The sequence below is a fragment of the Danio rerio genome, chromosome 13 (assembly GCF_049306965.1).
Source record: "Danio rerio strain Tuebingen ecotype United States chromosome 13, GRCz12tu, whole genome shotgun sequence".
NCBI lineage: Eukaryota > Metazoa > Chordata > Actinopteri > Cypriniformes > Danionidae > Danio > Danio rerio.
The window spans coordinates 12,511,556-12,582,822 of NC_133188.1; the positions used below are offsets into that span (position 1 = coordinate 12,511,556).

At 37.0% G+C, this 71,267-nt stretch overlaps 1 protein-coding gene across 1 annotated transcript; it reads left to right on the top strand.

Annotated features, from left to right (window-relative positions):
* The first annotated feature begins 23,759 nt into the window (after positions 1 to 23,759).
* On the top strand, positions 23,760 to 58,675 carry gabra2a (gamma-aminobutyric acid type A receptor subunit alpha2a). Its single transcript, XM_009307207.5, has 10 exons — positions 23,760 to 24,051; positions 24,441 to 24,524; positions 27,783 to 27,898; positions 30,457 to 30,524; positions 43,100 to 43,320; positions 45,529 to 45,611; positions 45,684 to 45,827; positions 45,905 to 46,057; positions 49,082 to 49,284; positions 54,524 to 58,675. The coding sequence occupies exons 2-10, from the start codon at positions 24,454 to 24,456 to the stop codon at positions 54,818 to 54,820; spliced, it is 1,356 nt and encodes a 451-aa protein (XP_009305482.1). The 5' UTR covers positions 23,760 to 24,051; positions 24,441 to 24,453; the 3' UTR covers positions 54,821 to 58,675.
* Positions 58,676 to 71,267: the final 12,592 nt, after the last annotated feature.

Consider the following 71,267-nt stretch of genomic DNA (forward strand, 5'->3'; position numbering starts at 1 on the left):
AAGTGTGGACTCATGCACACTAAATAGGGGGGGGGGGGATAAGCATTGTGCATAACTTACAGTCTCTTGTTGTTTCTTTTATCTTTGCCATGATGACAGTAAATTATATTTTACTAAATATTATTTCAAGCCACTTTTATACAGCTTAAAGTGACATTTAAAGGCTTAACTAGTGTAATTAGGTTAACTAGGCAGGTTAGGGTAATTAGGCAAGTTATTGTATAACGATGTTAATCATTTTGACCATAAAAGATTTTTTTAAAAATTAAAAACCGCTTTTATTCTAGCCAAAATAAAACAAATAAGACTTTCTCCAGAAGAAAAAATATAATCAGACATACTGTGAAAATGTACTTGCTCTATTAAACATAATTTAGGAAATATATATAAAAAAAGGGTGGTGGCTAATAATTCTGACTTTAACTGTATATTTCTTTGGATCACAGGATCATGATTCAAAGATAACCAAACATGACATCACTCCATATTTAGAAAGATCTCATGCAGGGTTTTACCTTCTATAAGACACTGAGGATCTGAAAAAAATACTAGAGTAACTTATAGAATATAATATATAATATAATTTATACTAGTAATGTTTTTGTTTATAGAAATAAAACAATCTACCCAATACTGTACTAAGTTTTTTATTTAATATTAGATATATTAAAAGACATCAGTTTACTGTGGTAAAATTATATAGCATTTAGAATGGTTTATCAGCTCACTACATAAATTTCACTTTTACCATGTGTTTAAAATACTTTGATTGATTGAGTACTCACTACATTTACAAATTACTGTAGTCTTTCATCATGTAGGTTTGAAAACGTCTGAATGTCCAGACTGCAAAAGTTGTATCTCAGATACGGTTGATTGGATTAAAGTGAGTAATGACCAATCGCCCTGGCTGACAGCTATTGCATTTACTTTTCACCGAATACACACACAAACATCTTGAAAATCAGAACTCAGGATCTTATTACTTACTACTAATGATGCATGCCTTCAGGATTTGTCTTTTATCCCACAATTATATATGTATATATTATATATGTATAACATATATATAATTACATGACGACCGGGTTCGAGAAATAAGTTCGAGTCAATCTAAGTGCCAGTGCCACCTTGGCTTTTCTGCAATCCTGTACTGGAATAACCTGAGGATCAAGAAATGAGTTTATGGATTTATTGAGTACAGCAGGATCAGACAGGTAAGATGTTGATACATCCATCTCCATTAGATGCCCTTCATGTGCAGGATTTTTATGATGACTAATTACTGTGTGGGCAGCAGCACATATTTGCATATTATCTTTCAGCAATCATTGTTTTTCTCTGACAAAAAAAATATCATTTTGTATATTAATGAGGACTTTGACATGATGCTAATATAAGTGGTCTTTAAGCATTTGTGTGCCGTTACAGAGGATTAGAAGACTTCAAGAAAAATATATTTTCTTGTTTTTACTATAACAAAAATATGACAATATAATACAAGACTGAAACTGAACAGCAAAGAAGTTAACCATAGAGTCTTTCCATGACAAGTCAAATTGGCCACATTGGAGAGAAAAACCTAAACTACTCCAATTGCATATTATAATCATATTTGCAGCTAAAATGATAAATTATGTTTGGGCTATACTAATCTAAAATTTAGACTAACATTTAGAGTATAGACCCACCTATTAAATGCAGTTTAAACACCTTTGCAATAATGACCTGACATGATGACATGAATATAAAGGATTTTATTGTAACATATTTTATTTTGAGTCAATAAAAATAATTCATGCTGTTACCTACTTGCTTATCACATGCCTACTGTTAACATATTAATAGCATTGTGAATTGTGACAAAATCAAGTGCTACCAATTTTATGCATGCTTATGACTACTGTTATTTAGACTAATTTGCTAAGTTATGTCATTTTAAATTAAAAGATGACATGTTTGAGCTATCAACGAACGCTTTGACGTGGTATGATGTCGTTCATTTTCTCACTTACCAGCTGACGTCAGCGGACTTGAGATGCACAGCAGTTGACCCTGACGACAGGGTTCGAGTCTGGTAAAGAACAGTTTAAAAAAGCAGGTTAGACAAAACAGAAGCCCAAACATAAAATAAACAAGTAAATATAAGGGTAAGTATGGTAAAATCTGAAAAGGTGGTAAAAATCACATGCCTTTCTTTTTTTGGAAGGGGGAGGGTGGGGGTGGGGGCGATCAGTCGTTTGGTCAGTCAGTCAACACAACAGCCGTGGTGGATTTATGTGAGAACAGCAGGTGCGAATAGCACTCATAAGAGATATTTGAGATCTCAAAAAGTGTACACAGCGTCCTCTGGTGAATTAGCGAAAAAACAAAAACTTAAAAAAAACACAGCTCCTGGCATGTATTTTGCTCTGTGCAAATGTATATAGGGGCAGGCAATCAAAATGTGTCTAGGTTGAGTTTTTTGACAGCATCATTAATATTTTGATAGAAATATTTAAATACAGTGGTAAAAATTAAATTTGTAATTAAAATGTCATTAAAATATTTGACAGAATATTTACAAAGAAATTTTAATATTTTATACAATACAATTTTTTTTGTTCCACTAAGAAAAAATCAGAAAAATATTCGTGACAATTATGATGACCAATCATGTTTATGACAGTTTTATGACAAGTTAGGTTGTCTTAGTATTGTCAAGTTGTCATGAAAAAGATGTCTCAAACAATGTCATCTTTGCATTTAAAATGACATAACTGAGCAAATAATGCTTAACCTCTTAAGGCCCAAGCTGTTTTTTTAAATGCATTTTTTTATTTCTCTTTTGCTATTTGTTATTAGTTGATTTGCCATTGCTATTTGGGCTTATTGGAACATAATTTAAATAAAACCTAAGTATCATCTTTTGATATAATGTACTTTTAGAGAAAGATGATGTCCATATAAGTGGAATCGTAATTTGAATTTCCATAAAACACTATAAAGTCACCTTTGTGTAATCGAATAGAAAACTGTTTATTTCTGCCTTGAAAACAGCAGTTTTCTTTCCGGACTGTTTTTATGCATTGATAACACATCCACACATAGTTTTGAACATGTTTTGACTATCAGTAATTTTTTTTTCTTCCCATTTTGGACAGTTAAAATAGTGTTTGGGATATTTCATATGCTGTGAAACAATTGCAGGATGACACTGTATGTCTGTAACAAAAAATAAAACATAAGACATTAGAGCTAAAATGTGCTGCCCACATATGTGGCCACTAAGCCCTAGGAGGTTAACAGCTGTCATGAGCATGAATAAAATCTCCTTATCATGTCATGATTATAAAGATGTTGTTATGACAGACTCAAGAACACCTCTTTCAAGTAAAGTGTTACCAAATATTGCACCCTTCCCTGCATATTAAGTCTTTCTCCTCAGCTTCCACTTATTTTGTTCAATGGTTTGGAGACAAAATAAACAGACAAAATATTGACTTAAGTGCAAACATGGAGAAAAAACCTGAAATGTTTTCCTCAAAAACCATAATTTATTATCCACTGATGAAAGACAGAAGTTAACATCTCGGATGACAAAGCAGGGTGAGTAAATTATCAGCAAATGTTCATTCTGGAAGTGAGCTAATCCTTTAAGTATGGCATACCTATGTGTGTTATGCTCATGGGTCTTGACATATTATATGCTGTGTCACTGTTGAACTCTTTGTACACTCATCCCACAAGCTCTTCTGAGTCTCTTTCTTTAAATCTAATATGTCAGAAAATGTCAACAAATGTCAGCAGAAATAAGCTCGACATAGTTCCCTCTTGGAGTATTACATTTGACTGTTCATGTGTGTAAACAAACATGTAAATTACTGTACATCTGTCTATAATATTCATATCATATCAAGATAATACTTTTAGTGCTCATTAGTGTTTATCCTATATGCACTCAAAATATTTAGCTGCTTGTTCAAACTACATGTTTAAAATGAGCTGAAACAACACAATTCTTGAGATTTATTTGGGGAAAACTAAATTGTTTTATATTCAATCTACTTTTCTAATTTGTTAAGCTACCATAACTGATTTGCGCAACATAGGTTCATTCTGAAAACGTAGCCCTATTTCCATTTTTGTTGATCGCAAATTATGTAGTCAGAACAGAGATGTATAAAGTACTAGAGACCCATACTTAAGTAAAAGTACAAGTGCTCTATCAAAAAGTGACTTGAGTAGAAGTAGAAGTGCTCTTTAAGCACCATACTTAAGTGGAAGTACTAAAGTATTCAACATTTTTAGTACTTAAGTATTGCAAGTAGTTTATTTCAAAATGTACTACTCAAGTACTGAAAGTAAAAGTACAAGTATTGTGTAATGTAGTTATTAAAAAAGGCAGTCAAAAGACATCATATTGTTTTGTTTATTTTAAATATCTTTGGGGCACTTGATTAAGCAGAATGAAAAGAAACATGGCTAACGATACTGTTTTTCTCTGTAAATAATTTCTATGGTACAAGAACTCACATCGTCAGGCTCTTTTACCAGAAAATCACTTCACTGATGAGATAATTCAGCATGTTCATTCATACTCTCTCTCTCTCTTTTACACACACACACACACCTAAATGTACACTCTCACACATTTATACACTCACACACAGTTCTCACTCTATCTCTCTCTCTCTCTCTCTCTCACACACACACACACACACACACACACACAGACACACACACACACACACACACACACACACACACACACACTTTTGTGAATTGTGGGGACATTACATAGGTTACAATTGTTTTTATACTCTACAAACTATACTTTTGAATGCTCTAACCCCAAATCCAATCTCTAAACCCAACCCTTACAGGAAATTATGTGTAGTTTTACTTTCTGAAAATAAAAAAATATTTGGTGTGATTGAATTTTATACATAATGTCCACATAATTCACCATCTCCTCCTAACATCTGTGTAATACCGATGTTGTTATACATATACATGGGCGCACACACACACAAACACGAAAATACACTCTTTTACACTCTCATACACTCTCTCTCTCTCTCTCTCTCTCTCTCTCTCTCTCTCTCTCTCTCTCTTACACACACACACAGACGCACACACAGGTACAATCACACTGTTTCTCTCTTACATGCATTATTCACTCACACTCACACTTTGGTAGTTTTGAAGTTTGATTGGTTAATACCACAATAAACAGGAGTTATGTCTTCTGGAAGCAGTCGTGAAACTAAACTAAACAAGCACACTAAATCCTGTTGCACTAATTCACTTGATTTTGATTTTATTGTAAAAAAAAAAGAAAAAAGAAAAACAGGAAAGTGTGTATAGTACTGTGTTAAAAGAAAATCTAAAATACTTTATGGCTTATGGCTATGGTTTAGTATTAATTTTTTAAATTTTGATTATGTTTTTAATTAAATTGGTCTTGCACTTCATATGTTCTGTAGTATATTTATTAATTCGGGTACTTTTACCATAAACCAACATCTTAACCAGTTGGTAGAGGCTGATATTTTAGAAATTATGGGATGTGTTGAGAAAAAATGCATTGACTGTGTTAAATAGCGACATTATGAGTTAAGAAATGCAATAAAAAATATATATATTGCTTTTGTCTTGGTGTGACAGTTATAGGGTTATTTTTAATAGAATTTTGTTCTTTAATACAGCAGTCAGATACATGAACTGTACTCTTAATTTGACCTGCTTAAAGAAAGCACTCTTTCTGAATGTATCAAACAAAACTCATGCACAGAAGACAGCATGAGCATTTACAGCTAATAAACTCATGTCTATATTATAGAGCCTGCCAGGGCCGGAGTGGGACACCTTTTCAGCCCTGGAGTTTCAAGCCTCAGACCGGCCCACCTCAGTTCACGACTGACTATATTAAAATAAGGTCATTTCCAAATCAGTTTCTAATGACACTATCACGTATTTTTTTGAGAAAACAGCTGCTTTAGAACTTCAAATGTTCAACAACCCTAACAGTATTATATGTCTTAACAATAAAAATGAAAACAATAAGTTACTCTAACGAGGATCGAACCCGGGTCCGCGGCATCTTAATCTAACGTACTAACCGCTGGACCCCAATAGCTGTGTTCAAAAAGGAGACACAACTGAGTTTTATAATCATTAAAATAGATGAAAAGAGAAGAGTTGCGATAAATAATGAATAAAAAGGCTGTGGTCAAGTAAATAAATAAATTTAAAAAGTGTGACTGCTGAGAGCAACAGATTCTGCAGCTAGGGACACCGGCCCTCGCGGCCAAAAAACGGACCGGCCCACCGGGAATTCTCCCGGTCCTCCCGATTAGCCAATCCGGGCCTGGAGCCTGCTTTTTGAGCGCTGACAGGCGAGGTCTTATGATGATTGGTTATTATCTTCATCTGCTCAATAGAAAGGGCTTTAGAAAAAAAGCGCTGTTCACCCATGGTGGGAAGAATACGCGATTATCACAGGTAATAGACAGTGGAGAAAACTTGAACATCAGGCACGCTCGTGTCTGGATGGATCGACAGCTTTAACAGCCAAGAAAAGAGGGAAAGTTACCTTACAAACAGGCCAGCGGGTCAAATGTCCAAAGTGAGAAAGAGAGAGGCAGAGGTGAAGTTTTACAACATTTCTCCCTAATAGTAAATTAGCGGCTCGTGTGCCGCCTTCACTCGTGCCTCCGTCCTCCGCCATTGTATTGCGACATCGCGCATAGGAGATAAATGACGTCATCACGTAATCACCGGTTATGACCTATTATTACTGAACTGATATCGATCATTTTGACACCCCTAGTAACGAGTAACGATGCAGCACATAAAAAATATATCGGAGTAAAAGTATTAAACTCATGGAAAATATGTACTTAAGTAAAAGTGGAAGTAGGAGAAAAAAATAATACTCCAGTAAAGTACAAATACTGCCTTTTAGTACTTAAGTACAGTAGTGAAGTAGTTCTACTTCGTTACTATACATCTCTGAGCCAGAAGTACGTATGGCTGCATTTCGACTTTAAAATGAATGCTACAGTGCGGTATGAAGCCGTTCCTTTTTTCAATTGCCGGCTGACTGGTTTGGATCAATCTGTGCTTTTGAAAACAATACTGGTTGGGTTTAGGGAAGGAGAAGGGTGGGTCAGTCGATCGGTCAGTCTTTCAGTCAGTCAACCAGTCAGTTGATAGCAGCCTCTGGTCGATTTACGTGAAAACAGTAGGCGCGAATGGCACTCGTGAGAGAAATTTGAGATCTCAAAAAGCATACAAAGCGGCCTCTGGTGGATTTGCAAAAACAAAAACTCCAAAAAAAAACGTAGCTCCTGGGATGTATTTGGCGCTTTCCAGAAATGTATATAGAGGTACATTTTCAGAATGAGGGATGGATTTTTATTGGGACAACATGAATGAATTGTGTGTAACTGCAATTGTGTGTAATTTTGTGTGACCCTGCTATTTTTTTCAGGGTGTACAACAAATGCTAGTGAGACAGCTAAAGGGTAATTATTGTCATGCATAATCTACCTGTATAGAGCAAATTTGCTGGCTGCTACAATCATAGACAATAAAATGCATACTCAAGATTTGAAGCATAACTCAGAACAACTCAGTTTACACTTTCAATTAAACATACAGGTATACTTTAATATATTTTGCTTTATTTAAAAGTTATTATCTTAATGCTCTGTATAGTCTAATCAATAAAAGGCCATGATTACTGCTCAGAACAAGCTGTGGTATTTTAAATATTTGGTTTGTTTGGATTTCTTTCAACAACTCATGACACTATGATCTTGTTATATATGAATGACTGTTTCATTGATGTTAACTTACTCCTTTTGTAACACAGTGTCATATGGGCCAGGTTTGATCTGGGCTTCTCTGTCTTGTCTCTGTTTTCTTTCTCAGCTGTTGCTTTTCACAATCAGCACTGACGCGCATGCATTACCCACTTGTGGCTCTTTTCATCTGATTTTCTCCTCTACATATACGTGCCCTTTATTGAAGCCGTTTGTGAGATTATTGTGATTTTGTATCAATGTACTCTGTGTAACTCTTCTAACCATAAATCCTTACCATTCTAAAATAAACTTGTCTAGTCTAGCCCAGTCTTGTCTGAGTGAAGCTAAAAGTTTGTTAACATATCTGTGATCTGCTCAGTATCCCCACTGTATTAAATCCAGCCTCTTCACCTCCGTGCTCGCCTGCTCCAGCACCGAGCACGGTGCTACTGTGCACTGGTGCAACTGTGCACTGGTACCACTTCGCTACTGTGGATACCTCCTCACTCTGATCCTTTCACCTCCCTCGGCACAGGTCCGGAGGGAGAAGTTTTTTGTTGTCAAACATCCAGCCTGCGTTCCCGATCAACAACCAGTGAATGCCAGCTGCCTTTGTTGCTTATTAATAAACTTTCAGTTTGAGCAATTCCTGTCTACGTATTCTGTCCAGTTCGTGACACACAGATGTAACTGTAAAGGGGGTGGGGGGGGTGCTTTCCATACCCCCACCAGTGTATGGCATCCACTTGGATGGTGCGACAGCAGCCACAGGACAATGGTTGACAGTGCGCTTACCACACACCAGCTATAGGTGGAGTGGAGAGACATTGGCTGTTTCTCAATATGTGTTTTTTAGCGGTCTTGAGTCCTTGTGTTCACGTGTAACGTCATCATCAGCTGTTCTGTTCCAATACTCCAGACCACAAGAATAAAGGACGCATGAAACTTCCCGGATGTGTTCTTGATATGGAGGATGAACAGATGCAGACTTGAGTACCGAACTCTCTCTAGAAGTTCCGGAAGTCATTGTGACTAGAGGTAAAAAGTGCAGCATTTTATTTAGATTTATTAATAAAGTTTAGAGATATCACTTATTTGTCTCAGAAGTTTCCCTTAATGAGACTGTGAACGTAAACATTACTATGGACATCTTAATACAGGAATAAGCACATTAAGGGTGTTTGTTTGCTAAAATTCGTATAAAAATTTGTTTTATTTATATTGTGCAACATATTTTTATAATGTTTTTAAGCATAGTATATATTTTGAAAAGGGAGAAAACAATAAATCGTTGTATGAATACTGTAATGTTTAAAAAAAATTCCATTTAAAACCCTTGAAGGTCACGTGACCATCAGGAAGAACGCAGCGTCTCATTTCTCACAGGACGCATTCTCTGTTTTCGTGGTCGCCCGAGTTCCTTCTTCCGAGGACACCTGACAAGACCGGTCTCCACAAGAACGCAAGTCCGTTCTCTTCGTTCTTAGAATTGAGAAACAGCCATTGATAGAGCCAATTTGGTGGATGGGGATGATTGGGATGCCATGATAGGTAAGGGCCGATAGAGGGATTTTGACCAGGACAACGGGGTTACACCCTTACTCTTTACGAGAAGTGCCATGATGTTTATTGATCACAGAAAGTCAGGACCTTGGCTTAACTTCTCATACAAAAGATGGCACTCACTGACAGTATAATGTCTCTGTCACTATACTGGGGCATTAGGACTCACACAGATCACAGTTTGAGCACCCCCCCTACCTTCAAAAGCAACCTAGTTTTTCCATGCGGGCTCTCATCTAGGTACTAACGAAGCTGAGCCTTGCTTAGCTTCAGTGGGTAACTGGTCTTGGGCTGCATGGTGATATAGCTGTGGCTATAGACTGTAAGTGATCTTTGTTTGGGGCTTAAATGGTCCAAACATGGACCATTTGACAGGTGGAAACATATTTGTACCTTTTTTACCCCCATATGGCAAATATGAGTATCATAAGGAGCTACTATGAACCATTGAGGGCACAGCTTCACCATTTGTACCCTAAGTGTTCACCTCAAGCAAACCTTTTTCTGACAGTGTTAATGGTTTGTGAACTACTTTGGTACATGATACTTTGAGTTGGAAAGACTAAATGATGGATGTAAGAACCTTATCTTAGAAAATGAAGCAACTGAGAGGATTATAATGGATTGAACTGGTTTGAATGGATTGAGACATGAGAGAGATAAACTTCACACTTTGAAGGGTGTTCCTATGTGGATCAGTACACCTGACATGAGTTTTGGGATTAGCAGTAGATTATATAAATATTATTTTATTGTAAACATTTATGTTGAAAAATAGCTCTCACTAACCAGATATCTTTCCATTGGTATCAAAAATATGAGGTATTTATAGCCTGAAATACATTTATTTATTTATTTTGTTTGGGAAAGGACATGACTGACATATTCATGAGATATATTTAGAAAGAACACATTAAAACAATAAGACATTTATAAAGTTGCTAATTATTTTTGTTTAAAAAATCACTTATATTTATCAATGATTTTTAAAATAAAACATTGTGGCTTCTACAAAAAATAAAAATAAAATTAAGCAGGGAAGTCAGAAGAACGATTGTTTTATATTTTAACAGTATTTCACAATGGCATATTTATTTATTTTTTTACAAGTAATTGCAGCCTTGTCTTACAGTGTCCTTAGCATGTTACATATACTACGATACTAACAGAAACAAATGATGTTACAGTGATTCATTAAAAAGAAAAAACACACAGGGTGGTGATGATGTGGCCATGATGCAAAACTGCATTATTTTCTAATAATTCAGTTGCCCAATGTTGTTCTGTAATTACTCTTCTCATAATATGGCAGCATAGACCAACAGTGAAAAGATTATTTGCTTCACGAAAGTGCCATTATTTTCTTGCTAGAGAGAAATTGTCTTACCTTAGAAGGCTCTATCTGACATTTTTGTCAGAATTGAGTTATTGACATATTCTTATTAAATGACAACTTATTTACATTATGGGATGTTTTTTGTAAGATGTTTAGATTAAGACTTTTTATTTTAAAAAACAAATGTTACACACATACTGTTTGCTATGGAATATCTCAAAATCATTTAGATCGCAGATAGAACCTTATAATTCCAAGATGACGAATTGTCATGTAACTTTGAAGTTGCTTGATGAAGATTTATATTAATAAAATTGTCCAGCTGACAACGTTTGTGTTTTAGTTCACATGAATTGCTTGTCAGTACAATAAGCAGTGTTCTTTAACTATATTTTAAAGGCACTAGTTATAATTATAAAGTTGTTAAATAGTTTCACTAATTGCAATCAAAATGAATTTAAACTGAAATTAATTACATGGGCGATGTGGCAGCACAGTAGGTAAAGCTGTCGCCTCACAGCAAGAAGAACTCTGGTTCGAGCCTCGGCTGGGTCAGTTGGTGTTTCTGTGTGGAGTTTGCATGTTTTCCCCGCAGTCGCGTGGGTTTCCTACCGGGAGCTCCGGTTTCCCTCACGAGTCCAAAGACATGCGATACAGGTGAATTGGGTAAGCCAAATTGTCCATAGTGTAAGTATGTGTGCGAATGAGTGTGTATGGGTTTCCCAATAATGGGTTGCGGCTGGAAGGGCATCCTCTGCGTAACACATATGCTGGATAAGTTGGCGGCTCATTCTGCTGTGGCGACCCCAGATTAATAAAGGGACTAAGCCAAAAAGAAAATGAATAAATGAATGAGTTAAATTAATTACAAATAAAAAGTATAACACGATGAAAATACCATATTTTTATAACTTGTACAATAACAACACCTCATAAAAGTAAGGGACACACAATATATTGTGCAGGGAATGGCCACAATTGATCTGTCAAAGTTTTCACAAATCATAAAAGTGGTGTATATGAGTCTGGGAGGGGATAACTGGCCAAAACTGATCTGTGAAAGCTTTCACAAATAAGATCATAACAAGCAAGGCCTATGTTATATTCAGGGAAGGGTTAACTGGGCAAAACTGAACTGTGAAAACGTTTAGAAACAATAAAAACATAATATCATATCTAAACAAAACTGGTGAGTAGATATTTTTCCATAAATATTTCTATATAAGCAATCTTCTCTTTTCCTTTCTTTTCTTTTCTTTTTGGATTTTTGCTTATATGTCGCATCTGCTTCAACACACATGACTCTCCACCAGAGGCCATTCTACAATTTTAATTTTAGGGGGCTCCGCCCGAATAAGAATATAATAATTATTTAAACAAGTAATAATCAATCAAAACTCACCAATATGTTAATAGTACTGTAAATTAATTTCATAGACAGGTAACATTTGGGTACTAAATAAGTTTGCATTTCTACAAGTACATATCTCTTTATTATGAGGTATTATGATGCGATGCACTTCTATGGATTATGGTTGCTGAGCAATGTCAGAAGCATTAAACTCGTTCTATTTTCACTTTATTCAAGGTGCATATCTTTTTGTTATCAGTGGCTCAATTGGGTTCAAGGTGAATACAATGCTTACACAGCTACAGTACAAAGAGCTTTTTGAAGATCTGTCATTGTGAAGATCTGTAAAGGACTAATTCAAGATGAATGCAAACAACAATTTTTACTCAGACAACCTTGGTCCCCAGTGGTCATTGGTTGTTATTAATATGCACCGAAATCTGACCAAAGAAGAACAGCATATGCTATTTTTACCAATCAGCCAGTTCAACTTTATGCAGGTACGCAGAATTACTGCTACTAATTTATTGGTAAGAAGGTGAAACATCAGTGAACAGTGCTACCAGCTGACGACCCTGCAGCTGACCCAAAAAGTGCACTGGAGGAGGTGCATCAGGCAGGAATATAAAGCAGGCAATATTACTTGAACATCAAAATTCCTAAATCTGGGGGAACCAGAAACTATAGTGAAAGGGCAGTTGGCAAACAGGAAAGTCTGGTGGACAATTGGGAAAGACCCATAGACAGCAGGAAGGCCTGCATCAGGAGTGGACGGTTAGTCACCTTACCCACAAGCTCCCCACAAAGGAGCACATCAGTTGACTACAAGAAAGACTACAAGAAGGCAACCCGAAGGCCCTCCAAGCGGCAGGGTGAAAGATGGGCCAAAGTAGATGGATTATATGGTAACAAATGGAATGGATAATGGCAAATTTCAAAGAGAATTCCTTCTGGAAGTGTGCATGTGGATGGCAGAAGGTGACATCATAATGAGGGTTGTGATCATCAAGGAAGAATGAAGTGTGCGAGGAAACTCAGCCAGCTCAACTGCACTGCTTCAGCAGGTCAGACGGAAGGAGCCAAAGCTGGGTAGCAAACCACAGAGCTGCAGGACCCGACAGTGCTGGGAGAACAACTGTAGTAGAGGAAGGAGGAGAAGAAGAGGCAACCTGTGGGAGCAAGTCTGGCCCTACCTTCTCACAAGACACAGAACCAGCAATTAAAGTCAAGTACCCTGAAAGCCGCTGCGAAATCAAGTAGACCAAGGCAAATATGCAAGAAATCTGGGCTCGATGAACACCTCAGTGGGGTTTTGCAACATACTTTGTGAGGAATGGCTGAACGCAAGCCAGTCATGACAGGAAACATTATTTATGAGGAGTGCAGAAAGAGATTTGGAGAAAATACTATGAAGAAAATCTCAGCCCCAAGACAGAAAGGACAGTGGGAGATCCATATCGAGTTGCTCATATCTGACAAGCATCATCTGAGGAGGAGGAAAGCACAACCCCAAAAAAAGGAAGGACTTAGTCTGTTGTGCTTATGCAGGTTGTGTGGAGGAACAACTTCATTCCAGTTTAGTGGCAAGAGACTGTGAAAATTTTCATTCCTAAGGAGTGGAATTCAACAGCTATTAATCAGTTTGGGGGTACTGCCTTGCTGAACATAGAGGGAAAACTTTTCCTCGCAGTTTTGGCAAGAAGGATGGCCAGCTTCCTTACCAGTGACCAGTACATTGATACAAGTTTTCAAAAAGCTGGGCTTAAGGTTTCTCAGAATGCACATAAACATCTGTGATCTGGGAGTAAATACAATGTGCCCAGAGTAAGAATACCGACCTCCACATGGTGTAGCTTGATTTGGTGAATGCTTATGGCTCGGTACCTCATAAGCTGATTAAATTTGCACTGGAATTCTTCTATGTGCCAGCTTGTACAATTAACATAATAGCCAAGTATTTCAGCAACTTGCACACATGTTCTCTGGTTGATGGCTAAATTACTGCATGGCAGAAGTTAGAGGTTGGATTTGCCATGGACTGCTCAATTTCCCTTATCCTGTTCATGACAGCTTTTGAAGTAATCCTGATCGGAGCAGAACAGTTAGCCAGAGGGCTAATTTCACCATCAGAAGGAAGTGATAAGAGGGTACATGTATGATGTGACAACAATACTACAAACAACACCATTTACAGCTAGGCTCCATAAGTGCTTGGATGAACTGATTCAATGGGCCAGGATGAACAAGGTTGCAAAGTCTAGGAGCCAGTCGATCAGGAAAGGGCTGAGGGATGACCAGACAGTGTTTACAGTAGGAGAGGAGGAGAGACAAGAGGAATCTTGGACGAGAGTATACATCAGAGCTCTCCGATAGGCAGATGGTAAAGGTGATACTCAGCTGAGAGAGGGGCTGGAGATGAATGACAGCAGTCAGCTTCCTGGGAAAATGAAAGTTTGGTGCTTTCAATTTACACTTTTCGGAAAAATGGACGTTATCTCCAACTCCTATATTAGCAAGTGGTTAGGCCTGCCACGCTGTTTCTTGGACACAGGCCTATATGGCAATAATGCAATACTTCCTCTGAAATCCACGAGTCATGGATACAAGCAGGAAGACCCGTCTTGTGTAGGAACTAAAGGTGTCGAGGGACGAAGTAGCCAGAAGTACAGGGGTGACAAATAGACAGCCCAGCAGGAGTTCAACCAAGCCATTGACAGACTTCAGCACAAGAAGATAATGGGAGTTCAAAGCAGCAGAGCAGAGCTGGGATGGGGAAAGCCCCCCTCGGTTTACTCCAAAGCCACAAGGAAGCACAGGTGGTGATGAAGGTGGAAGAGATCTCCCAAGTGGAACAGGACTGCTATTTCAGAAATGTTCTCTTTTGGATGAGACGTTAAACCAAGGTCCTCACTCTCCCATGGGACTTCTTGTAAAGAGTAGGGGTGTAATCTCACTGTCCTGGCCAAGTTTTCTCCATCAGCCCTTACCTGTTATGGCCTTCCAATCATCCCCATCCACTGAATTGGCTCTATCACTGTCTCTCCACTCCACCAATAGCTAGTGTGTGGTGAGTGCTAGGCTGGCAATGTTATCCTGTGGCTGCCGTTGTATCAACCAAGTGGATTCTGCACACTGGTGGTGGTTGATACCCTCCCCCGCCTTCGTAATCTTTCACAGTGGTTTGAAAGTAAGGACAAATTCCCCCTGTGTGACAAAGCTAATGCAGGCCTGCAACATGTTCTGTCGGGATGCAATGTTGCACTGATGCAGGGCAGCTTTAGATGGTGGCACAGACAAGTGTTAAGAAAGCTGCTAGAGCAGCTGGAAAAATTCAGAGTACAAGTGAACAATATATCAGCATGTCCCCTGCCAAACTTAGACTCTCAACTCATCTTTCCAACTGAGTTCATGCAAACAACACTAAAACAGATGCAGTGATTAGGTCAGCAGCGGCTATACCCTGGTTTATACTTCTGCGTCAATGATCGCATGACTAACGGTGCATGCACTGCGTGCTGCCTTGCATTTATACTATACTGCGCGCTGTTTGTGTTGCTCTGCAATAAAATGCTAGCTGGCAGTAGGTTTTTATGTTCCTCTGTGTCGAGTTTCTTTGCTGGTGTTTTGTTTTTTCTGAATGCTACCATAAATGTACAAGCGGTTTAAATGTGCTCAATTTGAGGTGGGAACCAGCGGATGTGCAACTATTTTAATCATAAGATAAACATAAAACAACACTTTCCATCTGGAGCTCCTTTACGGCACTTGACACTTGTAAATCCTCGCTCCAACGGGTTTGCAGGGCTCTTTATCCTGCCCACACTCGTCAGCGATATCAAACCAACCAATCACATAGCTTGCGCTATGAGCTGTTGAGATGTGTAGTCACTTTTTTTGAGAGGTGCATGTCAACATTGGCGACAGCCACTGCGAGGGCTATGCGACAGAAGTATAAATCAGCCTTAAGAAGGTACTTGTGATTGAGTTGACTGTGCTGTGGAAGGAGAGAATGGCAGCAGCGTATGAGTTCAAGCGGCACAAGTACTCTGACTTAGCAGCGGAATGCAAAGTTGGGAGTTGGTCAGCGACAGTCCACCCCGTAAAAGTCGGGTGCAGGGGTTTTGTCATGATGTTGGTTATTCAATTTCTCAATTCAATTCAATTGGGGTCATCTGGGAATAATCCGAGAAGAGCTATTAAGAAGCTGGCAGAGGAGGCAGAGAAGACAGGTTACTGGATGTGGCTATGGAGAGGGGACAAGAATTGGGGTGTGGTACCCCATTAAGGGTAGGTGCAGGGGGTGGCAGGGGGATGTCCCCGCAAGCCACTGCCCCCCACCGAGAGATGTACTGGGTAAGGGCGAAACATCAGTGAAGAGTGGTACCAGCTGATGACTCTGCAGCTGACCCAAAAAGTGCACTGAGGGAGGTGCGGCAGGCAGGAATACCAAGCAGGTTAGTAGTTGTACTTGATAGTACTTGTACATAAAAAAAGTATGCTTATGTGACTTTTGACCATTCAATAAGACATAGGGCTCAACCTGTGTTTACTACGAGATAATATGATGAACAGAAGACACTGCTTGGGAATAATCTGGACAACAGAGTGACTAAAAAACAACTCATTAAAAGGTTTGCTCGATTCAGGTCCATCTCTACTGTGCAAGTCTTCAAACATATTGAAAAATCTCATGTGTAAGGTTGTGACTTTCCATCATCAGCATTATGGAGAATGAGCACATATGGCCCTGAATTTCGCTGAGTAAATGTAAAAACCAATTATCATAATGTTGGGCCCAGACAAAGCTGAGGCCCTCTCAGATCATGATGAAAGCAGCACTAATGGAGAATCAGCACAGAGGAAAGCTAGTGGTGTAAATAGAGCAAAAAAATCAATGGAGAAACAGAGAGAAACCAGTGGAAAACAAAGTAGAGAATCCAGTGGAGAAAAGGAAAAGAGAGAACCCAGTGAGTTGTCATAGAAAATGACAATCTAGGCTTATTCTGAAAATGTAGTCCCTTGGACATTTTTGTAGATTGCGAAATACGTCACAGGAGTATTTTTGCAGTTTTTGTTTTTGCGAATCCGTGAGAGGCCGATGTGTGCGCTTTTTCGCATCTCATATGTCTCTCGTGAGTGCCGTTTGCGCCTGCACTGTTCTTGCATAAACGCACCAGAGGCTGGCCAATCGACCGACCCACCCTCCTCTATCCCTAAACCCAAGCAATTTTACTGATTGACCTGCCCGTTCGCTTACTTCCCTAAACCCAACCAGCGGTTTACAAAAGCCGTCCAGAAAAAAAAATAGCCCTCATCTGATTTTTTACCACGTTTTCCGATTTTACCACTTTCTCACCCTGTTGTTCACTCGTTAATTTAATTTTTTAGATTCTGTTTTTGTCTTACCTGATTTCTGGAACCGCTCTTCCCCGGACTCAAACCCAGTCATTGTCAAGGTCAACTCCTCTCAAGTCCGCTGACGTACACAACCAGTATACTGGACAAACTGGTTGCGGCCAGAAAGCCCTCCACATGGAGGTTAGTGGTTGACAAAAGCACCAAATGGAACGGCATCATACCGCCCTGTAGTGTTTACTTAAAAAATAAAATGCAGCCATACATACTTCTGGCTACGTAATTCATGGTCTCCAGAAAATTTCTCAGGACTATGTTTTCAGAACAAGCCTCTGTTTGAAAATGAGGTGTCATGAGTGAGTTGTCATGAAAAATGCTGTTGAAACGGTTGTGAGCAATCCAGTAACCTAGGCTGGAGTTGGCATTGGTGTGTGTGCTTATACATGCTTAAGGAACAGGACCTAATATGCATAAAGAACAGCAACACAGTTTCCCAGAGATGGGTTGCGGCTGGAAGGGCATCTGCTGCGCAAAAATGTGCTGGATAAGTTGGTGGTTCATTCCGCTGTGGCGAGCCCGGATTAATAAAGGGACTAAGCCAACAAGAAAATGAATGAATGAATGAACAGCAACACAAACAGCATGAGCCAGCTTGATGAGAAGCGTGATTTGTTGCTGCTCCAGACAGAAAAGCGTGATTAGTTGATGCTCCAGATTGAAAAGCGTGATTGGTTGCTGCTCCAGACTGAGAAAGGTGATTGGTTGCTGCTCCAGACTGAGAAGCGTTATTTGTCGCTGCTTCACACTGAGAAGTGTGATTGGTTGTTGCTCTAGACGAAGACGCGTGATTAGTTGCTGCTCCAGAATGAGATGTATGATTGGTCACTGCTCTGAACTGAGAAGCATGATTGGTTGCTGCTCCAGACGAAGACGCGTGATTAGTTGCTGCTCCAGACTGAGAGGTATGATTGGTCACTGCTCTGAACTGAGAAGCATGATTGGTTGCTGCTCCAGACGAAGACGCGTGATTGGTTGCTGCTCCAGACGAAGACGCGTGATTAGTTGCTGCTCCAGACTGAGAGGTATGATTGGTCACTGCTCTGAACTGAGAAGCATGATTGGTTGCTGCTCCAGACGAAGACGTGTGATTAGTTGCTGCTTCAGATTGGTCACTGCTCTGAACTGAGAAGCATGATTGGTTGCTGCTCCAGACTAAGAAGTGTGATTGGTCACTGCTCCAAATTGAGAAATGGGATTGGTTGCTGCTCCAGGCAGAGAAGCGTGATTGGTCGCAGTTCCAGACTTAAAAGTGTGGTCACTGCTCTAAATTGAGAAATGGGACTGGTAGCTGCTCCTGGCAGAGAAGCGTGATTGGTCGCAGCTCCAGAATTAGAAGTGTGATTGGACACGGCTCCAAATTGAGAAATGGGATTGGTTGCTGCTTCAGGCAGAGAAGCGTGATTGGTCACTACTCTAGTTTGAGAAATGGGATTGGTTGCTGCTCCAGGCAGAGAAGCGTGATTAGTCGCAGCTCCAGACTTAGAAGTGGGATTGGTCACTGCTCTAGATTGAGAAATGGGATTGGTTGCTGCTCCAGGCAGAGAAGTGTGATTGGTCACAGCTCCAAACTTAGAAGTATGATTACAGCTCCAAATTGAGCAAATTGAGAAATTGCATTGGTTGCTGCTCAAGGCTGCAGCTGCGTGATTGGTCGCAGTTCCAGACTGAGAATCATGAAAAAACTTCCAATAACTTATAAATAAATTAAATAAAAAAGTGTATTACCATTATGCTTTTCTATTTATACAATACAACTTAAAACACATTTATAATAAGATACATTATTATGTTAAAAAAGGACGTTCGAACGACAACTAAAGAAATTCAACCTCGGTGAATGGGATGTCTTAAACACAATGACCGCGGTGGCGCAACAGCACTTTAGCATTGGTTGAATGGTTTCAGATCCATGAAAAGAAAATAATACACATACAGGTAAAATAAATGTTTTCTATAGGCACGTACGTTGTTTTTTTAGTTTGAACGTACAAATGGAGACATTAAGGAGAATTTTTTAAATTTGCCATGGGCACCTCATGTTTGTGTGCCTGACAGCTCTCTCCATTAAATTTGAGTTAAAAATAAGCTAATTGGACTTTAAAGTGTAGTATTTTGCTTTGTTTGACATTATTCAAGTATTATGTAGTTCTGCTCATGCAGTAGGTTTAGGTATTGTGCGACTAATTAAAGATTAAATTGATATTTTATAGTATACTTCAAAGCAATGGTACTGAAAATATATTTTCAACAACTGAATTAGACTGCAATGTCTGTATAAGGTAGCATAACTGGTAAGTCATAGTGAATACTTTTTCTTTTAATTTTTACTTAAGTTGTGTCTATTTGTGCAATTTTTTTACTTTATAAGCATTAATTTCAATATAATTTAATAAACATTCCACATTTCAGCATGTTCTGGCCTGTCCGAGTGCTTGACTCTGACTGGCTTGAATTTCATTAACACAGTGTTAAATGCTCTTTTAATTCAAGTCAGATTGTGGGTTTCTTCAACAATTGCTCAGGTAATTCACTCAGTAAGAAAAACAGAATCCAGAAAAGGTAAAAAGTACATTGGGTATAAATGTCTGAGATATATTAAAATATTTATAAAATGCAAATTTATTTTTTATATTTAATGGTTTAAATAGCACGTTCTTCTACAGGACCAGATAACTTTGTTGTTGATTAATAAATCACCATATTTAGTGATGCAGAACATCTCTTAACCAGACTGCCAAGGAGTAACATTAGAGTTCTTGCAGAATTTAAGCAGTTTTAGCTGGTAGTTATCCAACATTTCACTCACACATATAACACACACACACACACCACACACACCACACACACACACACACACACACACAAACACACACACACACACACGCACGCACGCACGCACGCACGCACGCACGCACGCACGCACGCACGCACGCACGCACGCACACACACACACACACACACACACACACACACACACACACATTTTCTGACATAAACAGAGTGTTGTCTGGCTTAAAATGAGAAAGCGGTGGTATTCCAATCATGATATTTTTACTATACTTGAAGTTGAAACAAACAAGTTGCATTATTCTTGTAATCATAACAAGTAAAACATTCTCTTATTTTAAAAAGCTACCATTAATTGGAATTAAATACATGAGAACTTCTTGAGCATTACTTGGGGTCTGTCAGTAGTCCAAAATTTGATAGAAATTTTTTCTGTACAGGAAAAACCCTGTATACTCTCTCTCTGTCTCACACACCATCTTCTGAATTACACATTATCACTCTCTCTCACACACCATCCTTTAACATGCACTATTTACATGCACAGTATCACTCTGACTCACACTAAATGCACTGCACAGATCACCACATTTCTGTTGCTCTGTATTACTGAAGTTGTTCTTCATTATTGAAGTACATGATGAGTGGATGGGGTAGTAGCATCAAGAAAGTCTGCCTAGATGTTTTTTTCCTACTTATTATTTGACCAAACTTATAGTTTTAAGCTCACTCAGAAATAAAAATTTTCCATGAACTTACCCTCATTTCATCCAATTTTTCTTTCTTAAAAAAGAGTATTCTTCATGAACAATGTTATCCTCGATGATGCATATAATGCAAGCCAATAATTACCATCTCTTTGTAAGTCTTCCTGTTTGGAAATAAGCATATTAAAATAAAACTAACACTAAGTACATATGGTACCTATTGACCTTATGTGTCACATGAGCATGGATACGGTCATTGTAACTTTAATGACTTCTGGCCACATTCATTTTTAGCCATACACCACAGTGTTTTATACTATATGTTTTGGCCAACAATGTGTCCCTACATTAAACATTGGTATACACACATACACAATCACATTTATAATTTTTAATTTGGTATTCAATTTGGTATATTACAGATTATACACAAAATATATAATGACAGAGTTTAATACACTTCACATTTTTATTTTCATTTCAATTATTTCATGTCATAAGTTACTAATTTGAAATGCACACTTTCTAGTTCTTTTGACAAGATTTATTGACATTTAATTCTTTTAGTTGAATTTACCTGTGGGATCCAAGATGGCGTGGCTCTGTGCTCCAGAGACTGCAGTCTAACAGAGGTCCGGCTGCTCTAAGGGACCGGCTGGCAACATTTGCAGACATTTTGTTCCGCCTGACTAAACCAACATACAAATTGGCTGAGGGGGGTGTTTGAATATTTATTTCTTTATTTTTGTTTATTATTATATGAATTGCTATTTTTGTTTATATATTGGTTAATTATTTTAAGTGTACTGTTTGACTATGTTTGGTGGTTGTTTTGTTTTAGTTTGTGATGTTTAGTTTCCTTTTTGTAATGTGCTACTCACTGTCTTTTTTATATATAAGCCCGTTTGTGTGTTTAAAGAGAGGTCTGCTTTTCTTTTTCTCTTTGTTTGTTTAATTGATTTGGTGATGTATATTTGCTTTAGGTCTAGATTTGACTTTACTTCATTCAAATGTTTTAGTTTGTTACTTTGTTCCTAATAAATAAATAAATTTTCTTTTGGAAACTTTGTGTTCGTTGCCCTTGACTGCTTGGTCCCTTACGCATACAAAAAAATATTAACTATTTACCGACATTTGTTATTACTGTTTATCATCAAATTCCTGTTACAGGAATGGCTCAAAAGGTGCACTTTTGTACCATACAAGTGGACATTAGTCTCAAGGTTCACTGTTGTACCTTTTGTACCTTGTTTACTATGAGATACGCATTTGTGCTTTTAAGGTATTAATATGTACCTTTAAGAACCTATTAGGAACAAAACTGTACCTTTTAAAAGGGTACCGCCCCTGTGACAGATTTTGTACTCAATTATTCATTTTCTTTTTGGCTTATTCCCTTTATTCATCAGGGGTCGCCACAGCGTAATGAACTGCAACCTTATTCAGCTTATGTTTTACACAGAAGATGCCCTTCCAGCTGCAACCCATTGCCGGGAAATACCCATACACACTCATTCACATACATACACTACAGACAATTTAGCTTACCCAATTGACCAAAACTGCATGTCTTTGCACTTGGGGAAACCAGAGCACCCGGAGGAAACCCACGCAAAAATGAGGAGAACATGCAAACACCACACAGAAATGCCAACTGGTCCAGTCTGGACTTGAACCAGCGACCAACAGTGCCCATTTCAAAGTAAAGACACCATATTTTATACAAACCATATACTGTCCTTTATTTCTGACTCAATTCATTGTTCCTTGAGCATGTTTATTCCTCTTGGTAAATGTTAAGTTCTTTAGTGGAAAAATGCATTTATTCTGCAAATTATTTTAGTACTTTGTTACTTTGCTTCTCTGATAAATCCCAATCTCTGGGAAACATACACACACTCATTCATACACTCACTCATACACTACGGACAATTTAGCCTACCCAATTCACCTGTACCGCATGTCTTTGGACTGTGGGGCAAACCGGAGCACCCAGAAGAAACCCATGCGAATGCAGGGAGAGCATCCAAACTCCACATAGAGACGCCAAATGAGCTGAGCCGAGGTTCAATCCAGAGACCCAGCGACCTTCTTGCTGTGAGGCGACAGCTCTACATACTGAGTCACTTTGTTTCATTCAACTAATTACATCCAACACTGTGTAAAATAAGGGCAACATAGTGGCGCAGTAGATAGTGCTGTCGCGTCACAGCAAGAAGGTCACTGGTTCGAGCCTTGGCTGGATCAGTTGGCGTTTCTGTGTGGAGTTTGCATAAGCTCTCTAAATAGGCTAAATTGTCTGTAGTGTATGAGTGTGAATGAGTGTGTGTGGATGTTTCCCAGAGATAGGTTGCAGCTGGAAGTGCATCCGCTGTGTTAAAATGTGCTGGATAAGTTGGTGGTTCTTTCTGTTGTGGCGATCCCGGATTAATAATGGGACTAAGCCAAAAAAAATAAAAATAATGAATGAATGAATGTGTAAAACATAGTGCACAAACATAAAGAAGTTTGTTAATATTTTAAAGAGTTAGAAAGCCTTTTGTTGACTGTTGGCTTCCATTGGTTAGACAAAAGAAAGCCTGATACTGCTTTGCTCATATTTACGCATGGTTTGGAACAAGTGATGACAGATATTTTAATATTTTGAATATATTACTATTTTATTATCACAACATAGATTGAAGGTGAGTGATGAGTAGTGTCCATGTGCTCTCCAGTGGGCAGATGTGTGAGCTGTGCTCGCTCTAGGACCCGGTGTCCCCTCTCGCGTCTTTTGGTTTCTTGATGCTCTCCGGGCTCACGTCTTTATGGGTTTCTGACAAACCACTCTAGCCCTCAGATGAGCAGCTCTGGATATACACAAGGATTGTGTGTCTTGCCGATCAGGGGACGCCTGTGGATCATGTTTCCGTGAATACTGACAGAAATAAAGCGTATTTCACGTATCTGCTCTCTCACCGTGTCAGTCTGTATGCATTTGCGCGCGCACTGGGAGTTTCCGTCAATCTACGGATGAGACACCGCTGGAAGTCAGAGCTTCTGTGGCACAACTTTTCTGATTTATTCGTCTCAGAGGATCGGCAATTTTGTAAAACGAAGGTAATTTACCTCATATTTTGTCATGTTTTTGTTTATTGGTTTTGAGAAGAGCAGTTTTCTGAGGATGAACATTTTAGAAATTCAAACTTAGCCCAAGTGACCGCGCCTGATTCATACACAATTTATGTTGTGTCTCGACAGTTTTGAGGTACTGTATCTCTGTTGAAATATAGAATCATTGTAATTATGGTTGTTATATTTGCAAGAGTTTTACGTTGTAAAACTTTTGACTTGCTGTCTGGCTCATTAGTGCGCGCTCCGGAGATGCGCGTGTGCGCTTTACCTCCAAACACAGAAATAAACGTCAGTTTAAGTTTTCTATCAATTAAATTCTTATCGCAGAGTGTTCAGCTTATTTTTGAGACTGAAATTGCCTTTTTGTTTGGCAGGAAAAACAGGACAATGATTCTGCGACGGGGTCATTCTCACGGATTTCTAATCCACCTGTTTCTGCTGGTTTTATGGCGTGCATGGTAAGCAAAACAAAAAGCCTTCTCTCACAGGAGCGCGCATTTGTTCCTGTTCACTGAGCTTTATAAGGTAAAGCCCAACATGGTCCAATAACGCGTGGATATTACACACACTCTCCCTCCCTTTCTCTCTGAGAGTCAGTCATAAAAGCTTTATTGGATAGATTGTCACCATTTACAATACAGCCAAAGAAAATACTGTACAAATAGTAATGAAAATGGAATAGTTTAAATGTATAGTTTGTGGTATGAATGTAGCTTAAAGCGACCCTTTAAATTAACCATGGTTTTATTACAAATAACCAAAATTATTTACAGTTGTATAACCACAACTAACGGAATGGTTCAGCAACACCAACCATTTTAACCGTGGAATTTTCTGTGAAACTGTGGTTATTCAAATGTTAATCAATATACCAATAACATGGTCATTTCACTTTTATTATAGTAAAAAATGCATCATTTTACAAAACAAGAATATTCTGGCATTATTTGTTGTTTATTTATAATTTAAAACATACATGACATTTGTGTTTCGTGAAATATAAAATAATATCTTTTGGAAAGCGTCTCAGATTTCTCCGATGTCTCTGATAAAATATGATTTTACGTTTGAAAACTGTTTGCTCAACAAATTGTTTCAGAAAAGAATTTTTGTTTTGCAGCAGAAAGCCACACTGATTTGGAGGCACTATAATACATTCTGTTTAGATTTTTTTTTAATTTAGTTTACAATTTTTTGCACATTTAATTTGACATATTTTAGAACAATATAGAAATAAAAACAACCATTTTGTTTTGAACTCTTTTCTAAAAATACTATGAATATGTATCTTTTTAATACATCTTGGTAATACATTCCAAGCCACCGAGGTACGTAGTATACCAAAAAATATTTCTTCCAATTTCACTCTTAAATCAATATGTATAAATATCCTTGCTACTTGCCCTATAATGACATTACCCCAATGTCTATACTAAAACATAAATGCTTTGGCACCATTTTCCTTGAAATCTTAAATACCATCAGTAAACCTTTAAAAAACAAATTTTGCCATAATGTTCTTGTTGCAAATGTGTCAGTAGAGGTACTTCCAAAACAAGCCCCAGACACTTTCTTATAACCCAATGTCACAAAGATACAGTTGAAATCAGAACTATTAGACCCCCTTTTTAAATATTTCCCAAATGATGTTTATCAGAGCAAGGAAATTTCCATAGTATGTCTGATAATATTTTTACTTCTGGAAAAAGAAGAAACATCTTTAAATAAAACAAATAAGACCTTCTGGAGATAGTCTTATTTGTTTTATTTTTTAAAAACTATTTAAAGTAAAAAATTATTAGCCCCTTTGAGCCATATATTTTTTTCGATAGTCTACAGAACAAACCATCATTACAGCTATAGTTAACCTAATTAATATAGTTATGCCTTTAAATGTCACTTTAAGCTGTATAGAGGTGTCTTGATGAATATCTAGTAATATGTTATTTATTGTCATCATGGCAAAAATAAAATAAATCAGTTAAGAAATGTTAGAAATGAGTTATTAAAACTATTATATTTTACAATTTTATTTATAAGAAATGTGTTGAACAAATCGTCTCTTCGTTAAACAGAAAAGCACAACTGCAGATTAACCATACACTTGGCATTGTAATGTAATAACACACCATTTGAAGAGCTGATTTAGGGAAGAATAATTATTGTGAAAATCTAAACAAAAATCTTGATTTGCACTGAATTAAATTTGCACAGTGCGTATTCATGTTGAACATAAGACTTGTGTGATATAGTCAACATATTAACCTAGTTTTATACATACGTTTTTAGTATTTATATTGTTTTGAACCAGAAAATTTTCAATTTTATATCTGTTGTTTCAATAAGTTCATTATTTTCGACAGCTAGAAATAGCCTCCTAAATAAAGCTATCTGCTATATTTGCCTGACTTTAGGGGAACAATGTACAAATGTTAATTCTCTGACAATTAATTAGACGGCTACTTGCAGAGCAGTCACAGTGCAAGGATGGTGATTTAGATCTCTTTTGTTTTCATGTATGTGTTTTAACAAAAATATGTGTCAAATATTTTTGGAAGTTGGAAACAATTACTTAAACTGTAAGTGTCATGCACACAATCTGACTTTTTTTTAAATATCAGGAATCAAGTTATTTTGATGAAATTACTTCATGTGGTAATTTTTGAAAACACTCTAGTGATCGACCTTCACTTATGCTGAATCTGGAACATTCCTTTAAGGCTTGTCAGTGATTGCGACTAAATTACTTCAATATTTTCATAGAGGCTTATGATCATGAAAGGAATAATTGTAAAAAAAGTTTGCTATGTACCTAATTATATAAAGTTATGTGCAAATATGCATGCAAACCTAGAGGGAATAAGAGTGTGTTAGTAGACTGGCCTTTGCAAAATCAACTCTCAGGTGTTTTGCTACAGCTGCCACGTCTGTGCTTTTGCCAGATGGCCATGCTCTCATAAATACACTGTACAAAGTGTGTTGAAGCAAAGTGTTCTCTGTGTGTGACTTTGTATAAATGCACTCATCGGCCACTTTATTAGGTTCACTGTGGTCATAAAGGCCTGGATATGGTCAATAATCATACTCAGGTAGGCTGTGGCATTGACACGATGCTCAGTTGGTACTAATGGGCCTAAGTGTGCCAAGAAAATGTCCCTCACAGCATTACACCACCACCACCAACCTGAAATGTTAATACAAGGCAGGATGCTTTCAAGTTGTTGACGTCAAATTTTGACTCTACCATCCGAATGTCACTGCAGTAATAGAGACTCATCAGACCAGTTAACGATTTTCCAGTCTTCTATTGTCTAATTTTGATGAGCAACAAGGCATTTGCAACCCACAGAACTGCCGCTCACTGGATATTCTCTCTTTTTCAGACCATTCTCTGTAAACCCTAGAGATGGTTGTGCGTGAAAATCCCAGTAGATCAGCAGTTTCTGAAATACTCAGACCAGCTGTGCAGGCACCAACAACCATGCCATGTTCAAAGTCAGTTAAATCACCTTTCTTCCCCATTCTGAAGCTCGATTTGAACTGCTGCAGATCACCTTCACCATATCTACATGCCAAAATGTATTGAGTTGTTGCCATGTGATTAGCTGATTATTCATTTGCGTTAACGAGCAGTTGGACAAGTGTACCTAATTAAGTGGCCGGTGATTGTATATTCATATCTCAGATGTGTGTAACACTGAATGTATCTTGTGTAGTTCTGAGGCAGAAGTATCCGGCTCAGATGCCTTTAAAAATAACATTACCCTCTTCACGCGGATCTTGGACCGGCTTTTGGATGGCTACGACAACAGGCTGAGACCTGGTCTTGGAGGTAGGAACACCTAAAAGTTGTTTTTACAGTGCAACTGAAGAGAAAATATGGTCATTTTGTTGTTTCTTTTTCACTACTCATGCGTGTTACACATGCAGTCCAATTGATTTGACACAACAGGACTTAATTTAGTAGCTGAATCCAATAAAATGAGACACGATGTGTAACACAGTAAGAAACATTAAAGTGACTCAGTGTTTATGTGCATTGTCATTCTGACTTGATTTTACCACTGGTAGACTAATTATAACGAGTTGATGACCTGCAAACATGAGCTGAAGGAGAGGAAAACAAAACCCGCAATCAACAAACCCTGTTTCTGTAGTCTGTCAGTGTTAATATATATTTATGTGGCCCTTGCCATTGTTTGTACGCTCTAAGCCTGGCAACATAAAAGACATCATGGATCAAGCGACGCGCACCATGAGGCAAATAGATTTCTCGTGCACCTTTCCTCTCGAGATTTGCAAAGACTAGCACACAAATACAGATGCACTGTAGTCTGGACACGCGGTCGAGCTCCAGCCAGGAAGAATTGTTGCCATGGTTCCATTAATGCGCAGTTAAATTAATAGTTCCCTCAGTAATGAAAAAAAATTGTAATCTGTTATTCACCTCCATGTCATGTGAAGCTACAAATTATGTTCCTTCATCTGTGAGATTTTGGGTATGATACTGTACCTGAGTTTTGTTTTTTTATAAAAAAAAAAAGTGGACACTGATTTATCAAGCTTCAAAAAACACCATCATAAAAGGAATCCACATGATTCATCTGCCACAGCAGACTCCTAAATATAAAGGGTTCTATATCAAGTGGCTCCATAAATATCCGTTAATATTCATGGAAGGTTCTTTTAAATGGAAAAATGTTGTTTATATTATTAAATATTGTTATAAAATTTAATAATATTGTTGTTTATATTATTATTCTTCACACTAAGGAAATAGTTCTTTTTTAAAGCAATCACTGAAAGATCATTGTAAAACTGCCATTTAGAATCATAATATTCCAAGGCTTATGAATTCATATAATAGTTTTACATGAGCAGCAGGCTGAAAATGAAGTTGTTTTTCACTGGTAAAGCTTTTTTATGGTTTCATTGATCTTTCAATATTGTGCATAAGTGGGGTTGATGGAAACACTTTTGCTGAATAATTCCTCAATAAGTGCTGTAATGTGATTTATTTACTTAACAGATGTGATTGAATAACAAAAGTAAACAGTCCACCGTTTTCAACGATGTCTTCTCAAATGTTGTTTTAACTTTTAGCATTTAACATTATAATTCTGTGCTTATTCAATTATATTTTTGTGCTTTTAAATTCAGCAAATTTTTCAATAATGAATTGTGACTGAGTGGTCATTTTCTTTCACATTCGACATGATTAAATGGACTTTTCTCATGTGATAGAACTTATGCTCACTTTATCACACAGCGTCAAGTTATTATTCTGAACCAATGCTGAATTTCTGATTTGAGTTAATTAATTACACTAATGTGATTTAGAACAGCTTTTTCAAGCAGAATCAGGATTTTCTCCATGACTGATTTTCCTTAATTGATTCGGCTATTTTCCTGTTGATCTATATAAAGCAGCTGTGATCAGATCTCTATTGTAAATGGGGTATCTGCTCACCAACTTTATTTCAGCCAGCCAGCCTTAGCGCTTCCGGTGAACTGTCTTTAGATTATAAAACTGCCATGTTTAAGTGGTTTAATTTCTTAAAAAATCAGTGATCTTCACTTCCTGATAGATATATGATATAAAGTGGGTCTCAGATCGGACAAGATGCACTGCATTAAATTCTATTTTTCTCTGTCATGTCTTTAAAATATGACAGTTTATTTTACCCTAGTATATTCAATGGAGTTTCTGCACTAGTCTGCTGGTACTCACAGCACTAGCGGTTACACAATCTTTAATCTCGTTGTAGCTCGAACAACTAAATTAATGCCTAAATGTATTTAAATGTTTGTATTTTTGAGAACACATGGGAAAGCTAGGTTGCTGCCGGAACTGGTGTTATTGAGACCAGCAGGGCCCAACCTGTGGTTTGTGTGAGTCCTAATGCCCCAGTATAGTGAAGGGGACTCTATACTGCTCAGTGAGCGCCGTCTATTGGTCGAGACAATAAACCGTGGCCCCGACAATCTGTGGTTGTTAAAAATTCCAAATTTGCCCAATGTCCTCCTAACCATTCCCATATCAAAATTGGCTTCAACACTCTTTCTCCTCTCCACCAATCAGCTGGTGTTTGGTGTGCGGTCTGGGGCAATATGGCTGCCGACGCGTTATTCAGGCGTATGCTGCACACTGGTGGTGGATGAGGAGATTCTGTGTAAAGCACTTTGAGTGTCCAGAAAAGCGCTATATAAATGTAATGAATTATAATAATTCTTAAATATTTTAATGACATTACAACATCAATGCTAAAAAAGGAACCTATGAAATTGATCACATAAAGCTTTCACCGGAAGTTCATCATTGGCTGAAATTATAGCCCATTGTGCTACAAAGGTGACTAGATTTAATGTGTACCTTCCTGTGTGAAACAGATCGAGTGACAGAGGTGAAGACTGATATATATGTGACCAGTTTTGGACCAGTGTCCGATACAGACATGGTAAGATATTCCTCCTCTCATTTTTGTGTATATGAAGGCTGTAGACTCAGCACAACTGCGTTGGAACGTGTAGCTTCTTTACATATTAGCAAATTATTGGCTAATTTCTGTATGAAATGGAATTACTGAGAAATGTATGACAGTTTAATAAACCTGCCATTAATCCCACCTCTAAACAAGACGGTTAATGGGGGTATGAACTGAAAATATGAATGATATCGAATTCATTTGATTTAGCCTCTAAATGAAAGATTTATGAAATGATTTGAGATTGCATTGGTGTACCCCCTCCTTTATTGATCAGAAATGGGCAAATTGTTATTTAATATTGATGCTGACCTGTTTGCTGTTAGGATGATAGAAAGTTATAAAAGTTCAGTTTAGCCTGAATAGAGAAATGGAGCTTTACTGTTCACAGGTACAAACACAGATTCAAGCATGATGCTTCAGCTTTTAACAGTAAAAGTATGCGAGTATATTTGAATGTAATGTAAAATGACCAATGGTCAGGGATGGATTAAGTGATTTGGGGCCCAAAGCAATTCCAGGTATGGGGCCCTAGCATTTTTGAAAAATAAACTGCATGTTTAAAAGTATATATATATATATATATATATATATATATATATATATATAATATATATATATATATATATATATATATATATATATATATATATATATATATATATATATATAAGTATATTTTAATATTGAAAGGAACCTAGCAATAAATCTAGCAATAAATTCACAAATAAAGAAAGACAAGTTCATAAAAGGTGTACAAAACATGACCTCTCTGGACAGAAATTTAAAACATGGAGCAATCACTTGGTTTTTAAATGTCTAATCATCTTGTTTAATCCCGCCCCTTTTCGCAGAGCCGTAAGACAGAATTTCGCAATCTCAAACTCTGGTGTGACTGCAGCTTAAGAGCTTCATTAGCTAGGTGTGTCTGATTGGGGATGGAACTAAATTTTGCAAGACTAAGACTCCAGCCCTCCAGGACCAAGTTTGGGCACTCTGATGTAAAGTTAATTAGCCATTTTTGTGATTAGATTTAATAGTAATGATAGTTTAAAAAAACATTTACACAAATTTAATTCACAATCTATCAAAGTAATCTTTGGTTCATATGAATTGGGTAGTTAGTGCTTGTGAATAAGTGGCCTTTTCACTGGGAAATGTTGTTTTAACGGGCCCTCTCTCGACAAGCTCACAGCGCTTATTATCTGACAGGTGTTTCAGCCAGACAGCAGAATTGCGGAGAAAGTTGAGGTCCGTTGTTCTAAATGTTCTCCAAATTCACACTCTACCTGCCTCTATTCTGATTACTGGCAGACTGGTGTCACTAAAACCTTTGTGATTGTGAACAAAAGCAAAAAAATAATAAATGTTCCATTTAAATTATTACATTTAAAGCAGCGGAGAAGCAGATTAGTTTGACTATATTAGGGAAAAACCTCACGTTCGCGGTGCTAAAACATTTGTTGGTATGCAGAGGAGAGGAATAATCTGCTCTCAATACTGCAGGTGTGAGAGATGGCTTCGTGGCACTGTGCCGCTCATGAGTGCTTTGAGGCAGAGGAGTGACTGATGGTATCACCCGCAGCTCGTCACAAAGAGAAACGTTATGAATGGCACGGACATACGAGTCTCTCAAATTCTCCAGTAACACCTAAAAACATTCGCTAGTCGCTTTTTGAAAATTTTGCGCTGGGGGTTCTAAAATGTCACTAAATTGGCAACATTGGCTTGCAGTAATCTGATTGAAGTGCTCACCCCTCAAGCATTTCCAATATGGAAAGAATGTTCTATTATTCATAGGGGCCCCCGGTTTAGAAAAGAAGTAACAGGGGAATTACCAACCTACATCACACATGACGTCGCAGGTTCAACTGCGCATACCGGTTTTCAAAAAAAGACCGGTTGCAATAGCAAACATGTCATGTTGTGAGGTAGGATGCCACATTCGAAAAAATAAAAAACTTAAATTTTACCGTACACCACACTGCTTTTAATGCTAACCGCAGACATCTTTGGCCATTATAAGAACTGAAAGGAGCGAGGACCTAATTAAAATGCTGGACTATGCAGTTCTCATTTTATATCAGGTAAGTTCACGCTATGCTGAATCATACACATTACTCGATTTGATTGCAGCAATGAATTCAGCAAAAACAGTTACATATGTTTAAATAAACTGCGGACACTGAATGCTAAGAATGAAATGAAAAAATTTAAGTTCTCATACCCTGCCGTACAGGTGCAGTTCACTGTCAAAATGCAGTTGTTTTGCTTGTTGATGATTACCCAGGCCGTGTACACTTCCGTCTTCTTTCCAGATCTTTGAATAGGCAGAACTTCGGTTTTTAGCACTACAAAGATTTAATTCTTGTAATCATGGAACATTGTTTCTTGCACATGACCACACAGAGCAAAATTATTGACATCCACAGACTTGTTGGCCTTTAACTTCTCTCTTGTAAAATCACTTGGAGTTTGTATGAGATTATGTATTTCAGGCTGGATGCTTGGCCATTTTGCCTTATCCAATATACATTGGGTGGTGCTATCGCAAATGGACCTGTCAGATGAACGCTGCTCACTTTAACGTTAATTTTGCCAAATAACTTGGGTGACAAGCTGTTATATTACGCTGAAAGCATTATGTAAATAATATATACAACTTCTAATCAATATAACATCTCTAATACAACAACAAACTCTGTACCGCATGTCATTCCCTTGCTGTAAATGCTAGCGCTCTCGGTTTTTCTGCAACTCGCTGCGCATGCATCCTGAATGTTTACAAACCGGTAATTTATCTGTAATGTTAAAATCTTAACAGTTATAGAAAGATTTTTCAACATATGATAGAAAATGTAAAAAAGAGCTATAGGATTAATATTCTTCTTGTCATTGGTCGGGGGGCCCTAATTCTACGGGGCCCTAAGCCTAGGCCGGCTGCTTACCTCGCTTATTGGTTAAGTCTGCCCCTGCCAATGTTAATACGCATTAATGCATAGTACTGGACATGACTGACAGATTTTACTACTAAATTGACAATAAAGAATGAATCATTTATGTGATTCATGTAATTCATAACTGAATGTGACAAGACAGAAAATTATGTTTTTCAACACATTAGGTTTTAAACAAATCCATCCAGACAAGGTACCACTTCACGTTGTATAGTGCAAATCAAGTAACATTTACTAAAAAATGTCATATTTCCAGGTTGCTCATCTCGCTCACTTTTTCTCTGTCCATGCTATGTCTCTCAGTCCTTGTTTTCCATCTGTTGTCTATTCATAGCATTTGGTATCTGCTGCTGGCTAAAAGCTTTTCTCAGTACTCCTCTTTTTCCCCACTTCACACAGTCTGCTCTCAAATATTTAGAATAGAGAGGGGGGGAAAGTGTTTGGATGGAAGAAAAGGGATTTTTCACTCATTCATTCATTATTTATTTATTGTCTTTTGCTGCCCGTTGGTGTTTTCTAAAGCTCTCTGAAAGCTCTCACTATCCTGAAGTAGGGAAATCTCTGTTTGCAAAGATCATATTATGTCAGGACGATCATCACACTTGGTATTTCCACTTTATTTGGGTGCCCTAGGGAAATCATGATTTAACCGAGTACATTGCTTGAAATTTCGTACACCTCCACATTTCTTTTATTGTCACTTAATTTATCGACATATATACATAGATGACTCATTAGTGACTCTTTCTATGGCTCGCAATGTGTAAACCGTCTCCCCATATAGGAACTTTGTGTCTGCAACCATTAGACCATAAAACAGCCAACCATAGGCATGCAGGACCATCTATATCTGCAATAGACTTTAGCAGATGATTTTTGGAAAACTAATACAGTCATAGAAGATGAAAAAATTTGAGTTAAAATATTAATATTGAGTTACAGCACTGTGCAAAGGTTTCAATAGTATCTGGATGCAGCCTATATGATGCAAGCTGAGATTGCATCACTCAGCAATGCAATTTCAGACACAATGCACTCAAATGTAACGAGTGACTGTGATGCGTAGGGTTAGGGGTGTGGTTAAGGGAGCCCATTAAAAAGCATTGGATGCAGCTTAGATTGCACTGCACCTGGTCTGCATCCAGACCCCTCTCAAAGGTTTAGTGATGGTACAATGACCATATACAATTATTTGCCATTTTCTTGATTAGAATACAAAAAGAAAGTACAGATCAGAGTTGTAATGTATTTGATGTAATGGTTTAAGAGACGTGAAAGAGAGAGTTAGACCTCCGTCACCTCATACACCCCTTATCATCTACAGCAGTTTTGCTCAACCACATTCTTGGAGGACCACCAACACTGCATGTTTTAGATGTCTCCCTTGTCCGTCACACTTATTACAGGTCTTTCAGTCTCTGCTAATGAGCTGATGATCTGAATCAGGTGTGTTTGGTTAAAGAGACATGGAAAATGTGCAGAGCAGGTGGTCCTCCAAGAACGTGGTTGAGAAACACCATTCTATAGGGTGCAGTGAGATTTGGTTAGCTGCAGCCACTATAAATGCTAGACCAGCTACTGTCAAACTCAAATATTTTTTCTTAGGGACCAAAATTAATAGCGGCTAGTGCCTAAGAGTCTCTGTTCTGGTTTTGGGCTGCATTTCTGCCAGTGCTGTTGGCATTGTTGTATGAATTGATAGGGTGGTGAATGCTGAAAAGTACAGAAAGGTTTCAATCCATTATGCCTTTCCTTCTGGAAGGCACCTCTTTGCTAATGGTTTTATTATTCAGCCTGATAATGTTTCCAAAAGCTGCTAATGCTGTGAAACCCTATTTGGAGAAAGAAATAGTTATGAGACGGAGACCATTCTGAGTCATGAAATAACCTCCACTGTCCACACCTGAATCTTAGAGAGGCAGTATGAGCACCAGGACAGAAAAAATAAAGATTTGATAAATCTAAAGTCGCCAAGTTTGAGCTGTGCTTGGTGCCAAGGGAGGTCACATTAAACACATTTCTTCTGAAATTTGTGCTCTTGTATTTAACTTCCCATATTATCCGTTTATTATATATAAAACACAAACCAAAACGTTTCCCTGTTGGTAAAATCTTTATGGTTGTGTGTATTGCCAGAGGCTCTGCAGTGTTGTAACAGCTTAAAAAACTTAGACCTGTAGATTTTTTTAATGTGATAAGATGTTGACTGTTCAAAGATGGCGAATGCATCTATTAATCTGGAGCTGACAAATGTGGCATTTATGTACACATAAAATGATTATTCATTAAAATAATCACATCGCATATCACTCTATGTAATGAGGGTTGAAAAGCACTTCAATAGTATAAAATTTAAAGGTAAAGTTTCATATTTCACATTTACTTATATTTTTACTGTACAAAACAGTAAAAAAAAATTGATGTACAAATGTTTTGAAAACAAAGTCTTGGTCTCACAGACTAGATTTATTCATTCATTAATTTTCCTTCAGCTCAGTCCCTTTATTTATCCAGGGTCGCCACCGTGGAATGAACCACCAACTTAGGTTTTTACACAGCGGATGCCCTTCCAGCTGCAACCCATCTCTGGGAAACATCCACACACACATTCACACACACACTACGGACAATTTAGCCTACCCAATTCACCTGTACCGCATGTCTTTGGACTGTGGAGGAAACCAGAGCACCCGGAGGAAACCCACACGCATGCAAACTCCACACAGAAACGCCAAGTGAGTCGAGGATCGAACCAGCGACCCAGCAACCTTCTTGCTGTGAGGCGACAGCACTACTTACTGCGCCACTGCTTCGCCCATTACTAAGACTTGTTTTTCTTAACTTTTGCTGTGTCACACCATAGGACTTATTTAAAGTGTCACGAAACACCAAGACACATTTGAGATGTTGTAAAACCTGGGTTCTTTCAACCAGAATTATCAAAACATTTTTTTAATATAATTCAGGGTTGATTTAGGGGGACTAATAATTCTGACTTCAACTGTATATGTATATTTTTAATGATCAGTCTTCAGTGTCTCACAATGCCATCTTCATTTGAACATTATAATGCCTTAAAATAGACATACACTATGCAGGACACAAAAGCAGGTTATTTTTATCAGTCATACTGTGCCTTTGCCCCCAGGCTGTGTGGTTATGATATGACAGAATGTAAAGTGACAACTATTGTCTGTTTGCTTGGGGTCTTCTTGGCGACTCCTGCATAATGGAGGGTAATGTTGCGAGACTTTCAAATGACCAGATGAGCTTTCCTGAAAGTTTGCACGAGATGAAGGTTTCGGGTTTTATAGTAGCACCGGAGCAAAGACTCAAACCTGATTATGATATTTGTGAAAGCTGATAGAGGATAAATGGAAGAATGGGAGGGAAATGAAGCATTACAGATGAGTCCTGGCGCCGCAGTGACAGCATGTATTGTCACATAATATTATCTTTGCTGTGTGAGAGTGGGAGTGAATAAGTATTATCTCTTACGTAGAAAACATTGTGTTTTTCTGTCTCTGTGCTGCCATGGAAACCGGATGCCCGTCTTCAACCCGGGGGTCGGTGTGTGGCTGTGCCCGAGGGATTACATATAATGCCATGATGTGAACCGTTTCTGACACTTCGCCACTTTCTAGTACTACAGAGAGGAAGGGGAAACACATTATACACAGATAATTAACAGATTGAGAGAACTGAACAGATTCTGGCGTTTGCTGAGGAAGAGAGTAAAGTTTTACTTTTTCAATATCTCTTACGATGGTTTTGAAATATTTAACATGATTTCCTGCATTGGCAATCTGATATTTTAAGTCAAACCTGGAAATAAATACCAGCAAAAAATGTTAAAGGGAACAAATCAAATAGTGAGGCTGAATTTGATAAAAATCTCAAAACAGCAATACTAAAAAATGTCATTACAGTTTATTTGTATGAGCCTTCTGAATGCTTCATTCTAATTGGTCGCTGAACATTATGCATTTCGATTTACATACATTGCATTACAATACGTGTCTAATTATTTAATTTATTCTGGTCATTACACAAAAGCTTGGGATGAGATCAGAAATCAGTCATACTCACAAGCCACATGTGAAAATGTCCTTGGTCATTATAGCATTAAAATACCATAACTGAAACTGTCTGTTAAATTATTAGAGAAACAAAATGCTGTTTCGGTTGGGTTTAGGGTTGGGGTAGGGGTAGATGTCAATAAAAACACAACTAATGGGAAATTTAATAAATGATTTAAATAAGGGCGACGCATTGGCACAGTAGGTAGTGCTGTCGCCTCACAGCAAGAAGGTCGTTCAGTCGCTGGTTTAAACCTCAGCTCAGGTAGTGTTTCTGTGTGGAGTTTGCATGTTCTCCCTGCCTTCGCGTGGGTTTCCTCCGGGTGCTCCGGTTTCCCCCACAGTCCAAAGGCACGCGGTACAGGTGAATTGGGTAGGCTATATTGTCCGTAGTGTTTGAGTGTGTGTGGATGTTTCCCAGAGATGGGATAAGTTGGCTGGAAGGGCATCCGCTGCGGGAAAACATGCTGGATAAGTTGGTGGTTAATTCTGCTGTGGCGACCCCGGATTATCAAAGGGACTAAGCAGACAAAGAAATGAATGAATTTAAATGAGGATCCAAAGGCAGGTTTATTGAGAATGGTCAGGCAAGCAACGGTAAATACAGGGGCAAACAGATGTATACAGGCAAATTCACATTCGTAGTCAAAATAACATGCGAGTGGTCAAAAGGCAGGCAGCAGACAGGGATAAACAATAAAACAAACTAAACAAAGCGAGGGTCAAAACCAGCAAGACAAAGCTAGGGAATTGCGTCAAAATGTTCACAAACAGCATCACAAGACTCAGCACTGAAGTGTGTGTGTGTGTGTTTGCGATATAAAAAGTCATAATAATCAATTTATGAGTAGCTTCAGCTGTGTCTGTCTGCAATCATGAGAATCTAGGCCACGTGTGTCAGTGGTGCATGACTGCATCTATAGTTCATTTAATGGCGAATATGTAGTTCTATGCAATACTGTGTGTTTACCAGCAATCAGCTGGATCGCTGGTGATCGTAACAAAATGGATGATAACAGCCTTTAGCTGATAACCACTGATAATGCCCATTCAGTCGAGTGATAACATTCGAATCAGTTGTTTCAGACGGTTTAACAACCTGTCTTAATAAATCTTTACTCAAAATAATTGTTATTAAAATAATAATTCTATGGGTAAGTTGGCTATTCATTCCGCTGTGGCGGCCCCAGATTAATAAAGAGACTAAGCTGAAAAGAAAATGAATGAATTCTATGGGCATATTTTTTTAAATGTAATTTATTTCTGTGATATCAAAGTTGAGTTGTCAGCATCATTAATTCAGTCATGATTCTTAAGATCTCATTGTAATGTGACGATTGTTTGTTGAAAATAGGTGATAATTATTTGGTAGCTTAATTTTTTTAGTGAAAACCTTGATTTGTTGATGAATAGAAAACTCAAAAAGATTGCATTTATGTAAAACAGTATGTATAAACATTATAAATGTCTTTGCTGTCACTTTTGATCAAATTGTTTCTTCTTTTCTGAATAAAACAACAACAAACAATAGTGTACATTAAGAAATTTTTGCATATAAACATATCTTGGCCACATTTTACATTAAGGTAACTTAATAATAATTAATATACATGCATTTAAGAATCATAGTTCTACATTTACTAATGTATTACTGCTTGTTAACATTAGTTATTGTGAGTTAACACAAGGCGAGGCAGTGGTGCAGTAGGTGGTGCTGTCGCCCCACAGCAAGAAGGTTGCTGGGTTGCTGGTTCGAACCTCGGCTCAGTTGGCGTTTCTGTGTGGAGTTTGCATGTTCTCCCTGCCTTCGCGTGGGTTTCCTCCGGGTGCTCCGGTTTCCCCCACAGTCCAAAGACATGCTGCAGGTGAATTGGGTAGGCTAAATTGTCCGTTGTGTATGAGTGTGTGTGTGAATGTGTGTGTGGATGTTTCCCAGAGATGGGTTGCGGCTAAAAGGGCATCCGCTGCGTAAAAACTTGCTGGATAAGTTGGCGGTTCATTACACTGTGGCGACCCCGGATTAATAAAGGGACTAAGCCGACAAGAAAATGAATGAACGAATGAATGACTTAACACAAACTACTTTGTTTTCATTAACAAATGTTAACAAAGACGAATAAATGCTGTAATTAACATATTGTTAATTGTTTGTTATTGTAAACTGTACCTGACATCTTATGACACAAACCCACTGGCATTATTGATGTTATAAATCTGCACAAAAATGTATATACAGTCACATTAATAAAGATATGACTGCATATTTTAACAAAATTTGCTTGTAGCTTGTGATTCATGAGTTTCCTGTTTATTCTATCCTTCAGAGTGCATCATGTGCATTATGTGATCTTGATATCTGCTCTAATAACTTTTGATGCTGAAGTTATAGCTCTACAGTTTAATTAAGTTAATTTAATTTACATTTTAATTTACAGTTGCTTGTGTGAATTATGATACAAACAAGGCCTGTCTGTACATTCTTAATTTTATAGATGTATTTCTTAGAGTGTATATTTCTTAAAACACATATATTTTGACCAATGGTAATTAAATATTTTTTATAAATACCTTCAAGGAAGAATATGGCGTGTAAATGTGATCTGTGACTGGTCAGATTAGCAATTAACCAGAGAGAATTTGCTACTGCTAGCCTACTATAGGATTATTTAAATGACTCACATGCAGCTTAACAATGGTGTATTATAGTCAGTAGATGAGGTTCAGAAGTTCCTCTTGTTGTGAAGTGTTTGTGCCAGGTAAGGCGATAGTGTAAAAGAAAACTGATATTGCGTAGCTTTTTCTGTGATATGAATGTTATGATATTATATTGCAATATGAATACAGTTTCACTTGAATTATAGATAAGACAATCAGCTCTTTATGTTTTCCTGGGGAATCTAACAGTATTGACAGCCTGATCTCACGTGGAAACATAAGTATTTTACGTTTTGTTAGTTTAGTGAATGATTTTTATGAGTTCAGTCGTATGAAAATGTACGATTTTAAAAAGGAGGCGTGGCACCCAACCCCACCCCTAACCCCAACGGTCATTGGGCGATGAGCAAATCATACTAAATTGTACTAATTAGAATATTACGAATTCATACGAATTAGCAACTTAATCTAAAAGTTAGGAACTGCCATGAGATTGAGTCACAAAAATTAAATAATCCAATGTAAAGACCATATGGTTTAAACTCACATGAATTTCTTACGTGGTCACAGGACTTAAAAACACATCCGTTTGTTAAAATTTGGTTGGAGTTTATGATGACTCCAAAAATCACGTGTTCTGAATTGTGGTGCCTCATGAACTATAATACAATCGTGTGGTGTAAATACTGTGAAAGTGAACATTGCAGCATTGATGCTAAAGTGCTAAATTGTTTAGCCCTAGTCCTATTATAAACTGCCCAGGTGAGTTGAAGTGTGAGAGGGAAGAAAAGACTTGAGGCAGTTAACAGAGCTACTCATCATTATAGTTGATTTGTATGAGCCCAAAAATACACATACGTTTGAAAAGGGATTAAAAGGAGAAAACACTCTTATAAACACCACAAACGAAGTGAAAATGCACAGGGTAACAATAAACAACAGAGTAAGTGGTGATCTCTCCTGTCCTCTCTCTCTCTCTCTCTCTCTCTCTCTCTGTCTCTCTCTCTCTCTCTCTCTCTCTCCCCCTCTCTCTTTTCTTGCAAGTCTATCTACATTCAAAAGGTACTTTTGCACCTAATATGTCATTTTAGTACACTGATGGTACATATTAGTACCTAAAAGCTCAAGATTTACGGTATTAAAAATGTAACATTGACTTATAACAATAATGTCTTACATTTATATAGCACTTTTCTGGACACTTAAAGCACTTTACACATTGGGGGTAATTTCTTCATCCACCAACAGTGTACAGCATCCACCTGGAGGATGCTATGGCAGCCATATTGCGCCAGACAGCACACCAGCTAATTGGTGGAGAGGAGAAGCCAATTATGATATGGCAATGATTAGGAGCCCATGATGGGCAGAGGCCAGTGGACAAATTTAGCCAGGATGTCAGTGTTAAACCCCTACTTATTTTCGATGGACATCCTAGGATTTTTACTGACCACAGGACCCCTGTTTAATGTCTCATCCGAAAGACATATACACTCGCAGAAAAAAAAAGTACAGGATGGTACAAATGATGTTCCTTGAGGAACAGTTATGTACCTTTGTAAAAGTTGTACCTTATTTGGTACAGAAAAGACCTCTTATGATACAGTTCTCTACCTTTTATGGTACAATTAAAATGGTGGACAAGTGTTGAACTCCTTTATTACAATACCAATGGAAATAAATATTACTGGAAAGGCAAAGTGAGGAATTTATGAATAAATTTCCACATTAAAACACGAATCATCATTTAAAAGTATATGTTTAAAGAAACTCAAAAACATGAATTATTAAGTTCTACAAAAATACAAAACAACTGGTGAAACATAAAACTATAGATATAAACTAAACATTTAGGGAGTTTTAAATAAATGTGTGGTAAGCATTGTTGACACTGTTAAGGTACAAAGTGTGTTGTCACTGTGGTGGTACCATTATGGATCAGATTTGTACCCTTGATCTGCAAAACAATGGTACATTATGGTTTCCCATGGTACGAATTGTGTTCTTAAAGGTACAAACTGCAATGGTACAAATTAGTTTATTTGTCTTAAGGTACAGTTCTGGTCCATAAAAAGGTACTGCCCCAGTGACAAGGGTTTGTACCTTCTTTGGTACAACATTGTACCATTTTTTTCTGAGAGTGTAGAGATACATTAGATACATAGATACATAGAGATACATTTATATGATACACGGATATGATACACCTAAATGATACATTTTTAGATACAAATGTGAGTACATTTCCAATTAAAGCTGTCATACCTTTTTTCCAAAAATGTTGTTGTTTTTGCCATTAATAACTGTCTTTTGAGTAAAATGTCAATTTGTCTTTTTTATAAAGTACTGATAAAGTGTGTTATCAATGTCTTGTCAAAAAGAATATTTAAATTTAAAGTATTTATTAGAGGATAATGATAAACAATTGGTAATTTCTAATATTCCATTTTTTTCAGCCCTTACATATTGATTTTTTTATTGTACCTATTAATTAAATATCTGGTATTGCAATATCTAGTGTTTGTGTCATATATCTGTATATTCAAGGTTTTGATCAATTAAAAACAATCCTGGATTCACAAAAGTACATTTTAAATAATACAAAAATTTATTATATTATATTATAATAATTGATACCAAAATGAATTCATACAAATTTAGCCATTCAGATTTTTACATATATTTTTATTCTGATAACGCATTCTACAATAAAACAGCAGCGTTTTTACTTGCAGATTTGGGCTTTGTGATCCGGCATTGAATAAGGACATATTTTGTGCGTCAGGTGCTGACGAATGCCCTGCACTATTGCTCTCTAATCTCTAAAAGCCGCTGGTATGTCACTCTCTGTCCTCAGGAATACACAGTGGATGTGTTTTTCCGACAGCGATGGACAGACGAGCGGCTCAAGTTTCACGGGCCAATGAACATCCTGCGTCTCAACAACCTGATGGCCAGTAAAATCTGGACTCCAGACACTTTCTTTCATAACGGCAAGAAATCTGTGGCTCACAACATGACCATGCCAAACAAACTCCTGCGCATCATGGAGAACGGCACCTTACTCTACACCATGAGGTGCGCACAGATTACTAACAAAACTATCAATTCAGGTGTGACTGTTTTATTCTGCTTTGTAATCTCTGATTTTGATGACAGTGCAATTTTTAGTGTGCAAAATTCCACTTTTATATGAATGCAATTGATATTTCTAAAAATTAACTGTGTGAAAATTAGTTTACAATTAATACTAAGAAATTATAAGCTTCAAACTTTAGTTTAACACACTTCTATTATTATTATTTCAAAAGTAAAAATTTAGAAATCAGAATTTGAAACATATTTCAAGTGTTCACACTTAGCTAATTAATGGTTATAAAGCTTGTTTGACATGCTGTCCCAGGAGAGAACTCATAAGATCCTCAAGCCCAGGGTTCCCTCCCATTTGCAGGGCGAGAGGGGAGTTTGAGCTCAGGTAGGTCTCGAGAACTCCCCTGCTGTTTGTAGCTAATGACCGATTTGGGACTGCTATGAAGAGATAACTACTTACTAGAAGCATGTCTATGGTGCTGATTTGGGTTAGTCAATTAACTTAAGTTGCATGTTTTTGGATGGTGGGAGGGAACCGGGGGACCCAGGGGTAACCCATGCAAACACAGGGAGAATTTTGGTTATTTATGGGGACTTAGGAATCGTCTGTTTGATGAATCATATGCTAGCTAATTCGGGACCAGCCATGATCAATCATAAGCATGTGGTCCTCTTGAAATTAGTTCATTAATAAACTTTACTAAAAAAGATATATAATAATAAAAATATATATAGATAGAAATACAATAAAAAATTAAAATATATATAAAGATATATAATAAAAAGATATATTAATAATTGTATAATAATTTTATTATGTTAAAATGTCGTTTAACCATGTGAAGTCAAAACAAAATGTAAAACCAATTGTTTCAAAACATTATTAGGGCTCTATTAAGGGCTTGTCTAAATCTACTTTTGCTATTTTATAGATGGAAAAATATGCTCTGCGCCTTGGGCATGGTCTAACAGGGTTGTGCTTTTTCTCTAAATGAGTTATGGGTGTGTTTTGAGCATAAAGTGCAATCAGAGTCTCATCTCCTATTCCCTTTAAGATTCAGTTGTGTCGCGCCAGGGCGCATTGTTATTTACATGACAGACTTTTGAGAAAACATTTAAACAATCTGCGTGAGGAGAAAGAACGAACCTCCTCCAATCGGCTTCTTTAGTTTCTCTTTACTTTACTTTTACTTTATACTTCTTTACTTTACTGGAAAAGGAAACAGAGGAAACTCACTCCACATAAGACATCCATTAGCCAACATATTTAATTTCGTTTGTTAGTGCGCAAAGTTTATTTTAAGTATTTATTTAAGTTTATTTTTATTATTTATTTTAAAACTATTTCTAAATTCAGTTATAATTTCCAGCAAACGAATAAATGAACAATAATAACTAAGTGTGGTCCAAAAACTTTGTTATATCCAAACACACGTCCTATTCTTATGCCCCATATAGTGACGCATAAATCTCCATACCCGACAGGTGGACAAATATAAACTTGTTTTTATTAAAAGGAATATAAATTTACATATAAATAATACTGCTAATAATAATAACGTTATACAAATGCAAATTGTCATGAATGAAATGAAAAAATGCATAGAGGCATAAAGGCTTTGCGCTGAACTTTAGACCTGCTTTTGGATGGTCAATGGCACGGCCTATTTTAGTTTTTAAAAATAGCAATGCGTAAACAATATGCCTTAACACACCTCCATTTTAGACTGGCACACCCATGATTCCACAAAGTGGCGCAAATGGATTTGCTATGAAAATTGCGCTGGTATGAAAATAGCAACAAATTGTAAAAAACACGTGTTGCTGGGTGTATGATAGGGCCCTTAATCTTCAGTGTCACATGATCCTATGAAAATATTTCTAATATAATGATTTGCTGCTCAAGAAACATGCTAAATATTAATAATAACATCAGTACAGTGCAAAACTTAATATTTTATTTTTTAGGATTCCTTTATGAAAAGTAAGTTCAAAACAGTATTTATTTTAACACATAAATAGTTTGAAACATTTTAAATATTCTCACTGGGATTTTTAGTCAGTTCTGTGCATTCCGATTGTAAAAAGGTGTATTTCAAGAGTGAATTGCTCTGGTGGGATTTCTGTTTTATACAATGCATTATTTTTAATATGTGTTATGAAATGTAATCTGTAAGTTTGTTTGAATTTGTTCAGGTTGACTGTTCAAGCTGAATGCCCAATGCATCTTGAGGACTTTCCAATGGATTTCCATTCATGTCCACTTAAATTTGGTAGCTGTAAGTAAAACAGATAAATGATTTATTTCCATGATGTTTTTTGGGTCTTTTTTGAATATATTGCATTTGTAGATGCGTACACCCTGACAGAAGTGACGTACGTTTGGACACGTAATGCCACCCTGTCAGTGGAAGTGGCTCCGGATGGATCTAGACTGAACCAGTACGATCTGATGGGACAAACTGTTGGCAAAGAAACCATTAAGTCCAGCACTGGTATGATGCTAAAACGAACATCCATATGTTTTCTTCAATTTCATTCGCCCATCTCATGTTTCTCTCCTGCTGTGTAGGTGAATATACAGTAATGACTGCCCATTTCCATCTGAAGCGGAAGATCGGATACTTTGTGATCCAGACGTACCTGCCCTGCATTATGACCGTCATCTTATCTCAAGTCTCTTTTTGGCTCAACAGAGAGTCAGTTCCGGCACGCACAGTTTTTGGTGGGTGAGCATGTTTCGAGTGCGTTGGACTGTAATCATAACATAATGTGGAAAAGATTTTTAATTCCGTTTATTATGCCATGCATTTATGCGCTGGCTATAAAACATCCTTTTATTGTAAAGCACGCTGATTTTGTTGTTCTGATCCAATTATTGATGCAGTCGGTGGCAGAACCGTTGTTGCGCATGTAATTTTATATTTTCTGTCTTGCAATTTCAGTTTCTTTGTGAACTCGAGGGATGAATTTAAAATGAATGCGTACACAGACAAACAAATCAAAAAATTGGTTTCCTTCTATGTTTGTGTTTTGTAGGTCAGAAAATTTTCATTATTTATATAAATATGTGTGTTTTTCTTCATTCAGTGGGAGGAAGCCTTAGCATCAGAAAAAACATTTATATTAAAGACACACTTGCAAGGGGATTTCACTTAGAACAAAATGCTGAAATTGTGATTTTTTTTACTCTTTGTTGTTTTAGTGCTCAAGTCACTAAAGGCATTATGGAAATGCTGTAAGCACTCCTGAAATTTGCAGACTGGTGCAGTTTGGCCCATTTTACTGCAGTGTTATTTTTGTCAGGGAAAATAAGGACAAAAAACATTAGTTGCCGTTGCTTTCAAACAAACAGAAGTCTTTTTTCATTACTTTTTCTTGGGCTTAGTCCCTTTATTCATCAGGGGTTGCCACAGTGGAACGAAGTGCCTTGACAAGTCTCCTTCGCCTGAAAATTAATGTTGGGAAAAGTTAATTTTAAAAATAAAATATTTATATAATCTTAGGGCCACCTGCGATAATAAAAAAGCAGAAATAGCAATACATTACTTTAATGAAAAATTAACTGAGTAAGACATTTAGTAACGTTTTAAAAAGTGACTGAAGATTATATAATATAATACCTTTAAAAGCAACACTGCTGAAAACGGAAGATAAAACAACTAATTTTTCAGCAATACTGCTGAAAATGTGCCTACTTTGATCTTAAAGGGTCATGAAACCCCCTCTTTCAGTTCAAGTCTACCTCAGAATTATTTTAAAAATGCTTTATTATGGGCGTGGAGCGCTGAGAGCAGAGGGAGGAGCGGGTTTGGCCAGCAGAGCAGGGGAGAAAGAGGGAGCGAAGCAAACAACTGTCAGAGACTCATGATTTTATTGTTTACAAATTTAAAATCCAAAGAAATAAACAGTAAGTAATTTAATGCCCTGCTTCATATACGATAGGTTATCCTTAATTTCATATACAGTAATACCAAAGTCCCTTTAAGGCAAGTCATTTCACTCGGTGGCCATCTTTGAAAGCCTCTCGGGCAGTATGCGCGGGCATTCTGTCTAAATGGAAACATCAAATTCTTTAAAATTGCTTGCCAACCTTACCATTAAAAATCATATTGGGATTCATCAATACAATTATACAATAAGTGTGTCTAGTTTCATCTTTAAACATCTAAATCACACAAAAACTCTTGTCTGGTCCAAACCCCTCCCCAGAGTGTCATCAGTTTATAGCGATCGATGATTGGCTTCTGTACTAGAAGGAGGGCTTTATTCACAATATAGCGATCGATGATTGGCTCTTGTACTAGTGGGCGGGGCTTTATTCACCATATTGACAGTTACACTTTTTCTCATTCAAAAAGATACGAGTGACATGGCTTGTGTGTTCTATAGTCTTTAACAATTTGTTATATCAATATAAAGATAATCCTGTTCATATAAACACTATAAATGAAGAGGACTTCTTTCCTGAATCCCCTGGTCTGAATGCAGACAAAGTGGAGCATTACAGCAGGTCTCTTGCCCTTTCTGTTTCAACCATTAGCCCTGCCAGTAATCTGGAGGATTTTAAACATGTGTGAATGTGAATAAGCAATGAGTCTGAATGGTAACAAACTCAACTGATAAAAGACAAAGTCCACCATTCTCCAATTCTCATACAGCTCTCCTGACAAAAATGCTTGCAAACCTTGTGGATCACCATGGAAACAAACACATGCAGACCCTTCATGAACAACTAAATACTGCATGCTGTGCATGGACACGGTCTCACAGCTTGGCAGGTCTGTTTTCGGAAAGCAAGTGCTCTCATAAATAATTGAGAAGCAGCGTCTTCTCAAAGAATAATAAAACTAGTATAATAATGCGAAACCGACGTGCCATCACTTCACTAGCAGATTCGCGCTACATTACGGATTTTGATCCCAGCCAAAAATAATTCCAAAAGATGAAATTAGCTGGCAAAAGCTTAAAATTATCTTGTTTTTTCCACAATTAAAGCTAAACCTTTAATTATCTTTCTTAAAGGTAAAATCTATAGAAAATGAAAAAAGCTGTTTTTTTTTTGATTGACTGATTTTTAGCTGAACCATGGTGTAAAACTACAGATTGACTATAAGACTATGAGTAAAAAAACACCCTACACACACACACACACACACACACACACACACACACACACACACACACAAAGTGAATACCTGTGAATATTGTGTATTGGACTTGGATGAGTAAATTGACAACAAATACTTTTTTGACATTTTTTTTTTACATTTTTTTAAGTAAATGTATAGGATAGGATAAATGTATTTTTCCATGTAGGATGCACGCTTCTATAAATAATTATATAACTATAATTATTCACTCTTTTAATATAATACTGTTCAATCTTTTTTAAATCATAATTTGTATTGCAGAAAAACAACATTGTATATGTTTTGAATTTAAAATGAGCGCTACTGTAGATATAGTATTTTTTCACATTTTCTCTCTAATTTATGTTATAATTCTGAAAATATTTAGATAGATTTTTTTTTCATCTATAAAAATGAGGACAGGAGGTCCACTCAGGGCATATGACTGACTGCTGAAATGATTTCATTAGCTCAGGGCAACTGTGATTACACGTCTACATCTGTGCTGTTTTTTTCCCCTCAAATGAGTGAACAGCATGAATGCTTGTAATCATCTGCAGTGAAGCCTGTTGCGTTAATGCGGTATCTGAGCTTTTTGTGATGTTCTTCTGCTCCAGGTGTGACTACAGTGCTAACCATGACCACTCTGAGTATCAGCGCTCGAAACTCTTTACCGAAGGTGGCCTATGCTACAGCCATGGACTGGTTCATCGCAGTGTGCTACGCCTTTGTTTTCTCTGCTCTCATTGAGTTTGCCACAGTGAACTACTTCACCAAGCGCGGCTGGGCCTGGGACGGAAAGAGCATTGTGAATGATAAGGTAACCATGGTTACAGAGAACGTGCTTTGATTTTGGAGTGGAGCTTTGATTTGGAAGAGGTTTGTTATTTTGATGAGGCACATCAGTTGAGTTAATCTCCTAACATCTTTTTGATTAAACGTTTTCCTACTTTGTGGACCAGATTTACCAGACAGATTGAATTAGTGGGACGTATATATAAAGTAATATAAGTAGTATGTTTTTTTTTTTTTTATAAATTTATTTGTATTTTTCGAGCCCAGAAAAACATGCCGTAGACCAGGGGTGTCCAAACTCTGTCCTGGAGGGCCGACGTCCTGCAGATTTTAGCTTTTGCTTCAACACACCTGCAAGAATCTTTCTTGAGTTGCTACTAAGAGCTTGATTAAGTAGCCCAGGTGTGTCTGATTGGGGTTGGAACTAAACTTTGCAGGACACCGGCCTTCCAGGACCGAGTCTGGACATGCCTGCCGTAGACAATCAGCAAATAGCAAAGAGCATAGATATACATGTAATAACCAATATACAGGTTGTTAAATAACAGTATGAATAATAGTGCCAGCAATAACAATAATAGTGTCAATAAAAAGGAAAAACTGAAGAGTAATGACAAGGACATACTAAAACAAATAAATAATAATAAAAAATAATAAATTAATATATATACAAATACACATATACACAAAAATACATACACATAAAACAAATTTCCAAACCAAAAAAGGCAATAGGGTTAAGTAAGGGTAAAATTAAGCCAGGTAAAATAAATAAATAGAAGAATGTTAATAGACAAATAATAGTAGGTATTCAGAACCGTGCTGAAAGAGGTCTACGACGATGAAGAAAAGTTATTAGAAGCCCAAACAGGGAACCTTAAATTACTATAAAAAGACAAAAAAAATAAAATTAAAAAAGGAGGAAAGTAATTAAAAAAATAAAACAAAACAAAATAAAATGGGGCCTGGAACCAGAAGTTTCTGCTTTTTGATGTCTCATTGATTCAATTTAGTAAACCTCAAAGTTTATCCAAGGTTTATGCCCAAACCCAAATTCTTGTCACAACTATTTTCTTGGCTGCTGTCAAGCCAGCTAAAAACACTCACTTTTGAATTTTATTAAGTTGGATATCAGAAACATTTTTTAAGATGAAAATAGAGGGGGAAAGAGGGACTGAAACATTTAGTATTGAAGACAAATTTTGTTTAACCATATTTAACCAAAAATAACCAAGCCCTGGACAGTCCCAAATCATATAAGTAGTATGTTAATGTAACAATGTAGTATTAATTACTCACCTTCATGTTGTTACAAACCCCTCAGAACGTTTTAGACCAATTTTAGGTCCCAAGAAATTAAAAGTGCTAGAAGGAACCAACAACATTAGACCCAGCTTTCACACAGGAATACCAGCTTGATCTTACAAGGAAATGTAACTATTTTACAATTTGTCAGTTCAGTGGCATATTCGTATTAATTTGTACAGCCTGATTCTACAAGGAAACGTAGCTATAAACGTAACACCCAACAACACCCCAAAACACAATTGTCATTGGGGGATGAGCAAATCGAACTAAATTTTATAAATGAGATTATAAAGTACGAATTCATACGAATTAGCCACTGAATCAAAAAGTGATGAGTTTTCATTAGATCATCTTAAATTCGTATGAGTTCATTTGTACAAAAATTACGAACGATTTTTAAAAGAAGGCATGGCACCAAACACCACCCCTAAACCCAACCTTCATTGTACGATTTCACACAAATTAGCCATCAAATTAATAAATTAAGATTTGCCGTACGATAGCGTTGAAAATACCAGTAAATACCCTTAAAATTCTCGCAATAACTTACTGGTAAATTCAAAAATACACTTTTCTAGAAAAGCATTCTTTCCAAAATTCCAGTAAATTCTTACGTCATTACCTAAAAATGACCTCTAAATGGTGGCACTTGTATTTGTACACATGACCCCTTCAGTTTTTGTTGAAGGTTTAATTTTTATTTTGGCTTGCATGCAGCTGCTTTTGTCTCAGAGACAAACCATGAACTCATTCATTCATTCGTTTTCTTTTCGGCTTTATTAATCAGGGGTCGCAACACCGCAGTGAACTTCCAACTTATCCAGCATAAGTTTTACACTGCGGATGCCCTTCCAGCTGCAACCCTACATTGGGAAACACCCATACACTCTCAAATGCACTCACATATACTACAGACAATTTAATTTATTTAATTTACCTATAGTGGATGTCTTTGGACTGTTGGGGAAACTGGAGAATCCAGAGCAAACCCACACGGGATAAAGTGCAAACTTCAGACAGAAATGTCAACTGACCCAGCCTGGGCTCAAACCAGTGACCTTCTTGCTCTGAGGCTACCCACTGCATCACCGTGATGCCCACAAACCATGAACTAAACAAGAAAAATATTGTCACTATAGCATTTGTTATGTTTATGTTTACACATTTGACTACACAGAGGTCTGTGCAATAGAAATGGGCAACACTGTGGATATGCTGTATGGAAAAGCACATCCCCAAATAAGAGATGTGGAGGGGACACTTTTGCATTGGTATGTTTGAGCATGTTCTACAGCTTTTGAGATGCTCTTTAAAAATCTGTAATCTCAATCTCCAGCTGGCACTTTCATATACTCACATCACACAGCTAAACAGCACTCACAGGTAAACTCACAGTGGTTTATGGCAAGAATTTTATCAATCATTTTAACACAGTTGGCTCTATGCAGAAAAATAGAAATGTCTGATTAACAAGCAGTAGATTCTCAATATTATTAATATTATAAATTAATAATATAAATAATATTAATAATAATAATAATTCCTTACATTTATATAGTGCTTTTCTAGACACTGAAAGCACTTTACACATTGGGGGGGGGGGGGGGGGGGGGGTCTCCTCATCCAATCCACCACTATTGTGTAGCATCCACCTGGATGATGTGACGACAGCCATAATGTGACAGACTGCACACCACACACTAGTTGATTGGTGGAGAGGAGACAGAGTGATGAAGCCAATTATGATATGGGGATGGTAAGGTGGCCATGATGAACAGAGTCCAGTGGGCAAATTTGGCCAGGATGCCAGGGTTAAACCCCTACTCTTTTTTTGAAGGACATCCTGGGATTTTTCACGACCAGAGAGAGTCAGGACCTCGGTTTAACGTCCCATCCAAAAGACAGCGCTCACTGAGCAGTATAAAGTCCCCTTCACTATACTGGGGCGTTAGGACCCACACAGACCTCAGGTTAAGGACCCACACAGACCTCAGGTTTAGCACCCCCTGCTGGCCTCACTTACAACACTTCTGGCAGCAACCTAGCTTTCCCATATGGTCTCCCATCCAGGTACTGACCAGAAGTAGCCCTCCTTAGCTTCAGTGGACGACCATGTGAGAGTTGCAGAGAGCTAGCCTGCGGCTATTTTCATAAACAGCATAGTTGTGAATGAATCATCTGCGTCAGAATGTTCTGATTGGCCCGCAGTAGACGGCACACTTCAGCACGTTCTGAGCTTGCACATGCTCATACCCCCAATGTTCCCTTTGCGTTCACACACAACAAAATTTTGTGCATTTTTTGGTCATTTTTAAACTTATCTGGAAAATTGTTGGAATTAATTTATCAATCCTGTTCACACATGATCTCTTTACAGAAAATTACTTGTAATATTCCGGATAAGTCTGTGAAATTGGCTATTGTCAAAACACTTCACGACTTCAGTTATTGTTGAACAGTGAACGATAAACTGTGACACGAATCTTTTGAGCAGCGAAAAGTTTCTTTTGAACAGTGCAATGATTTTATGAACAGCGGAGCAATTCTTTTGAACAGCGAAGCGATTCTTTTGAATAGTGCAACATTAATTTGAACAGCAAAATGATTCATTTGAACAGTGCAACAACTCTATTGAACAGGATAACAATTTTTTTGAACAGTGCAACAATTCTATTGAACAGCGAAACGATTCATTTTAACAGTGCAATAATTCTATTGAACAGCGTAACAATTCATTTAAACAGTGCAACAATTCTATTGAACAGTGAAACGATTCATTTGAACAGTGCAACAATTCTATTGAACAGCGTAACAATTCATTTGAACAGTGCAACAATTCTATTGAACAGTGAAACGATTCATTTGAACAGTGCAACAATTCTATTGAACAGCGTAACAATTCATTTGAACAGTGCAACAATTCTATTGAACAGTGAAACGATTCATTTGAACAGTGCAACAATTCTATTGAACAGCGTAATGAGTCACTTGAACAGTGTAATGATTTATCAGTGAATTTAAAGTGAATATTGAATTCTACCCTGTATGAGTTGAATTGAGTTATTTATTTTTGATTCATTTCTTTATTTTCCTTTATTTAAAACACTACAAAGTATTTTTATCACAATTTATTGCTTTCTTTACTTTGTATTATACAAAGGGTAACACAGTGTAATTTTTCAAAATATTTATTCATTTTTTTATTTTGTATAAGTGTTGGAAACTTCCTGATTGTCTTGGACACAACTTTGTTTAAACTGTATGTTGAGTTCACGTTCATCTGTGTAAAGAAAAAGAAGAAAATCATTTGCTTTTCATAATTTAATTATTCCATTTGACGAATGAAGACGAACAAAGATCTTATCAGCATGCATGTCTTCAAATGATGTCAATCAAATAGAGCATATTTTGAAAGGATAAACAAACAAACAAAAAAGTATATATTTTAGAGTCTCGTTTATTTTTTAGTTTCTGTATTTTGTGTTTTCTGTTTATTTACCTTTTTGAATTGCATTATGATTTTGATGTTGAAAATTCAACTCTACAGTTTAACAAATTGACTTTTATAGACATTTTATTAGTCTGAAATAATATAAAATATAAGAAATAATATAATGAGAAAAAAGTCAGAAATAAATAACAGAAAATGTAGTGGAAGTTTATTACAAGGTTGTTTAGTGTACTATACAACAACAACCCAGACAGTATATCACTTTAAATAGTTAAAAATATTTATAAAAGTCACTTTTTCACAATTTTCAAGATTAAAAGTTGTTGGAAGTAAAATCAATGTCCCATAATGCAATTCAAAAGCATAAATATATGAGGAAAAATCATGAATCACAAAATAATGAATGAAATAATTCACGGATATTATTTTACACTGTAAGAGATGTCATGTTCATAACATTGATTGAACATGTAGTGATGTATTAATCAATTTTATCTGATTTCAGAAAAAAGAGACGTCCGTTATGAAAAAGAACAATGCGTATGCAGTCGCTGTGGCAAACTACGCACCCCACATTGCAAAGGACTCTGCTTTGCCCACTGTCTCTAAAAGCGCTACACCAGAGCCCAGTAAAGCACAACCGGTGGCCAAAGAAACAAAGAAGACCTTCAACAGCGTCAGCAAGATCGACCGTATGTCCCGCATTATCTTTCCAGTGCTCTTTGGCAGCTTTAACTTAGTTTATTGGGCAACATATCTTAACAGAGAACCTGTAATTAAGAACATGGTACCCTCCCCGTGAGCCACTAGCTATTGCGAAATACAATCAATCACAGTATAATACATGCAAAACAGGATACATAATATAAAAAATCTAAAAACCAAAATTTTGTACAAATTCCTCAGTGTTCTTCTGATATTTCTGTATCACAGCATTCTAAAGTGATTGCTCTTTGCAGCCTCCTTAAAATCTCGCCACTGCCAGGACAATTTAGCATACTTTAACCGGACAAATCAACTTTTTTTCACAGCTTTATTTTTGTATGTTGTGGTGTGTTTAACGGATTTCCTTGCCTTTTTATGCAATGTTTACTGGCATTTTCATACAAACTGCATACGTGTGTTTTTTATGTACGTTTGTGTGTTATATATTTATAATATTTTATCTTGCATTTAAGCAAAGTGTTTGTCTATGTCAGTATTTCGGGTAAAACGTGAATAAGCTCACAGCTATGGTGCATGAAAAGCTATGTTTCCATCCACATGCTTTTGGGATATTGAACAACAATGTGATCAACATTACAAAATGTGTGTTTAAAAAAATAAGCTTTTGTTTAAAGGAATAAATCAATAATCAAAATCAATAAATCAATAGCTACCAGCACTAAACAAAAACAAAATGAACACATGAAGACTAAGAGATCTTATGAAGCAAAGAGATCAATCTGTGCAAGAACATTAACATTATTGAACCACAGATTTACATTTTTGGGTGAACTGTCTTTTTAAAGCACATCTTTCTTTTTTTGCAGTAAGAAGACATGCATATAAACTACAATGGAAACATATTGAATAAATATTTTGATGACAAAAATCTGAATTATGATTTATGTGCGGGCCACGCAGTGGCGCAGTAGGTAGTGCTGTCACCTCATAGCAACAAGGTCGCTGGTTCGAGCCTCAGCTGGGTCAGTTGGCCTGTCTGTGTGGAGTTTGCATGTTCTCCCTGCGTTCGCGTGGGTTTCCTCCGGGTGCTCCAGTTTCCCCCACAGTTCAAAGACATGTGGTACAGGTAAATTGGGTAGGCTAAATTGTCCATAGTGTATGAGTGTGAGTGAGTGTGTATGGATGTTTCCCAGAAATGGGTTGTGGTTGGAAGGGCATCCTCTGCGTAAAAAAACGTGCTGGATAAGTTGGCGGTTCATTCCGCTGTGGCGACCCCGGATTAATAAAGGGACTAAGCCGAAAACAAAATGTATGAATGAATGAGTTATGTGCATTAAAGGATTATGCAATTGGATTTCACCACCTAATTATTCAATTAAATATTTAAAACAACATAATTATTTAGTTAAATGAATGGTCTAATCTGCATTCCCAAACATTTGATATCTGCATGATATTTGCAAGATATTTTTTGTCAAGTAATTTGTTATGAATTATTTATAGATTTTTATTATGAAGAAAAAAGAGCTACAGTGGTTTGCAGCATCTTCATATGTATTATTAATAATTTACTCAACTGAAAGGGCAGATTATTTTTAAACATTCCAATATTGGATGGAAACATAGCTAAAAAACATTCCATGTTTATTGGAAATTGGTGGCTCAGCCTATATATTTGAGAAATGTATAATACGTTGCTCTGGGTACACTTCATTGCATGTTTCCAATGACAAATCCACTAGAGGGCGCAGTCTACATTTTTGCGAATCTGTAAAAAGTTAGGCTACGTTTTGTTATACATTTCAGATATACTTTCTTCTTGTACACATCATAGATAAGGTGGATTTGTATAGAAACACTTAAGGTTGGTTTATATTTCTTCGTCAAGCAATCGGCGTAACCCAAGGTGCATGCCTTGCGCATAGCCGTGCATTTTATGTTTCTCTGTATTGAGTTTCTTTGCAGGTGTTTTGTTTTTTCTAAACACTACCTTAACGTAATACGTTACTCAGGCTAAGTTTTGTCATATGTTTCAGATATACTTTCTTCTTGTGCACACTACCTTAATGTACAAGTAGCAAAAACCCGCACATTTAGTGGCAGGAACAGGCGGAAGTGCAACCTAATCATAAGGTAAACACAAAACAAAAGTTTCCATCTGGAGCTCCTCATAGAGACTCGAAACTTGTAAACAGTCACTTCTTCGGGCTCTCGGCCACTACCCAGCCGCTACCAAGGTGACCAATCACAGAGCTTACGCTATACGTCGTTGTGATGTGTAGTTTTTGAGAGGTGCACATCAAAGTCGGCGTCAGCAATGGTGAGGGATCTGTGATCGTGCAGAGGCTACGCCATACCATGTGGGTGCGCTTGATGCAGAGGCATAAATTGGCGAATCACCGACCTAAACCTATCCCTTAACTCAATGTTTACAAAATCAAACGTAAGAGCAAATTGCACTGGGACTACATAGATTTACTTTGATTTTACATTGCTTTTATCTTTTTTTGTGGAACTCTGCTTTACCAACACGATCACAGGGCAATTGGTAACTTTTTGATTTAGTGGCTAATTCGTATGAATATGCAAGATCTGATTCATACAATTTGCTTAACTCCCAATGACTCTTGGGTTTAGGGGTGGGGTTGGGTGCCATGACTCCATTTTAAAATTGTACATTTTCATATGAATTAGCCACTTAACAAAATGTAAAATAGTTACGTTTCCTCATGAGATCACTCTGCCAGACTTACACAGAACGTGCTGTATAACAAATACAACAGTATTAAGTGAGCTATGTAGAAAAGTGACCATGCCAGAAAAGTTTTGCAACTGGATATATACAGGTGAAAACACACATATACAATTAAAAAGCATACAGTTAATTGGTTTTGTGGGATTTATTTGATGTTGTGCAAAGAACGGCATGAGAATAATCCTTTATTTATCGAAAATACATGCCTGTGAATATTATTAGTGAAAAGGAATATACTGCCATACACTTGTTTTAGTGTACATAGTGTTCATTTTACTTACAAACAGCAGCCAAACGTATGTTTAATTGTGTTTTTGCAGTTTCACATATATGTAGGCTGAAGCACGTGTTCCCATTTAGCCTGTGTTGCTAAAAACAGTCTTTAAAGGAAGCAAAATGTAATAGCTTGTTTGTTTTGTTCTAGCTGCACTACAGTATCTGTCCAACAGACCACTGCACTTTTATATTGACTGATGTAGCATTTCAATTTAATCAAATAAGGCACTTTATTTGTTTATTGCATCAAATTTGTCTGCGTATTAGCTTTTTACACACACCACGCTCTTGTGCATCTAATCCTCAGCCATAAGCAATGCATCTTAAATGAAAGTGCACATCCACACCTCTTTTAAAGCTAAATAATTCACCAATTTTGTTTGAAGGACTAGAATGCATGATCCATGCACTTTGATCCACGAGCACAGCCATTAGCACTGCGTTTCAGCCACTTGTGTTTCTTTGGTTCATATTGAGTGGAAGCTGCAGATTAAATTTGGGCAGATTTACATATTTAATTTTGCTTGTCCTAAATAGGAGCAACATGTTGGTTTTACTGTATGTTATGCAATTGGCGAAGCTTTTAATGTCCAGGCCTCTGATGCGCATATTTGCTTAATGTTGCAACAGTAAGATAATGTTGTACAGTCAGTAAATGTCTATTGTAGCTTCACGGTTAATGCAGATAAAGGTTGTAATGGGCTACGCAGTGTGATGTATATGCCTAATGATGCCATGAAAATGGGAATCAAAATATACTGTTCGCTCAATATATCATGTGTCAAACATTTTCAGAGTTTTCATGAGTAACATCAACAATCTTGACAAGTGTAAACGCTTCGATGAACTACATGTGGGCTTACTTTTAGCAGCTTTTCAATTTGCCATTCTGTTCTCAGTTTCTGCCTGGGCAAAAAGACAGCTCCCCTGTTGACTGAAATAAAGTGTTGTCAAAGCCAACATGGTTCAGTTGCTCTGCTTTTGTGTGGGTGAACTTTCTTGCACCGTGTGGCTGTAAAATATCAAAGTCATACTTGTTCATAAAAAACAAAACTTGGCTTTGCACTGGGAGAACAATGGTAATAATTTATATGAAAGTGATTTTTATGTCTACATCTAACGTTTTTATTATGGTATTACTTTATTCACATGAAGTAAATTTATCACAAAATACTTCCTTGCCAACTATTAGGTATTATTACTAATTTATTTCAAATATATAAATTCATATAATATATACACTCACGGGCCACTTTATTAGGTACACCTTACTAGTACCAGGTTGGACCCCCTTTTACATTTATAACTTTCTTAATCTTTCTTGGCGTAGATTTAACAAGATATTGAAAATATTCCTCAGAGATTTTGGTCGATATTAACTTGACAGCATCACGCTGTTGCTGCAGATTTGTCTGCTGCACATCTATGATGTGAATCTCCCATTCCACCGCATCCCAAAGTTGCTCTATTGGATTGAGATCTGGTGACTGTGGAGGCCATTTGAGTACAGTGAACTCATTGTCATTTTCAAGAAAACAGTCTGAGATGATTCACGCTTTATGTCATGGTGTGTTGTCCTACTGGAAGTAGACATCAGAAAATGTGTACGCTGTGGTCATAAAGGGATGGACATGGTCAGCAACAATACTCGGGTAGGCTTTGGCGTTGACACAATGCTCAATTGGTACTAATGAACCCAAAGTGTGCTAAGAAAATATCTCCCACACCATTACACCACCACCACCACCAGCCTGAACCGTTGATACAAGGCAAGATGGATCCATGCTTTCATGTTCTTGACCTCGAATTCGGACTCTGCCATCCGAATGTCACAGCAGAAATCGAGACTCATCAGACCAGGTTACTATTTTTCAGTCTTCTATTGTCCAATTTTAGGTAGCCTGTACGAATTGTGGTCTCAGTTTCCTGTTCTTAGCTGACAGGAGTGGCACGGGATGTGATCTTAAAAGGAAGCCATTCCGACTCAAGATTTGTTGTGCATTCCGAGATGTTTTCTGCATACCTCCGGTGTAACAAGTGTTTATTTGAGTTACTATTGCCTTTCTATCAGCTCGAACCAGTCTGGCCATTCTCCTCTAACCTCTGTCATCAACAAAGCATTTGTGCCCGCCAAACTGCCGCTCACTGGAAATGTTCTCTTTTTCTGACCATTTTCTGTATACCTTACTAGTGATGGTTGTGCCTGAAAATCCCAGTAGATCAGCAGTTTCAGAAATACTTAGACCAGCCTGTCTGGCACCAGCAATCATGCCACGTTCAAAGTCACTTAGGGTGCTTTCACACCTGTGAATCGATTCAGTTGTTCCGAAACAGAGATTAAAATTGTTACATTGTTGCTCTTTGCTCTTGGAGCGGTTCGCTTTCAGACTGCAAAGTTTCTAATCGGACCAAAAGAGCTAAAACAAGTCACGTGCGAGTAAACTCTCCTTACATTGGTCAGAGTGTCAGGGTTTATTTTGCAGCGTCCCGCTCAGCTGTCAGGAGAGGTGGTGGTTTGGTGGTGATTGACAGGGTGCGCGCGCGTGACGTGTCTGAGGAGAGACACGGTGGGGAGGGGTGAGAAGGGTGCGCGATGATGCCTATTTGAGGACTGGGAGAGAGACACGAGATTACCGGGAGATCATCACTCGTTTGCAGGCATCCGGAGACTCGCGAATCTTCCCGCCCTACTCATAATTCTCTCTTCATATAGCCGTATGCCTATTACACATCCATAAAACACTGTCATATAACCGCGCTCGGATCGGATCGCTTTCTCACTGCAATCGAACCGCTCCAGGGTTCGTTTCAATCGAGCCGAGACCACCTCACTCAAGCGATCTCGGAGCGATTACTTTGGCGCGGAACAGAGTGCGATTGCCCTGTTCACATATGCCAAACGAACCGCGCTAACTGGGCAAACGAGATACGTTCCGAAACAAAAGTGTAGGTGTGAAAGCACCCTTAAATCCCCTTTCTTCCCCATCCTGATGCTCGGTTTAACCTGCTGAAAGATTGTCTTGACCATGTCTACATGCCTAAATTCATTAAGTTGCTGCCATGTGATTGGCTGATTTGAAATTTGCGTTAACGAGCAGTTGGACAGGTGTAACTAATAAAGTGGCTGGTGAGTGTATATTAATGTTTGGTTTATTTATACGTCATTGATTCATTTTCCTTCAGCTTTTCCTTCAGAATTTACACACCCTTAAGTAAATGAATGACCTCCAAATCTTAATGAGTTTCTTTTTTTCTGTTAACCATTCTGATAAACAATACTGTTAACCATCATAAAAAGCAAATATACTACGGAAGTCAGTGGCTACCAGTTTTCAACATTCTTCAAATTATCTTACTTTGTGTTCAACAGATAAAAGAAACTCATAAAGGTTTATGACAAATATAGGGTGATTAAATAGATTAAGACAGGTTTAATTTTGGAGTAAACTGCGCCTTTAAAAACCTGGGGAGCTATTAAACTGAAATGTGTAATTACTTAAACAGTTAAGGCAATGTTTCCTTTCAAGTAACATTCAATTTCTTTAGAGCACCAATGTTTCATTCTAGTATTTTTAGATTTCTAGAATAACCCTGCAGTCTCAGTGGAATGGCATCGTGATCCGACACTGCGCTAGTCAATATACATTGATAAGTTCTCCGTGTGCCGCCTGCTTCTTTTATTTCCCTGCTTTTAAAAGCCTGCATCTGCGGTCAAATCCACCAGCCAACCAATCCATACTGTCTTCTTGGTTTTCTTTCTTTTTCTTTTTTCCCCTTCAGTCTGAGAGCTTTTCTATCCATGACTATTCTTTGACGAAGCAGCAGAATTTGAGATTAGCAGCGAGTCCCTGCGCTATAATCTAACATCTCCCTGCTCCCGGCTCATCTCTTCTGGTTATGAGAGCAGAATCTGTGCGTATAAAGATACAGCTATCAATGACCACACAAGACTGCACAGAGAAAAAGACACCTCTCCATTAGGAAGAGTATGGAGCTAACAATGTGACAAAAATATTTGCATTTGAATTTTGTTGAATTTTTTACTGACAGTTGTTATTCAAACATTCTGTGAAATTACAAAACGTTTTTTTAGATGTTAGAATAAGGCTGTTAGTTTTAAGGATGTATATAATTAGTGTGGGGCTGCACGGTGGCGCAGAGGGTAGCACGATTGCCTCACAGCAAGAAGGTTGCTGGTTCGAGCCTCGGTTGAGTCAGTTGGCGTTTCTGTGTGGAGTTTGCATGTTCTTCCCGCGTATGCATGGGTTTCCTCCAGGTGTCCGGTTTATCCCACGAGTCCAAAAACATGTGGTACAGGTAAATTGGGTAAGATAAATTGTCCATAGTGTATGTGTGTGAATGAGTGTGAATGAATGTTTCCCCGTGATGGGTTGCAGCTGGAAGGGCATCCTTCCATAAAATATATGCTGGAAATGTTGGCGGTTCATTCCGCTGAGGCTACCCCAGATTAATAAAGTGACTAAGCTGAAAAGAAAATGAATGAATGAATGAATAATCTTGTGTGCTAAAAAACAAAACAGTGACAATATTCACGTTTAGAAGATATGAACCTGATATAAACATCTAAAAGGTGCAGTTGGTCACTTCCGCTTGGTAGAGAAGCTCCCTCCCTTGCTGAAAGTCGCTGGTTCGATCCCAGCTGAGAGCAGGTTGGATAGTGTATGGTCCACCTGCAGCTTGATGATGTACTGGACCAGGTCCACTACATAATAGACAATTGCCTACACCTCCCCCTACCCTAAACCCAACCGTCACAGTAGAATGGGCGTTACCTTAGTGAGCGGTACCAGTGGTGGATTTAGGCATGGGCAATATGGGTGATCGCCCAGGGCTGCATCTTGTTAAGGGTGGCATAAAGACACAGAGAAATGCCCCCCACTCTTCACTTTCATCTGCGACACAACACCTACACACCCCCACCCCCACTCTTCACTTTCATCTGCGACACAACACCCACAAACCCCCACCCCCACTCTTCACTTTTGTCTATGACACCCATCCACCCATCCCACAATTTGATTTTCTTTGCTTAAATGGCACCTGTGATGAAAATCATATTTTGTAAGGTGTTTGGACAGAACTGTGTGTAGGTATCGTGTGTCCACAGTCATATTGGGGTGATATAAACACAGTAAGTCTCTTTTTTTATTTCCTGATGTTAAAATAGGATTCAAATCCTTCCCCATTTTGAGGCCGACCACAACTTGACGTAGGAGTATGGTTTCCCTGCCTACCAAATTGATTGACTATAGTAACACGTATAATCATATCAACAAGACAGAACAGGCGCAAAGCAACCGGGAATAAAAGATCTGTTCAGTTCTCTGTGATCATCAATCATTATCAAATAGGACCAAGAATGAGTTTTACAAGTTTAAAACGTTTTTAAAACATGGTAATGTGCATGCTATGGTAATGAATTACAGCAATCGTACCATCTTTATCATCACAGATATGAACTTTACCGTACACAGTTTATGGATGTTTCTTCCTCCATTTCACAAGTGTAACTAAGTATGATTAAAATGGTTGCCTCCTTGTTTTCTCTACCTTGCAAATGATGTATTTTATTGTGTTTTGTTACTTGTAATCATTCCACGTGGCTTCTACTGTATCTGGTTGACTCTTTATATTGTTATATTTTGTCTGAAGCCATGCGACACGTGCCACTATGGCCTTCAAGTTTCCAAATAGTTCAGCTTTTGCCACTGTGTAGATTAATACTGAATGTGTGTCACCGTTTTTAATTATAGTAAGGAATAGAGCAATATGCTGGTGTTTAACTGAATTGCTTTATTGCACTCCTGCATTGGGTTCACACTTACACTTTGCACTCTGACTTCTTCAAAATTGTTGATAAGCTGTGGTGGGCATTTCTCTCTGTCTCACACTGAACGCAGTCGGCCATTCACAACAGATTAGCATCGCAATATGGAGGGGTTTGGGAACAAATTAATCGCTGAACTAATCATGTGGGTGTCGTTGGGATAATTAGGTAAAAATAAATTCATATTATATACATCAATAAAAGTGTTTTTTTGACTTTCCATGCATATCAGCCTGTTGTTAGAGACTCCCAAAACCAAAATATGACCCTTTTTAATGCATAATAGGGGGCCATTAATTCTATTTTTATAACCACACTTCATAAAAAACAGTCTGTAGAAACACTTGTACATTTAATTATATGTGTCACTTGATTGTACATATCATTAAAGAGGGAATCCCCGGCCATTAGTGATGATCTCTCCCTCATTAGCATAAACAGTCCTGATTGAGAAGCAGTCACTATGCTGCCACTATGCTGACGCTTTCCTCTTTGTTTCCTTTAAAGCTCCGCCCTCTTTTGAAAATCTCATTTGAATTTAAAGAAACAGACACTAAAAGGGTACAATTTACATCAAAACCTAAAAAGAGCAGTTTAAAGAGTTATAAAATAATTATTCGTAAGGTATAATAAGCTAAAACTTGCTCTTGAATGAGCTGATACATACTCTAAAGACATTAGAGACTTATTTTATCCTGTGAAAATAGGCATAATAGGTACTCTTTAAAAGAATCTGTTAAACTCTATATTCAGATGTTCAATATTTAAGTAAAGAAATCAATCATTCATAAGTATTTTAAATGGCATATAATATTGAGTTTTATTAAATAACATTTGTTAATAGTTCAACTTTATCAAAAAGTTTTGTCGTATCATTAGCTCCATAGTAGAGCAGATCATTGGGTCCAAATGAGCGTCTGTCAGAACAGATGCACACACACTGACAGACTCAAAAAAATAAGCTGGATTTCATTTACTGGCCCCTATTAAAGGTGGAGCTGAAGTCGATCTTCTGCCAGGTGGCATTAACAAAGCCCTGTGCCTGAAGGGACGTCTGTGAGGAGGTTGTGAGGCTTTATCAGATGTGAAAGATCACAGAGGCAGAGAATCCAACCAAGTGTGTGTGTGTGTTTGCTTGTGCGTGGAGCCATTTGAAGCCTTTGCAAACACTGCTTTATGTTTACCGAGGATTCTTCCACTAAAAGGATAGTTCCAAAAGTGAACATTTTATTATTTTGCTTTTAATTCACTTGCTCTCAGGTCATCCGAGATGTAGAAGGTAGTTTTCTTTAGCAAAATATCAAAGAAATTATGAAACTGTGGCCCTTGTGATTCGAAATGGTAAAGGTGTTGCAGCGTGCTGCTGTTTTCTTTCAAATCAAGAAATATTTCTAGTATTACATTTTCTTTTCTTGAGGATATTTATTTTGGCTGGAATTAAATCAGTTTAAAAAAACAAACAAAAAAAAAAACAAAAAAAGTAGCATCAATATTATTAGCTCCCTTAAGCATTTTTTTTTTCGATGCCGACAAAACAAATCACTGTTGTCTAATGACTTGCCTAATTAACCCAACTTGCCTAATTTACCTAGTTAAACCTTTAAATAGCATTTTAAGCTAATTACTAGTATTTTGCAAGTAAAGTAGTAAGATATTATGCACTGTTTCCTCCGGGTGCTCCGGTTTCCCCCACAAGGCCAAAGACATGTGATACAGGTGAATTGGGTAAGCTAAATTGTCCATAGTGTATGAGTGTGAATAGATGTTTCACAGTGATGGGTTGCGGCTGGAAGGGCCACTGTATAAAAACGTGCTGGATAAGTTGGCGGTTCATTCCGCTGTGGCGACACCAGATTAATAAAAGGATTAATAAAAGCACTAATACTATTGCCTTGGATATATATATATATATATATATATATATATATATATATATATATATATATATATATATATATATATATATATATATATATATATATATATATATATATATAGTTAGGCCCATAAATATTGGGACATTGACACAATTCTAACATTTTTGGCTCTATACGTACACCAACACAATTGATTTGAAATTAAGTGATCAAGATGTGCTTTAACTGCAGACTGTCCGCTTTAATTTGAGGATACTTACATCCAAATCAGGTGAATGCTGTAGGAATTACAACAGTTTGTATATGTGTTCCCACATATCCCACTTAATTCCCCCACTGTATACAGTTGATTGAGCCCCTGTGCTCGTGTCCAGAATGCACATGAAATAATCCGGCCCTGACTTTAGCAGATACAAAGCAACAGCCTAGCCACCCAGAACACACTAGCAACCAACTAGAAAGCCACCTATAGTAACCACCCAGAACAACCTAACAACTTTAAAGGAAAAGAAAAACAACCACTCAGACCACCCTATAGCAACTTCTTATCAACAGGATATCAACTACCCTGAAGATCCCAGCGACTTATAGCAACAGGATAGCAACATTCAGAAGAGCCTATACATAGAGCGGTTGTTTGGCTTTAAAAGGACTCAGTGTGTGAGCCGTGGGTGGTCTGTTTTCATTCTAAGAAATGCTTTTTTTGGCATTTCATAAATCACCAAGCACCAGCTTCTACAAAAAAAACCTTTGTTACAGTTTTTATTGAAGAAACAAAGTCTAAAAAAGTATTTTTGTGAATGTTTTCCAAGTGATTAAATGACAGCATATTTTCATCTCGTTTTTGGGTAAACATGAGCAAAATGTTATTTCTTCACACACATGAAGGCAACTCTCCTCTGAATGCAGCAGAGAACGTTTGAGCTTCTCTGATATGAGTTGCAGCAGACAGTAATTGTTTGCTTAATGAGAATGTATTTCATTGTTTCTTAATTGCATTCCTCCTCTCAAACTGACAGTGTAACGTGCTTTTTCTTTCATTATTTGATTTGTTGTCTCCTGTGATAAATGAACAAACAACATGCTGGCTTTATTGTTTAACAATAGCATTTCAATAGGAATATATTGCAGCTGTTGTTTTAAGCATATTTGGTACACTCTCTTAAGTTGTCTGATTTCTAAATGTAAAAGTACAATAGGTACTCAATGATAAAATGACACTGACTGAAATAAAGCTGAAAAAAATTAAATAAACATTATCTGAAAATAATTACACATTAGTTAAAAATTAAGAATAATATAACTGACATATAAATAAATTACAGTCAACGGAAATATTAATCATACCAATAAAATAAAAAAGCACATAAGAAAGTAAAACTTAAAAACCAAAACGAAGTCTTGCAGTTTGTTGCTGTTCTTTTTCAATTAATTTCTTTTTTTCGGAGTATTTTTATTTTGGTTAGAATAAAACCAGTTTTTATTCAAATAAATAAATAAATAAATAAATAAATAAATAAATAAATGCAATTCCTTAAGTATTTTTTTTTCACAATTGCAACAAAATAAACCACTGTTGTCCAGTGACTTGCCCAATTAACCCAATTAATAAGCCTTTAAATTGCCTTTTAAGCTAATTACTTGTATTTTGCAAATTAAGTAGTAGGATATTATGTACTGTCATCATGGCAAAGACAAAGAAGAAAAGTCTTCTTTCTATTAAACAGCAGTTGGGAAATATTTGAAAAATCATTAAAAGATCACAGGAGCACCGATATTATTACCTTCGACTGTAATACATATATTATTAGCCCCCCTTTAAATTTGTTTTCTTTTTTAAATATTTCCCAAATTATGTTTAACAGAGCAAAGAAATGTTCACAGTATGTCTTATAATATTTTTTTATTCTGAAGAAAGTCTTATTTGTTTGATTTCGGCAAGAATAAAAGCAGTTTTTAATTTATAAAGAAACATTTTAAGGTCACAATTATTAGCCCCTTTAAGCGATATTTTTTCTCGACTGTCAACAGAACAAATCATTATTATACAATAACTTGCCTAATTACTCTAACCTGCCTAGTTACCGTAATTAACCTGGTTAAGCCTTTAAATGTCACTTTAAGCTTTATAGAAGTGTCTTGAAAAATATCTAGTCAAATATTATGTGCTGTCATTATGGCAAAGATAAAATAAATCAGTTATAAGAAATGAGTTATTAAAACTATTATGTGTAGAAATGTGTTGAAAAAATCTCTTTGTTAAACAGAAATTGGGGGAAAAAATAAACAAGGGGGTAAATAATTCAGGAGGTCTATAATTTTGACCTCAACTGTATATGTAGTGTGCAACTCAAGATATAAGTAAATGCAATAATTCAAAATACATAAAAAATATAATACAAAACTAAGATAAACTACATAAAAATGACATAGAAATTCCTGGAAGACTCATGGAAGTGTACCCCAGACGTCGGGGAAACCTGGAGATTTTATCAGTTCTCATGTTTATGTATGCATGTTCACGTGCGAGATGAAAAAAAAATCTCTAAGTGTAATAAAAGGTTGCCTGATGGCAGATAAAGCCGGGGAAGCAGAGGGAATGAAGCTGGATTCCTCCACTGAGAGCATCGACGCATGAAGACCTGCGGCTTGTGTTGCCTGGCAACTGAAGGGACACGAACAGGTTTTGATGAGCGTGTGACACAATTTGACTGCTTGATCTTTGTATTTAGGTACTATATACGTGTACTGAGTGTTTTTCAGGACACTTGTGTAGTTTTATCAAAACTTTAGCACACCATTAAATGAACTGAAAATCATCATTTATTCACTCTCTTCTTGCAGTTAAACGCAGAATATGTTTACTGTGAAAAATGTCAGATACCCGTAGCTAGTGACTCTACTACTGATATCAATGGTTACCAGTTTCCAACATTCTTCTATATATCTTCTTTTGTGTTTAACAGAAAAAAACCTGAAAATAGGGAGTAATTGTTCAGTTGTGAACTGCAGGTTTTTTTTTTTTTTTACTTTAATCACTTTCTAAAACGCTGTTTAAATGTACAAATAAGGCATTTTTTAATAAAGAAATATGTGCAATTTTGCATATATTTATCAAAAAAATAGGATTATTGGATGAAGTCTGGTTCAAAAATCTTGTTTAGTTTTGTTTTAACATTATAGTTCAAAAAGTAATTTTTGAACTCTTTTTTTTATCACTTCATAATAAAAATTAAATACTGTCAACAGCCAGAAGAAGAGAAAAACGCAGTTTGTGTAGAATAAAATGTAGCATCTAATCAAGCATATATTATTTGGGAACATAATCTCCAATAAACCTTCAGGATATGAATAAAACTAGTTTGGAGCATGTAAGTAAAAAAAAATAACTGACAAAAGCCCCTTTCACACAGTGATACAGGTAAATATCAAGAAAATTTCCGAAACGACAGGTAATGTCATACAAAAGGTGTTCACACATGCATTGGCGTTCTGTAATTTTCCGGAAAAGACCATTCACACGTCCGTTAAAAAAAACAAGGGTAAATTCTGACATTATTAACCAGAAAATACCTCTAAACGGCCACGCTTGTATTTGTAAACATAGTGAGGGTCGGCCTTTTGTTGATGATTTCACTTTTATTTAAAGCTTTAGCTTTCATGCAGCTGCTTTGTGAGACATCTAAAGGCAGAAGTGCGATTCGCAGCTGAATGTTTACACACTTGACTACATACAAATTCTGTGGATGGATAATTATTGTGAAAATTTGGAGGAACACTTTAACATGTTGAGATGTTCATAATATCCTTGTGTCTGCTGGCGCTCACTGGCTCCTTCACATGCACACACGTCAAGCAACTTAAGCAGCTTGAAGATAAACAAATGGCAGTTTATCATAAGCATTTTATCAATAATTTTTTACACAGTTGGCATTAGGAAGCAACATGGAAATGTTGTGTGACTAACATCTAGCAGCTAAATGTGTCTGGAAAAATATTCAAAGGCTTTTACTTTCATAAACTGCGCAGATGTGAATGCGTGAACGTGTTCACATTGGCTAAAGTAGACGTCTCTCAGGCAATCTTTTTTCTGTGTTCACACAGCGAAGCTTCCGGCAAATTACCGGTAATGTTACAACTTCTCTTTCCTGAAAATTGCCAGAATGAATTTACCGGTATTATAAAACTGACAAAAAGGTCTGTATGTGTAAAAGGGGTTAATGACAGCAATATTTGCACAACTGCTATTTTTACACTGCTCTGTACAACATTTCATTGACAAATGTTTACATGTACAGCATTTATATCTGCTCCAATATTTGCACAACATCCTGCTCGGCGTTACTGTTTCTAATCTTGTACTGTTTCTTGTCCTTGTCAATTTATGTTGTTTGATGTAGCACCTTGGTCCTGAAGGAACATTGTTTCGTTTCCCTGTGTACTGCACTGTACAGTATATTGTTGAAATGAAAATAAAGCCAACTTGACTTGACCTGAAGTGCTGAAATCCTCAGTGCAGGAGAATAAAAATACATTTCAGAAAACTGCCTTTAAATATTAATTGTAAATGAAATCTAGTGCATATATTCTAGATATATTTTGAATGAAAAGCTAAAATCTCAAAACACACGTATGAAAACACAAATATGTTTTTGTCTGTTGTGTCTCGCCTTAAAGGGTTAATCATGTGGACTGGACAGTTAAGATCACTGAAAACGTGTATACAGCAATGATACAATAATATTTCAGCCATTATAATAATCTAGGTCCTGATTAAGTTATTGTGTGTAAAGGTTTCATCATACTGTTATTAAAATGTGTGCGTGTGTGTGTGTGTGTGTGTGTGTGTGTGTGTGTGTGTGTGTGTGTGTGTGTGTGTGCATGTGTGTGTATGTGCGTGTGTTCTCATCTGGTCCGGCACATTTCTACATGATTTAGTCTCAGAATGTTAATGTCTGTCATAATAATAGAGATTTCTTCCATTCCTTTCGTTTCTGTCAGAGCGACAGAGCACATCTGAATACAAAGTGCCTCACTGTGAAGAGGGTTTGAAACGGAGCACTGCACTTACACTGAAGTCATTCCAACATTTTAAATGTCTTGTGGGAAAGCATGTAATCAAGCATCAATTTACACACAAATATGAAGAGATTCATTCTAACGTTTAATTGCAGAAGATTATAACTTTTTTATTTCTGAATGATGTTTTTTTTTTTCATTTTTCATACAAATGTGTGATAGAAAAGGTTGTGATGGGAAGGAGATTGTCATAAGGATACGTGTTTCTGCTCTTCTTGCTGAATGGAGCTCTCCGTGGTGCTGAAAATGATGAATGAACAGCCTGATAGTTTGTATTTTTAAATTGGTACATTCGAGTCACTCTCACAATAGAAGTATGTAATCTTTTTAAAAGTAAAAACTAATGCTCGAAATCACAATATTCAAATAAATAAATCAATAAATGTAAATATTCAATGTATTTAAATATTGAAATTTTAAAGAAATGTTGTAATTTCTTTATAAAATAAAACAAAGATTCAAATGTTATTCAAATCCATAATTACAACTAATATATATATATATATATATATATATATATATATATATATATATATATATATATATATATATATATATAGTTCCTTGGCATTTCTTAATATCTTCAAAATAAAACCTTAAGAGTAGCAACATAACGTGACATCTCACACCATGTCATTATTTATTTAATAAAATTAAGCCAAGATTAAAAAGCCATGGGTAATAAACTTGGGACACCAAGATGATTGTAGATCCACTTTTAGCAGTAACTACTTAATCATTTTCTGTT

Bases quoted from the DNA above. Each gene is read 5' to 3' on its own strand.
- gabra2a (XM_009307207.5), top strand. From the start codon at position 24,454: ATGATTCTGCGACGGGGTCATTCTCACGGATTTCTAATCCACCTGTTT. The intron at 24,525-27,782 runs GTAAGCAAAACA...TATCTTGTGTAG, and splicing joins CTGGTTTTATGGCGTGCATG to TTCTGAGGCAGAAGTATCCG. The intron at 45,828-45,904 runs GTATGATGCTAA...CCTGCTGTGTAG, and splicing joins AACCATTAAGTCCAGCACTG to GTGAATATACAGTAATGACT.